This window comes from Dermacentor albipictus, chromosome 5 (assembly GCF_038994185.2).
Source record: "Dermacentor albipictus isolate Rhodes 1998 colony chromosome 5, USDA_Dalb.pri_finalv2, whole genome shotgun sequence".
Lineage (NCBI taxonomy): Eukaryota > Metazoa > Arthropoda > Arachnida > Ixodida > Ixodidae > Dermacentor > Dermacentor albipictus.
The window spans coordinates 58,452,987-58,525,075 of record NC_091825.1 but is presented as its reverse complement, the minus strand read 5'-3'; the positions used below and the strand labels follow the sequence as shown (position 1 = coordinate 58,525,075).

The 72,089-nt window shown below is 46.3% G+C and overlaps 1 protein-coding gene across 3 annotated transcripts; it reads right to left on the bottom strand.

The window, feature by feature from the left end:
• Positions 1–12,916: 12,916 nt before the first annotated feature.
• LOC135911183 (uncharacterized) lies at positions 12,917–66,354 on the bottom strand. 3 transcript variants are annotated; one of them, XR_010567241.1, is made up of 3 exons: positions 27,476–27,520; positions 14,812–14,879; positions 12,917–13,302 (listed from the first exon to the last, which is right to left on the bottom strand). XR_010567241.1 is itself a non-coding variant. In XM_065443370.1 (3 exons), the coding sequence occupies exons 1-3, from the start codon at positions 66,118–66,120 to the stop codon at positions 13,272–13,274; spliced, it is 474 nt and encodes a 157-aa protein (XP_065299442.1). In that variant the 5' UTR covers positions 66,121–66,354; the 3' UTR covers positions 12,917–13,271. The 3 variants fall into 3 exon arrangements, 2 of the variants coding, with proteins under 2 accessions (XP_065299442.1, XP_065299443.1); XM_065443370.1 differs by lacking the exon at positions 27,476–27,520 and adding an exon at positions 65,746–66,354; XM_065443371.1 differs by lacking the exon at positions 27,476–27,520 and adding an exon at positions 65,782–66,354.
• Positions 66,355–72,089: the final 5,735 nt, after the last annotated feature.

The window sequence follows — 72,089 nt, the reverse complement described above, 5'->3', positions numbered from 1 at the left end:
CGCGGCCTTCCACCGGGAACAGCGACACTCGAGGTTGAAGCCCTAGGAGTCCATAATAATATAAGAGAAATTATAGACGCCCACCTCACAAGCCAACGAGAACGACTAGCCCTTACACCAACAGGAAGAGCAGTCCTAGCGCGCCTAGGCTACCCCACACACGGCAAAGGCCACGAACAAGCAATTCATCTGGCCCCCAACTTCCGGGAACACATCAAGGTAGCCCCTATCCCCAGAAGCATGCACCCGGAACATCATGCCGATCGTCGCCAAGCTCGCGCAAAAACTCTACAGACAAAATATGGCAGTCTCCCCACCACACTATACACAGATGCTGCGCAGTACCCCCAAAAAGCAGCCATGACGGCCAGCGTTGTCGACTATAACCTACAAGAGGTGGTCTCGATGACGGTCCGCACTGCCAGCGCCCTCGTAGCGGAGGAGACAGCCATCGCATTGGCCATCACCTCTAGTCCAACCAACGAGTACGTCACAATTATTACTGACTCCCAGGCGGCTTGCCGTAGCTACGCGAGAGGCAGAATATCTTCAATCGCCCACCGACTCCTCAAACAAGCCTCCCAATTCCCGGACGTTGAAATAGTGTGGACTCCAGGACACGAGTCCCTCCGTGGAAATCAGCGTGCGCACGCTGTAGCCCGAGCTCATGCCTCCCGGGCGCCACATGAGAGGGATACGGCCGCATCCCTGGAGCCCGTACCTTTACAATACAACGGCATACTACAACACCACAGATTGAACAGACGACAATACCCGCCTCCACACAAGACCCTCTCACGTGAAGATGCCGTAAAATGGCGACAACTACAAAAGAACACATACCCCCATTTAAGCAGACTACACGCAATACACCCTACACTATATTCATACAAATGTCCCCTTTGTAATGAATACGCCTCGCTATATCACACCACATGGGCGTGCCCCAACGTGAAGGCGGCCCCGCAAATACCCAACCCCACACCTGAGCAGTGGGAGGCCGTGCTAACTAGTTGGGACCCTCGTAACCAGCAGCAACTGGTGCGGCGGGCCCGGGAGACAGGAAGAGCCGCAGGAGCCCTGGACTAAGGGCGCCTCCCGCACAAGCAGAAAACACCTGCTTGTCCTTTCTTTTTAATAAATGTTGCTCCTCCTCCTCCTTCTCCTCACATCTGGGACCGAAAGTGGTCTCAGCCATAAGGGTAAGAACGGAGGTTTTTAGTCGAGTGGTGAAAATACCATTAGGCGTGAGAACAAAACTACACCAGAAAAATGAAGTGTCAACGCAAACACAAAATGACAAAAGTGTCAGTTCATACTTCTGATCGTAACATAGCCCAAAATGCCAGTCCGCGCCGGCCATATCTACGCTCTTTATTGGCATTTCAAGTGCTTCCGTATCTAGCTTCCTTTCCTTCCGCTCCCCCGTGGTGGCCCTATGGGGTTCTTCCATTCCACGCTCCATGGTCTATGCCAGACTCAGCTCTGTCGTCGAATTCCAGACCATAGGCGAATATGATGGAATATATATATTAACAAGAGAGAAGATAGGAGAATGTGCGTGCGTACCTATAGTTGCGATGACCCCAGATTAGGACAATAAATGTGTGCGTACCTTTTTTCAAAATTCTGTGCTCTCTCTGGTTCGTATTCTAAATAGCTTAACTGGTCGTCCAGCTTCAAGAGTGGATTGGCTCATGATATTTATGTACCGTTCTTGTTGCGTGGGGACCTTCATGAAAACATGTCCATTGGAGTACGCGACTTTAGGCAACATGCTCGTCATTTCGACACCGAGAGCTATTTTTACGCGAAAGCATGGAGTGATCAATTGAGGTAAACATCTAGCATCTGTAACAACTAAACGGCACCTAAATTCCCATTGGCTGCGGCACCACGTCACATGCGCCCTTCAACGAAGCAGAGCGGGCAAAAGGGAGCATTTTCTGCCCCGCTTGCTGAGCAGGCGTTGCGTGAGGGGAGAGGGCGTCAACTCGAAGCCACGTCAACCTCACTCTTGAAACCTGTCTTATCCACACGTTCCTTGTCCGCGCATGTTCTCGCCGGCATTCCAACTACGTCTCGGTAATCGCTACAAAGATAGAAATGTATAAAAAAGCTAGTAAATTCGAAATGAAAAACGTTGGCGGTAGGGAGTTTTGAATATACGACTCCATGCTCAAACGCCAAGGGTGTTACTGGCCAAGCGCCCCAACACTCTGGCTTGACCACGTAGAGTTAACAACTCGAAGCACCGTCTCGCGGCTTTGAATTCGGCATTAATGCATTCGCATTCACAAGTCATAATAAGTGTATAGGTGCCCTGGCATTTTGCAATTGTCGTCATTGCACCGCCGCCAGAAAATCACTATCAGTCATCCGTTGTTATGCCGCCGTCATTGTTGCTCGTTTATCATCCCGTTGTTGTCATATTGTCCTCGAGACGCCGGAACATCTTGAGCGCTCATGCCGTCATCACAATGTCGTCATTCAACCGGTATGTTTGTTTGAGAATTCTCGTCTCATTATCCTTATGCTGTCGTCATCCTACCGTATTTGCGGTTGCACCGACGTCATTCCTTCGTCATTCAATCATCGTCACTGCGTCATGAGTCGCTGTCATGTCACAATAATCTTGGCTGGCCTTGGCTACTGAGTTTCCTTGCACATACGCCGAATATCGATATATGTCACATATAGCCGACCTAACTGAAATATCAGAAAGTTCAGTACAGATGCTACGTAACGTGATTTTGGTAATGGGATATATCACAACATTGCTCAAATGCTGATCGAATTACCATCGTCAATCATTGTGCGACAACTTCTTTGGTTATTTTGTATGTGCGCCCTACATACTGTCTGCAATGAAGCTGTGAAAAAGCGCCTTTCTTGAAATACATTTTTCTGCGCTTTTACGTGCCAAAAGAAAGTCTGGTGAAATAGGGTGCAACATAGGAAACTCCCGGCTGCTACAAAGCAAGACCGCATGAATGTAATCAATGCGCGTTGTTGGGGATACGGCCATTTTTTTACGGGTACGGGGTTTCAGCGACCTTCAACATTGTCTGTGTGGAGCTCGAACCAGGTTTAATATCGAACAGGGTCCGGCAGGGAAGACAAAAATGATGTAAAAACAAAACGACAGAACTTTTAAACCTCGTTACGTGAGCGCTGCGCTTTAAAGAAATCCAGAAACGTTCGTCGTTCGTGCTGCTGCCCGCAAGGGCAGAGATGTTCACTTCGCATTTTGCTGGTCTTCTTACACTTACTATACCCGGAGAACTTCATTCTGTCTTGCTTCCTTAAGAAGGCCTTGTTAGCTCACTGATCAGCGTGCATAGAGGAATTCGGAGCCAAACAATTACTTGGCGTAGAGGGTGTGAACGTAGGATAAAGGAGATGTAGCGCTAGCGATGTAGATGTAGCGCTAGCCTTTCACAAGCCCAGAGTCAATCATCGCTCATCCTGACTAAACGTATATAGAATGTTGGGTTGTTTCCTTGCTGACGAGTAGTTACGCTTTATGAAGAGAGAGAAACAAAGGAATCTATCTATCTATCTATCTATCTATCTATCTATCTATCTATCTATCTATCTATCTATCTATCTATCTATCTATCTATCTATCTATCTATCTATCTATCTATCTATCTATCTATCTATCTATCTATCTATCTATCTATCTATCTATCTATCTATCTATCTATCTATCTATCTATCTATCTATCTATCTCGCCTGTTCTTTCTTCATGATTCATGCCTCAAGCTTCATGCCACCAATGCTGTTAAATATATACGGGAGTGCAGACAATGTCCCCGCACAGAAAAAGAAAACAATGATAGGAAAGGCAGGGAGGTCAACCAGAACAGCATCCGGTTTGCTGCCCTACACTGCGGGTGGGTGAAAGGGTAATCGAAAGAGGAAGAAAGGGAGAGAGTAAGCACTGAGTACGTGTCGGATGGACACCATACACAGGGACACTATAAACGGTCTCTTAAGCCGGTGCACTTCAAGTACAGCACTAGTGCACGAATCGCTTTTCGAGCCAGTGAAGGGTGTGGCCACGGTCCGAGTGTCTTTTACTCGGCGAACTGTCTCGAGTCCAGTCGGCGTATAGTGGCCTACAGAGAGAGGCATTGGACATCGTAGCGAGGGTAGGTATACAATAGGTGCTCGATGGTCTCCTCGCACCCAAAGGAGTCGCATATCGGGCTCTTGGCCATTCTCATACATTAGGAGTATGCGTTCGTGAACACCACTCCCAGCCACAAGCGACACAACAAGGTTTTTTTCGCCGCGGGAAAGGCTAGATGGCAGTTGTAGCCATAGCGTGGAGTCCAGTTTACGTAATCTGCAATTGAAGGCAGTTGAAATCCGGAGACATTGTGAATTCTTGCATGCAAGTAGGCGAAGTTCTCTGGCAGCGTCCAACCTCGCCAAAGATGTTGGACGCGTCTTAATATCTTCGTGGGCACACCGAGTTGCCTTATCAACTAGGTTGTTGCCGACAATGACACAGTGAGCAGCGATCCATTTTAATATACTGTGGTGTCCTCTTTCCAGAGCATGGTGGTGCACTTCCCTGATGTCAGATATCATCTGCTCGTAGCTTCTGTGATGTAATGCCGAGTTGATGCTGTGAAGGGCTGCTTAGAGTCACAAAACACGACCCATTTCTCTGTTGGCTCTTCCTTGATGTACATCATACCAGCATGGAGAGCTGCAAGTTCTGCCGATGTAGATGTGGTCGTGTGCGACAACTTGAATTTAACTATAACGTTCTTGGCTGGAACGAAGAATGCGGCAGTTTAGCTGGTAGGTGAGGTCGAACCATCGCTATATACATGAATGTGGTCATGATAAGTCTAGTGGAGTAATAGCAACGTAAGCTGCTTCAGAGCTGCTTCAGAGAGCTGGATGATTGGACTTTTTTGTAATTCCAGGAAGAGTAAAATTTATTTGAGGCTTTCGCAGGCACCACAGAAGGGAGGAAGGCTTCGCCGCCGGTGTAAAAGGTGCCGGTATGCACTCTTGATGAGCGTTAATCACTCGTGAAAAGGTCGCTTGAGGCCTCTCGACTGGTAGGGAGGCCACATGGTGGTCGGGGCTTCTTGAGAGATGGCAAATGGGCGCTCTGAGAGTGTCGACAGCTACATGTATCTGGATTATATGATCTCCCGCGATGGCAATCGTTGCTGCTGTTGAGGTGCAACTAGGCAGCCCTAAACGCGTGCGCAGGGCTCGACCTTGTATGCTCTCCAAGGCGCGAAAGCTCGCCTTGCATGCATTTGACAACACTGGTAAGCTGTAACCAAGGAGTCCGAGAAACAAAACCCTGTACAGCTGTAACATAGAATGGACAAATGTACCGTATTTTTCCCTGCAGAGAAATTTGAACACCTGAGCAATGGAGACTAAGTTCTTCAGATAGACGCATTGAGGGCTCCACGAGAGGTTGCGGTCAGTGATGACGCCCAGAAAGCGATGCGTCTTAACATAAGATACAGCTTGACCACTGATGGCAACAGGATTCAATGACATTTGTTTGTGCGTAAAACCAAGTAATGCGTATTGTCAGTAGACACACTGAGGCATTGTTCTCGGAGATAAGACGCCGTTATGGCTGCCACCCGCTGAAGCCTGGCTCTTTGCTGAGGGTGAGTCACCGCAGAGGCCCAGATGCAAATGTCGTCGGCGAATATTGAGACATGAACTGTCTGCGGCAAGTAATCCGCTAGTCCTAGCAGGATGAGGTCGAACAAAATAGGGCTCAACAATCCATCCTGCAGCACACCACGGTAGATGTAACGGTCTGAAGTTGGGCCGCCTTCGGTCTGTAAGAAAAAGCGCCTCTCAGTCGAATATTCCTGAATCCATTTATATATTTGGCCACCAACTCCAACAGCCTCAAGTGAGTTCAGTATGGCCTCATGGGCGATGTTGACGTATGTTCATTTTATATCTAGAAAAAGTGCAGCAGATGGGCGCTTGAGGCTTTTTTTATTTTGGACCTATGTTACGATGTCAATGACGTTGTCAATGGACGTGCGACCTCGACGAAAGCCTGTCATGGCGTCCGGATAGATGTTGAATCGTTCTAAGTACCATTCCAAGCGAGCGAGAATCATTCTTTCCATTACTTTGCCCACGCAGCTCGATAGCGCAATCGCACGATATGATGATAGCTCAAGCAGAGACTTTCCAGGTTTCAGAATGGGGATCAAGCGGCTCGATTTCCATCGTTTAGGAACGACGCTGTTCTGCCAAGACTCATTGTAGTAGTTGAGCAGCTCATCACGTGCGTCATGTACAAGGTTGTATAGGTCAGTATACGTGATGCCACCAGGTCCTGGTGACGAAAAACACCTGCAGGTCGCCAACGCAGCATCGAGCATCGAGTGAAAATATCACGTTTATTTCGGGTACACGTGCCTTAGGGATGTCATTCAATGCTGCGTCAGTAATTATGGCCACGGACCCAGCAGCCTGTGCACAGAACTCTTCAGCCACTTGAACTTCCAATCGGCGTTGGTAGAGGGCGAGAGCAGCGAAGGGCTTCCTTTGATGTGAAGATGAGCGAAGACCCCTAAAGGTTCTCCATAAATGCGAGAGCGATTTTCGGGGATCAAGCGATTGACAGAAACTTTTCCATCGCTTATGTTCCAGTTCGTCCATGCGACGCGGGAATTTCTTTTGTATATGTCGTGATGCCCTCAGATCCAAGACGGACTTCGTGCGCCGATGCCTGCTCTCCGTCTGTCGGCGTGCCGCACGTAGCCTCTCCACTTCTATGTCCAAGTCTGCTCGCCTTGCTGACCTTGCAAGCGAGCAGATGAATGTTTTCAATGCTTCTGCGATTGCTTCTTCGATAGTGCGTGAAAGGCCTTCCCGAAATGTGTCATCCATATCCTTCTTAAACTTTGACCAATCAACCGTACGCAAGAAAGTAGATGAGCGTTGCCGAACTCCTCTATTCTTGATATATGTTGGAATATGGTCGCTACTATGTGTTCCTAGGTCCGTAAACCATTGGACGCTCGAGGCAAAGCGCCGTGACACCAAAGTTAATACGAAGCAGCTACTATAGGTCGTGCATCGCAGAAATGTAGGGCTGCCGTCATTTATACAGCACAAATCATAGTCGGCGGCAAAGGAGGCAAGACTCCTGCCTTTGGAGTCAATGTTAGTGCTTCCCCATAGCTGGTGATGCACGTTGAAGTCACCTGCAAACACCCAGGGGCCATTGTTCATTAGTAATATTTTCTTAAGTCGTTCGCCGTCAATGTGACACGCTGGGGATATGTAGGCTCCAATTAGTGTAAATGACACATTCTTCTTCAGGACATTTAGGCAGACATATTGATTGTCGTCATCAGGCTCTACCGCGTTAGCGACTTATGTCAAGGCCGTGCGGATGTAGATGATCACTTTCGTGCTCGCACCGCATGTGGACGAGACGAAAGATTCATAACTGGACAGTCTGAGTGGAGTTGATGTATTTGGTTCGCAAATGACCAGTATGGGGAAGCGATTTGTGAAAATGAATTGGCGAAAGTCTGATATGCGGGTCCTTAGTCCAATGGCATTCCACTGAAAGATCGACACACTTTTAAGTTCTGTGCGGAAGGGGACTATTGGTCGAGCCATGATGCTTAAACGATGCTAGCAAGCACTGGATTTAGTGCATCCAGTATTTGCAGAGCGCTTCGAGCTGCTGGTGTTTGCAGCTTGTTCAGTATAATGGGCATTGTATTATTTAGCGATTGCAGCATATCAGCCACATGCCTGTCTTGGTCGCACAAATCGCCAACAGTAGATGTCGGGGGTTGTTGAGCGAAAGTTTTCTGTGATTCTGTTGGTGAATGTTGTGGTTTCGATAGAGCCGGCCAAGATTTGGCACATGTGGTCTTCTCAGTGGACTTGCTCTTCCCGGTCCTTTCCACATTGTCTGGACTGGGTGGGGGAGGAGGAGGTGGTGTCGTAGGAACTGGCACGCGCCTTCATTGAGGAGCCTTCCTTGAGGAGCGCCGGCGACGTGAACGTCGCTTCGTGATTTTATCGGCAGCTTCACGATGAGATGAATGATCTCTCGCCGTCTCTTTCAAGATGGTCATTTCCTTCTTAATAAGTGGGCATTTCTTCGATGAAGTTTCATGTGATCCTCCGCCGTTTGAACACTTCATTACAGTCGCGCCAGATTTATCTGCACGTGCGGCTCTCCGCAGCGGGGGCATGCTGCCTGATTTTCGCAGACGCTGCTCACGTGCCCCAGTTTCATGCATTTGCGGCACTGAAGAGGTTTTGCAATGAAAGGCCGCACTGCATGTCTGAAGTGTCCCGCCTTAACATGAGAGGGTATATAGGGTATATATTTAACCTTGAATGCTATTTTCACGCAGAGTGAACTGCCTGGCGGCTTAACATCAAGAATGACCTCATCATTGGCTGGCTTGATAAGAATCGGCAAATCGTTATTAATGATGGCGACGTCTACGTCGTAGATAACGCCGGTGACTTCGTCAGATCCCATAGGGATGTAAGAGCACACCTGAGTGCCGTCGTGGTCCGTTACGCTGCGTAGAGTGGTCAAAGCAGCCGCATGTTGAACATCAACCGCCAGTTGATTTTATCGGGTGTTCACTCGAATGTCCGATATTTCATTTAGCACCAGGGCTTCCAGTGACATCGACACAGATTGCCTGTTAAGTAGCTTCATGTTGACGTTGGGAAGCAGGGGTACAATTATGATGGCATTGGCGTCTGGCCTCTGCGTCTATCTCACTGTTTGCGTGCTTTACGATGAGGATGTCGTGGTGCTTCTTCTCTTCGCTCTGCGGCTCTGCACAAGCTGGAAGTTGTAATCGGAAGTGTCCTCACTGCTGAGAGAGTAGACATGGGTGTCCTCGCTGTCGGTGTCACTCTGCTGACCGATCCGCTTCCTGGAGGTGGCCACCGCTGACGCCGCCGTCGTAGGCAGACGTGCAGGGTCGTCCACTTCCATTTCGACCGAGCAGGGAGCGAGGACCAGCGGATGAACTTAGTTTTTTACAGAAATAAACCGGAGCTAGAAAGAACACTGTTGTATCAAAAGACTCTTCGTCGTCGTCTCGTCGCCGCACAGCTTTTGTGATGTAACGCTGCGCTGAGGGATTTCTTGTACGAAATAAGAGAGTTCATTGTAAATGTTGAGGTGCGCAGTTGGGCACATGTGTTCCAAGTTCATTAACTTGAATTTGGTAAAAATACCTGTCCATGTAATCAAACCTGCTCCATCGGAAGAGTACTGAACCATGTGTATACTGGCGATATTTTTCAACAACACCAAATTTTAAGAGTGTTTGACGTAGTAGTTCTGCGGAAACTCGCAAGGTGGAGAGAAGTAATGAATAAAGAGAAAATCAGATATCCACCCGTTCGTAGCAATTGCTACGTAGGAAACCCACACGGGTTCCTCGACAGAAAAGCCTGGAGTTCTTTCCTGGACTTTATTCAAATTTTAAGAAATAGAACAATGTATATCTTCCTGACCCTACTGCTACCAATCGAGCGTTCAGATAGTAACCTCCGAATTCGAAGCACGTTGAGCAGTTGTGTGCATAATTCAAGTAGCTACGCTAATTAACCAACCAATAAATAATTTATCATGGGGGGCTAACGCAAATATGTAGTTTCAAGCCAGTCATCGGGATAGTGTAGCTGATCGAATTTATAATAGTAAACATGCGTCTGTATACGCTATATACAAATATTTTGGAATTAAACACTCTTCCAAACCGTAGCTGACGTGGAAAAAGATCGTCGCTAACATCGAGAAGTCGGTTTCCTTTATTTTGTGATATTCTATAATTCTTCCAGAGCTTATTCAGAAAACGCTACTGCAAATCCTTATTTTACACTTTCACTTGTTTATAGTACGGATCGGTGAGCATGTTCCTTGCGGCCAGACGACTCTCGATATTTATTCGCATTCTTTTTTTGAAGGCAAGCCGTTAAAAGTTGGAAGTTCAATGCGGCAGCGAACGTGCGCTGTCGAAAGCTTGCTTGGTCACAGAAACAATACATGATTCAATGATGGTGCCTATTTAACGCGTCATTGTGCTCGTGACATTGCGTTGCTGCCGACAGAAGCAATATAGCCAAGGTGAACAGATTAACGGCTTCTGAGTGAGCCGTTCCGGTCAAGGGAGGCAATACTAACGTCATAGGAACTTTCTCTTTATGTATATTTCGCTTTTAGAAAGAGATAATGCTCTAAAAAATTATGGGCTTTTACGTGCCAAAACTATTTTATGACTATGATGCACGCGGTTGTGGAGGACTCCGGAAATTTTGACCACTGGGGTTCTCTAATGTGCACCTAAATCTTAGTACACGGGAGTTTTGGCATTCCGCACCCATCGAAACGTGGCCGCTGTGGCCACTTCGTTCTTGTCTTGTGGGCCTAAATATCGTCTTGTATGATCTCTAGACATGTTTCCAAGGGTAGGTGTAAGCCGGAAAATGTCCGCTCACACCCACAAACACACACCCGCAACATACAGAAGGAGGAATTCTCCCTCTCTTTTTCACACGCAGGTGCTTACACACGCACATAATATGCATGCACAGATATCTATGCTCATACAAAACACAGATATGTCCACACGCATGCATGCTGAAACACAAACAAAGATGTTCGCACGCGTACAAATTCACACCTGCCCATGCACGCACCACAAACACGCAAGCACACGCACACATGCACTGACACACGCCCGTCCATGCAAATGTAGGCATGCGCACACGCATACACGAACTCGCTTGGATGCAAATGTAAAGACAGAGGCACACGCATGCGTAAACTATTTTCTCATCCACACGCGCACACATCCTCTTTCCCTCGCACACACACGCCCTCTCTCCCTCGCATACACCCTCTCTCTCCGTCTTACACACGCAAACATATACTAAGACACACAGCTCTTCCTCGCACACACACTCCCTCTTCCTCGCTTGCACATAGACTATCTTTCTATCTCACACACATTCAAACACACAGATTCCCACATTCTCTCTCGCTCTCTCTGACGGGCAATCTTGCTCTCTCAAATGCAAACACACACTCTCTCTACCACACGCACGCACAGACACCCATGCACTCAGAAACAGCCATTTCTGTTCACGCGTGCATACCGAGACACGAAAACACGTCGGTTCACCTTCACATTCACATGCGCCTACACATGCACCGGAAGCGCACGCACATGTGCACTAACACGCACGGACACGCAAATGCAGGCATGCACACACGGCTCGAACCTTCACACGCACATACACACTCATGCACATGAAAACGCAAATACGGGGGCACATGCACGCGCTCACATACGCGTGCACCCCACACCCCTAAAACCATAGATACTTACGCCCAAGACGTGCCCACTCATTGCACTCTCGGCTGCCTCTCAAAAACCTGCGCCTATAAACAGACTGTACAACCCTCCCTCTACCATGGAATAGCTTCAAGGAATAGATTTGGCGCTTCTTCAAATCAATGTGCCCTCTGCTGGGAGGGCTCGAAACAATTTGCTGCTGTCGTGTGACTTCATCCCCCATCCCTGATCAAAACACTTTTAACACCGCTAATATTGCGTCCATAAGTTACATGAGTGCGTAAGTTGTTAGAAGGGACTAACGCCACGTAGTAGTCAGTTAAACTTTCTGATCCTCGGCCAATATTCTGAAATATAGGTAAAAGAAGTTGCATTGACTTACACTTGTGCATTGCCATGAGGTTTTGAAGGAGGATGGCCAGAATTCCTGGACTTTATTTACTATGGTTGTCCTAATGTGCATTGTGCTGTGCTTGTCTTGGTCAAAAGGGCCATAAAGAAAGAAAACTAGCACCCACTTACCTAAATGTGTGCCTATATGACGACGGCGAACCTTCTCTTGGCGTGTCCATACAATTGCTATTAAAAAAATGACTCATTGATAGCTCAACGACTATTCTGCGATTTTACCCAGGCCATATTTCAATGATTGTGGAACAAGACTTCAATGAAATATCAATTAAATTACGACATTTTTTTCTCGAACGATATAACAATGGAAAATTTTCTACTTTGAACAGTTTGTTCAGTATTGGTGAAGCTGGGTCGACAGCGATTGTAGATATAGCGACCACTCCTCTGTATTTGACTAGCCAAGGCGCCGTGCGCCTGCGTCGAAAATGGAGAATGTACCAGCGTCAGTGCCGTAGAGAATGCGCACCGTTTGCAAACAAAGTTGCCGTTTGCCAGCGGACTGGAAACGCAAACGCTTGTTGTGGGGTTGTCATGCTGCATATTTATAAACCGTGCCATTCATAAAAGATTGTGTGGGTGCCATCGACGATGATTGCCAAAGCAAGCGAATAACCAGATTGAACAAACGAATGAGCGAAGGAACTAACAAACAAAGGAGCGAGTGATCATATTGCAACTCCTTCCCCGCACACCGCAGGACTGGCGGTCCACCCCCTCTACCAAGCCTTTTTTTTTAATTGCATTTTTTCTATAGCTCACGCCCTTCCACGCAGCGTCTTTCTATCCCAAGTTCAATAAGCGACCATCAACCAATCTACACAATAGACCGCATAGCACCACGAATGAAAAATTGCGCGAATTATCCTAGCAAAGCTACTCGTTCTAAAATTGTACTAGAAATGAATAACTGAAGATTGAATTCGGCTGCATATGATCAATGAATAGCGAATACGTTTAGGTAAGCATTACAAAAAATTATTCGCTTTCAAGCGTTACATGTGCCTCCAATGCGCAGTCTTCGCCTGTCTAATATATTAACTTGGGTTGTCATGCGATGCGACGACGCTGTTGTTCATGTAAATTATGTGCAAAATATTCGTATAACAGGAGAAGAATTGCAAGCCAGTTAAAACCAGAACATGAAATATTTTAATAAAGAAAGTCTCATTTGAAATGCGACGAAAGCACAGAATAAGAAATGTATGCATAGCAGCGCTTGAGAGCGATTGCACGAACGGAAATTTAACAAAAATTGGCATACGGCACAAAAGACAAAAGTTGTCTTCAATGATGTGGATCCGTTCATTCCTTCCAGGTCAGTCTTTGCCTCATTCATTTTATTCAGTTACGAAGCAGGCGTCGTCAATAGAACGAAGATCGGCCCCATTTTATCGCAAAGACTGATGCTGCGCTACTCGACATTGTCTTCATTTCGTCCAATGCCCTTTGCGATAGCGTCCATGACGAAGGTTGGAATTGCCTCAGCCTCGTTTGGAACCATTATCAGTGCAGCTGCAAAGTGAAAAATCAAAGGCGGTGGTTCATTTGTTTCACCCCACAGGTGAAAAAAATAAAGAGCGACGACTGGAATATATGTGTATATATATATATATATATATATATATATATATATATATATATATATATATATATGTGTGTGTGTGTGTGTGTGTGTGTGTGTGTGTGTGTGTGTATACAGCCTTGATTTTTAGATCCATCAGTTTTCAATTTTGGCAGTTGGAGTATCATGCAGAGTACTTTATTCTCGAAAATTCGCACAAAATTTATTGAATCAGTCTTATTTAAAATTCAGCTTTTGTAAGCAGACAGAAAATTGTCATGTAAGGACAGCTCGTACAAGTTGTCATTTTTGTCACGGGTATCATAGGCTCCGAAAGACAGATACACTGAGTAACGAATCGCAGTCAAGAAAGAACGCGAACCATATGTTCTTTTAATTTTATGTGATGGCGTTCTCTCCCGCTTGAGGATTCCCTTTTTGCACACTTGCAAAACGAGGAAATAAAGGTTCTGCACGGAAGCGAACGCTGATAGATACAGTCACTAAATATTGACTGTTCGAACGGAACAACTTTTGTACAGATATCAATCGGAGCGCGCCCCCTCGTGGGTACCAATCGTGCTCGCCTGCCGACCTTCACTGCAGTCTCTGCATGCACGATGCCTGAGTCAGCGCATAAAAGTAAAGGCCTGTGTGGCTCAAGGGGGTCATTGCTGTTGTGCAGCCGGCTGTGCCGCAGCTCGTGTTATATCAGTAAAACTTCTTACGTTCTTCGTGTGTCTGGTCTGTCCTGCTTGACGGTATGAACGGGTACTCAGGAAGCTGTACTAATCATATGTAAAGAAAAGTGTTAGTGTCGAGGTATGACCATTGAATTGCACCAAGCTAATGATATATATATGCGATGTGTAATGAATAGCCTATATTTGCTTAGACATTTCATGGTGATTTTAATTTCTATTGCAACCAAAATTGCAAAGTGCATATTTTCAAAATTCACTGACAACGTCACTTTACTGAGTAGCCAAGAAATTATACGTAAAGGAACACCTCAAATCATTCTAACTGAATCATGCAAACCATCTAGAGAAAGGGCTACTGACAGCATCAAATGAATTGTTTTTTCGCAACCCCCCTATTTGACTGGCAAAAAGCAAATTTATTTACTTTTCACTGAAAGAACAAAAATAACATTCGCTCAGGTATATTAGAGAACCCATGAAAGTTTCTAAATGCATTACAGCGATACCAAATAACAGTAAAAGGTAGTGAACGCCTCAGCTGTACATTGCAAACGAGGGAATCTGCCACCAGGAAGTGCTATTCTTTTTGGCAAGCATTGGGAAATCTAATTTTTCATCTCTGCATATAACCCCGAATGCATACGAAATGAAGCTTGTCTACAAAAAAATTTCGAAAACCTTCTCGCCATCTCCGTTCCACTGGGTGCCCTCCGACATCATAGTGACGCAATACCTTCTTTGGCTGCGTAATCTTACCAAGTGTGACAGCAATCACCACGAAGAGGCATTTCCCAAGCAAGCCGTCCATGTCTTCGACTTGAGAGCTGAGTAAAAAGAGTATCGATATTTTAAAAATATTATTCGTACGACAACAATACACTCATGTCTTATCTCTACCTTTATCTACTGCTGTGCTTTCGCAATTGAATTCAGCTTGTAAAATATATGTGCGAACTCTAATTATTTGGAAGTTCCTAATGAATAATCTTGCTAGTATTTGTGCATTTGCAACAACAAATTAAGAACTCGTCACGAGAAGTTCCAAATATTTTGCCCGGAAACATATTTGAACACAACCTTGATATGCTTACAGTGTGACGGCCCTGTGACACACATTAGGCTGGATATTCAAAGTATTGTGCAAGTGTTTATCTCACAAGTGACATAATTACAATTATAAGAGCTTAACGAAATTCGTTCTGTAAAATACAACATGAGGACTGGGCTTAGTGCTTAAAATATTTGCATTATTTGTGCGTTTCGCGCCCGAGGATTCAAACGTTTTCAGCCTCTAACTAGAATCGGGCTGAAGAGTTTTTTGGGCAGTTCAACTTCTCGTTTGTAGAAAGCTAACGACATTGTAACTTTATTTAAGAGCAAATCAAATTATGCATTGGCGATAAGACCAGCATATTAATGCGTACGAACAACACATTCCTATTTCCTCATGGTAAAACAAGAAGAAAAACAACGTCCACCATTGAAACTCGAACAAATGATAACAGGGAAACATGGCGACCTTTCTTCCCAAAATTCCTCTCCACGTGAGCTTCAGCGTAATCTAAATGTAAGCTATGTTTTTTGTACTATCATCTTTTTTAACCCGATTACCATTGTTATGCAATCGTTTGACGCAAGGTGTGCCTGCTTTATTTTAAGCGTCTAGCAAGCTTTTACCGAATGTGATGCTTATCAGTCCCATCTATTGATTCCAGGGGAGTGAAGCGAATACTGTTGTACATGACAACTGATTACGCATATATCTTTACTGAAAGCATCCAATCCATTTATGGATAGCCTTTGGTATATGATGCTGGTTACTCATCGACTCATGGCACATATTTTTCCCAGCCAGGGAAGTGTGGTGTCATGCGGTTTCGTGCGGCCGCTTCTCCCGGAATTCAGACGCATCCTGTGCTTAGTGGCATACTTGCTTTTCAAATATATTGGCACTACACTATTTACTCATGGTTTCCATGTTATGGGGTGTCATCTCTAGATACCCGGAGGTGTGCCACACTACGTGCCTATCATCGAAGCAACGAGGGCTCCCAGCGCATTCTCCCCCCCCCCCCTCTCTCGTTCTTCTGAAGTAGGTGGCCTTGTGGCTCTCAACCAACAAAGTTTCGCGAACTGCCGACCCCTTCCTGTGCGCCGAAATGGGGATACCTGTGGCATGCCTCAACAAGACTGCTGCTCCGACGAAAAGAGAATGCAGCGTGAGTGACGTCAGCACCAGCCCCAAATCGTTCTTGCCGATGTCGGCTCGCGCAATAGATTTAAGGTGGAACCGACCCATTCTTAGAGGAGAATCGCTACCAGCCGCCCTGCCAGTGTGGTGGACTCTTCAGCACCGCTACCTCTACGCTATTACCTTCTATATCTGCATATGCTGTATAAAGGGTTCCGTCTCCTCTTCGTCTGCTCCAAGAGTCCATCTCTCATCCTGGACGCCGAGTCACAATAGTCGATTGAAGTTATTGGATTGCATAACCAGTATCTCAACAACCAATAGAAAGCTGCGAGGTAGGAGTCTCGAAGGCGGCCGCTACACCACTGGATTGCCACTACGAGACCGACCGGTGTCAGCCACTTTAGCTGGGTTAGTGCTTGATGCTTTCTTTTCAGGTCTTGAGACAAAGGCAGATCTTCTGCGGCACAGGCAGATGTTAGGAGAGTCATTTGTATTTCGATGGCATATGACTTACTAATTTACTTTCTTTAAACAGTCGATTCTATATTGAAGTAAGCGAAAATTTAGTGGGCAAGTATCACGAGGAACGAGATCACGATGGAGGGATTCCAAGTTCAGGACGTCAATCAACATTGCCAGGAGTTTGGCATTTCCGCCGGCTCCGCAAAAGCCAAGAAAGCCACTCTCGACATGATCCAGGCAGAAGACATTACGGTTGAGGAAGCTGACGAGGCTTGGGAAATGATTGTTGCGCGAAAGCTGGAGGCAAAGGAATGCGGGAGACGTGAGAGGCGTCGGCGTGAAGAAGCAGAAAAGCGCAGGAAGCGCGAGCACGAGGCAGGAGAGCCAGCATGACTGCAGGCTCTTTATATGAAGAGGCTTGAACAGGAAATTCAAGAACTTAAATGAGAAAGAGCCAGAGGCTATCACCACGCCTTCAAGATCAGCGAAGATAGAGTTATAATTTTCTCAAGTTTTGATCGAGTGCATGAAGAAGTTGGTGTCAACCGGGACTTCTGTTCTGAGAGCATGATGCTGTTGCTCCCTTCTAACGTCGCGTGTATTTTAGAAGTCCTGTTTGGTGAGACACATAGGGACTACGATGACGCTAAAAAGGCTTTGTCGAGGCATTTTGATTTGTTTAGTCAGGCCAATTGCGAAGGCCAAGATGATAGCGACAATGCCGAGCCCGTCGGGGACAAACCGCCTATGACGATGGCTGCTATATGAGGACGCATAAAAAATGCTGTGGTGCCTGTGCGAACGCTGTGTGACTGTATGTTCTTTCGTCGTCTAGAGAGGCCACTTTGGAAACAGTGGCTCATAGTGGTCCTTTTATATTTCGATGGCAGCGATAAAATTGAGCCTTCGGAGGAGATACCGCAGGGCGAGTCAGCTAGCTGAGATGGCTTCAGATGCGCTCATGTTCTGCCAGAAGGACAGAAATCCAGCCCAGCTTGGTCTTGTTGCCCGGAGTGGTATTGTTGCAACGAAAATGCACAGTACCTGGGAGTAACAGTGCCAAGATTGCCAGCTTCCTTAGCCGCTGTAAGGGCAAGCGACGAAAGCACAAGCCGAAAAAGATGAACTTGGGCAGCAAGACGAGACGGGTCAAGCTCGCCAACCAACAAGACGTTAGGAAAAATCAGAACTGACCCACTACGGCGTGCCTCATAATAATATCGTAGTTTCGGAAACGTAAAACCCCATAATTTAAGTTTGACAGACCTTGATGGATCAGTGGCTAAGTCGCTCTACTCGAGAGAACAAGGTTGCGGGTTTGATTACCGGCCAAGAGTGGCCGCATTCGGAGGCAGGCAAAATTGGCTGCGGCTTAGCTAACACAGGATATGCGAAGGGAAAGCTTGGCTTAGTTAGCCTGGTTAATTCTTGGTTTCACTTCGTTAACTTTTGATTTAGCTGGAGTCATCATACTTAGGTATAGGATCATCGCTAAGCCAGGTATGATAGCTGAGCGTAGGTCAGTGGCTAGACATGTCAGTGATTAGGCTTGCATAGACGCGCATCGTTCAGTGGTGCGATGCCTGTTGTGCCGCAGGGAAAGCGCAAGTGCTAGACATGGAAAGAGACGCCGCAAAAATCCGCAGCGTCGAAGCACAAAAGGAGAGGGTGCGAACGCGGTCGCTATACTGATCTCAAGGTGCGACGTCTGTTGCATTCCGGACCCTTTCCATTGAAACAGCAAGCCAGGCGATATTCGCGGGGTGATAGACGCCGCTCGGCGGCGACGGCTCGAAGCCTCCCGCTCCCGTGCAACGCTCAGAGAAGACGGTCCGAACTAACTATCATCCATGGCCAAGCCCACACTGACTAGGTGAACGCGGCGCTCCTTTTTGCCAGGCGCCCGGCGCGTCACGTGGTCAGGCGGCAACCCAGCTGCGGAGAGCGCATGCGGCAAGCTTGCGCCAGCGGCAGAGATCAGTGCGGCGTGTTGCCAAGGCTTCGTAGGTGCGGTCAGATGAAGGTCAAAGTGCTGGCGAATGGCGATACTCGGCTCGACGTGGTTAGTAAAGCTGTCGCCTGAAAACCGGAGCGGGCTAAATCCGTAGCTTAGGCTATTGCGAAAATCTAGAATAGGCGTGGCCCACGTCGGCAAATAAATTATTTCAAAAAAATTCACATGCCGCAAATCCAACTTGTTCTCAGCGGTGTCAAGGCATTGTAAAAACCCAGATACACAGGCAAACCTGAAGTCCTTTGCAGCAAAACCCCTTTTGTTACTCTGGAGGATGCTTTGCAGAAAGTACTTGCGCCGATGATACACGGCACTGCACTAACTTCCTTAGGCGGTTCCTCAGATGAACGCGGCAAGAAAAAAGCGCTGGTTGTTAAAGCCGCAAGAGAGAAAATATTTATAAAAGCTTCGTATTTGGATTACATTTAGCTACTGTAGAACCCCCCCACACCCCCGAAATTAATAAATTGTTGATGGCTTATCATGCACATATCAGTTTAATTAATTTTAGGTTTTTTCGCTCTTAGCAGCAATTTGTATTGGTCTAGAAACTATGTACAGTCGTTTTTTGCTACGCTATAGTGGGTAGATTGGGTTAGCTTTGATACAGTGCACTAGAATGCATGCTGTATTTATTCTGGTGCTGGCCACGTTTCTATCGTTCTTTTTCACATCTTTCTGCCCCTTCCTTCGTGCGTTCAGGCGTTACGCACTTTATTGAATGTGCTGTTCGCCCAATTTTGATCCCGTGACAGAAGTGCGAATGTGCATCATGGTTCAGCGAAGCGCTAGCGATGAAGCAGGAGATGAGGTCGCTCTGACGCTTGTCGCTCTCGGACCTCTTGAAGATGAGATAAAGGCAGCCAAGGCGAAAGTAGATAACATCAAGGTCCACTCATCATGAGCGTGCTTCATGTTGAATGCTTCGGCAGTGTCCCCTCGAGCAGCCTGCGGCGGAAGGTGGGCCTACGTGCCCAACGAACGACGCTTTCACGACCCTATCACACCAAAATAAAGACGTCGCAGGAAATGACACTGCCGGAATTCAACATGGCGGCACTACCAACGTGATGCGGGCGTTTGAGAGTATAGCTAGAGTAAATCTTCACTGTTCGGCAAACCGCATTACCCCTAAAAATTTAAACATTTTCGGAAGGTAAAAATTACTTACGGGGCACCATAGTTGTGTGGCAGGTTTCCTTCTATTGACCAGTTGTGCACGTGATGTGCGAGTGTAAATCAATTCCCGCTCGGAAAATATGCATGTGTGATCTCCTTTCCTGCAAATGAACTTTGCCTTAAGGGAGATACTCCTTCATGCTCCGTCACTAAGCTTGAACGCCTTGTGACATGCTATGGTGTGGTACAGCTTTAATGAAGTCCTGCAGATCATGAGTCTTCATGAAGCGGGCTGCTCCCACATGGAAACAGGAAGACCGAGCCTCTCGGCCGCATCGTGGGTCTGCTGGACAGCCCAAAGTTGCTCAGCCAGAAAAGGGCTGCGGAGAACTGCCTCCCATCTGGCCGAGCTGTTATCGATGATAGAGCGTGACCGAGCACACCACCAGAGCATGGGGTCTAACGTGGACATTTCTCCACAATCCCAGCAGGTAGCATTGGTAAAAGAATCCGGATAGATTTTATGTAAGAGCGGCGGATTGGGATACGTATTCGTTTCTAGTAGATGCCGCGTTAATGCTTCAGCTCTATTGAGCCGCGGATAAGGAACAAAGTAGGTTCTACGGCTGAGATAGTAGTGCTTAGTAATCTCGTTGTAGGTGGAGGGCGTATCCCTGTTCTCTGGGGAGTCGGCTTCCGATTGGACGAGGGTAGCTCGGTTGGCAAGTTCGCGCGCAGCCCCGTGAGCCGACACATTGAGGTTAGGAGGAGCACCCTTTATCTGACTCTGATGTGCGGGAAACCAATAAATGAAGTGGTGCGTGATTGCCTTGGCCCCAAGTAGTCTGAGGACCTGTTTCGAAACGGTGCCTTCTTCAAGTGCTCTGACTGCAGACCTTGAATCACTATACATGACATCCCGTCAGCTATAAAGCTGGGCTAGTGCAATAGCCATTTGTTCAGCTATTTCGGAGTCCCTCATTCGAACCGAGGCAGCATTGGTGATTCCTTGCCGATCGTCGATAGTGACGATGTTGAACGCCAGACGTCCTTTACAAGAAGCGGCGTCCACAAAGCTGACCTGTAGCTGATCACTCTGTATTTGCCTAAGGAGGTTGGCCGCTCTTGGCCTCCTTCTACCGCGATTATAACCGGGCGCATGTTCCTAGCTATGGGCGCGACCGCAATGTTCTCACGAATCGACGGAGGAACGTAAGATAACTCTGCTACTTTCGAGGGGTGATCTCCGAGTTCCTGCAAGATGGATCTCCCTGCCTTCGTTGTAGTGAGGCGACTTAGCTGTACGCGCTGCTGGGCCTCTGCAATCTCTTGCAGAGTTTTGTGAATGACAAGCTGCATTAAGCACTCTGTACGAGGATAAACAGGTAACCCGAGAATCCTCTTAGTAATCTTCCTCAGCTGTGCATTCAATTTATCCCGGTCTGCCTGTTCCCATCGATGCACGGCTGCCGCATATGTAAAGTGGCACAGAACCAAGGCATGCATTAGTCAAATGAGGTTATCCTCCTTCAGTCCATGATGCCGGTTTGATACCCTCCGAACTAAAGGAAGAGAAGGGTTGAAATCTGGGCCAGTTGGTACATACTTGAATGAAAAAACCAGTGAAAAACGCAAAGGACAAGAGGAGAGGTTCACACCACAACGACTGGACTATCAACTGAGGTTTATTAGAATCGGTGTAGTCCCAGCAAGGCCAGCAGAGCACGCGCAACTGCATCATCGCTAATCACATAGCATGAAAAGACTAGAAACATTTCTATCGGGACCGACTTAGAAATTCAAATTCTTTTTCATGTAAGCGCACCGAGGTTGTACTAACGCAGTCATCGCCTAATAGAAATCTTGGAAGCGTACTACATCAGTTTATTAGGTGATGACTGCGTTAGTACAACCTCGGTGCGCTTACATGAAAAAGAATTTGAATTCCTAAGTCGGTCCCGATAGAAACGTTTCTAGTCTTTTCATGCTATATGATTAGCGATGATGCAGTTGCGCATGCTCTGCTGGCCTTGCTGGGACTACACCGATTCTAATAAACCTCAGTCGATAGTCCAGTCGTTGTGGTGTGAGCCTCTCCTCTTGTCCTTTGTGTTTTTGACTGGTTTTTTCGTTCAAATAAAGGAAGAGCGCTTTCAGTTTTAGCAATCAGATTGCCTATATTCTTGCCATTTATCACTCCTGACTCAACGATCATGCCCACGACCTTGATTGAATCGACTCAGGGTATGCGGCAACCGTTTCTTGTATCTAGGTTAATGTCTGTGTCTTCTAACAATGTCCACCCCTTGGGCATTAAACCGCTTTCCTTGGGTCTGTACAGTAAGAGCTCCGAATTCAAGGGGGAGCATCTGAGACCGGTGGGTTCGAGATAGGTTTTGATAGTGCCTTTGGCCTCCTGTAAGGCTCCCTCAACCTGACCGTCACTGCCTCTTGTGCACCATATAGATATATCGTCAGCATGCATTTGATACCTTCAATGTCGAGAAGCTTTCTGCTAAGGTGTCGACGACCATGGCTATATTGAATAAACAGGGGGAAATGACTGACCACTGTGGGGGGCTTCTCTTCGAGATCGGTCACCCGGAGGGTAGCCTTCCTATCGATTCCTATTTCCTATTTCCTACTTCCTATTTAACGTAGTTGTAAAATCTCTCACCCAGATTGAGCCGAGATATCGAGGCTGGACTATGCTAATGTAGAACGTAGTCGAAAGCAGTCTCCAGATCAAGTCCCAAACCGTCGCGAGTGTCGCTAGGGTCGTTGTATATGATTTGATGCTTAACAAATTTCATGGTATCCTGTGTGGATAGGCCTGTCCTAAATTCTAGCCTACTGTGGGGGTAAATGTCGTTATTCTCCAGGAACCGGGAGAGTCGATTCAGGACCGCGCGCTCCGTTGCCTTACCCGCACAGTATGTAAGCAAGTTGTCAACGCGAGGTGTTTCGCCAGGTTTGGGGATGAGTACGAGGTAATTGGACGGCTCCATTCCTCCAAATTTCAGGCTCTTGGTCCTTTGTGTTCGCGATGAACAGAAATGTTGTTTCTTTGTTGTTTTGTTTTAGTAAAACGTGATTGCTGCAAGCTTGGGTAAAGAGGGCGTCAGTGCTTTCGTTTGTTTGTTGCATTTATGCGCATGTAGGCTAGGACCAGCCTAAAGGCCTCATTTTGATTGTGACTTCATTCGTGGACCGTACGCAGTAGTAGTGTCAGTAGACAATTTTGACACCCATTTGTTTTTATGTTGTTCGCGTGGGTTGGCGTATTTGTTTGTTAGTTTGTTAGAACCGTTTTTCTGTTTAAAATGTGGGATTTGTTTTGCTGGGTCCAGTTAGACACCACTAAGGGGAGGGCTATTTCAGTTACAGGTTGTGTTGTGGCATGTCATTGCTTACTTTTGAGGAGCGGCACCCAACCGCGCATATTAGTAACGCGAACCCTTTGCGTCCAGCCTTTCGGTGACAGAATTTAGTCCTCCTTGGGAACCCAGTCTTTACTAGCCTACCCGCATTACAGTCGATAATTGTTTACAAATATATTCTGATTTGATTACTAGTTCAACGCCTTGACAACTAGGGAAAGGTCCGTATCTCAAATGTTCTCTCGGATACATGTCTAGTGCGGTTCGCAAAGCATTTTCTTTGTTTTGTTTAGCGTAGCTAGATCTCATAAAGTTGTTTGTTGGGTGATATTGGTCTGCTGGTTTGAAGAGCATTCCAAGGGTGCTTGCTTTGTTCGGAGTGGTTTGGCGTTGTTGATTCTAAGTCGTTCCAATGAAGCTTCTTAGCGCCAAGCATCAGGAAAGGCCAGTCTCAGAAAAAATGGCAAGGCCTGTCTCTCCAGTCAATAAACGACGTAGCTCAACTAGCACATCCAATCGCCTGAGTTGCGCCAAACAGCTCTACTTCTGGATGCATTTTCTGGGGGTGGCAGTGCTGTTGTGCCACACTGCACGCCCATCATCGAATTAACGGCCGCCTCCCCCCGCTTCCCTCGATCATTCTGTTAAAGTGGTTGGCCTTGTGATTGACAACCTGCAATGCTCCAGGAACTGCCTACACTTTTCTCTGCGTCAAATTGAGGAATTCGGTGGCGCGCCGCGCCGACTGCTGCTGCGACGAAAGCATAATGCGACGCGGATGACGTCAGCACTCGCCCAGCGTCGTACCTGCCCACGATGGATGAGCAAAAGGATTTAGGCTAAAACTGGCCCATTCTAAGAATGGAGAGTCGCCAGCAGCGGCCCCATTGAACTGATGTGCTAATCGGGACCGCTTCCTGTACGCTATTACCTGCTGTATGTATACATTGTCTATAAAGCTTTTCGTCTCCTTTACGTCTGCCTCAAGAGTCCGACCCCCTTCCCGACCCAATGTCGCAATACCCGTCAGGGCTTTTAAGGTAGTGTGAACCCGTTTGCGATTGTTGTTTTTCACATACACAAGGTGTTTTCTCAATCGCCAGCTTTTTCAATGCTCGCCACTAACGTTACGGAGGTGGTTGACATGGCTTTGTACAATTTATGTCTACCGAATACACTGCTCCTGCCTGCTCACATAGTGTCTAGTATCAATCAGATAAATTAGAGGAACAAATATGACGCCGAATACATTTCTACTTCAACTGTCGCTGCAATGTAATGCAATGCCAACTTCGCGACAAGGCAACTAATTTCCAGGCGTATTAGTCGATAGCACTTTGCACGCTGTATATCCTCCTAAAGAAAACATCATTGCTTTCCGCGCAAGACAGCAGCGTCGAAGGCTGTTCTCGAAGGTGGATTGCACATTGATTTTTGCGTTCTATCTCGAGGAAGTGCCTCGGCGCCCATTGGCGTTGGCCCGCCTGCTGCTGGCATTTGTGTTTCGAAGAAAAAAATTTTACCTATTCAACCCGCAAGTTAAGAAGAGAAACTTTTTCTTTCTGACTGCCAAAATAGCCTCGAAAACATGAAACAACGTCACACGAAGTATTTTGGAATATTTTCTAAACGCACTATCCATCTCAGAGATTTACAGAAGTCAAGGATGATACAGAAGTACTTCGGGCTTAAATTTATATCCAGATCAGCAAAGGTACTTCCCGTGGACGTGCGTCAGAAAACAGTTGGAGAGGTTGGGCATCAGTGTCGAGGTCCAGTACAAGAAAGAGAAGCGGTCTTGCATTTGAGCAAGGTAAGCAAAGTGGCATATGCTGTAACAAAAGAACCACAAGGATGCTAGTTTTGTCACCCCCGCTTCTTTGTTCGAAAACTCCATGGTAGCAAATCCGAGGGAGACGGGATTCTCTATGTAAACAAGCAGTGAACGAACCCGTAACAGCTCAAGCCTCCTTTTTACACAGTATTCCTCACTATTTCTGCAAACCGTAGGTCAATTTCGGCTCGGCGTACATGCAGGTAAATAAAAGGAATAGCTCCATGAGCAATTAAAGCCAATCATCTATACTTTCAAATCCTCTCACTTTGGAAGGTATCAATGGGATTGACCACAATCAGCAAAGCGCGTGATGGTGCCTGAGGACTGAAAAGAGTCAGCCATATAACTTCGGGTGGAATTTCGCGACCGCGGAAACTAGGGCCAGGCACTCACACTCAGTGATGTAAAAGTTGCGCTCAGAGGATGAGAGGAGCCTGCTGGCGTAAGCGATAACACGGTCGTTACCGCGCTTGCGTTGTGCGAGTACTAAGGCGATTCCGTGGCCGCTGGCATCATTACTGACTTCGGTATGTGCCGAATGATCCAAATTGGCGAGAATGGGCGCCGTTGTGGGAAGGTCGATTAGATGCGAGAACGCAGATGCCTCGTTATCACCTTACTATATTCAAACGCTCAGTTACTGGTTGTGCGATGGCCACGAAATTTTTCATGAAGCGGCGAAAGTAAGAGCAAAAACCGATGAAGCTGTGCACGTCCTTGACACATTTCGCAGCAGGGACGTGCGTAACAGCATGAATTTTGCGTGGGTCCAGCTGCACTCAGTCGACATGAACGGGATGTCCAAAGACGGTAATCTAGTGACGTCCTAATTGACACATCGCTGCGTTGAGTTGCAGAGCAGCTTCACGAAAAACGTCTAGGACTGCTGATAGGCGCTCTAGGTGCATAAAGAATGTTGTGGAGAATACTATAACGTCGTCCAAGTAGCTCATGCACGTAGACTATTTGAAACCATGAAGAAGGAATGCCATCATGCGTTGAATTGTGGTAGGAGCGTCACACAGACCGAAGAGCATCCCTTCGCATTAAAAAAGATCGTCGGTTGTTACAAGCGCAGTCTTCTCGCGGTCTGGAACATCCATGGCAAAGTGCCAGTAGCCGGACCGAATGCCAATAGGTGAGAAATTGCGAGCACCAGGGAAGCCGTCAAGGACCTCATAAATGCGAGGTAGGACATACACATCCTTTTTTGTAACCCTGCTAAGGTGCCGATAATCCAGGCAAACTCGTCATGAGCCATCTTTCTTTTTAAGCAGTACAAGAGATGACGCCTGTGGACTACACGATGGTTCAATATTGTTCTTGGGAAGCATTTTGCGAACTTCTTCGTCAATAACTTGACGCTCAGCCGCTGATAGTCGATACCCGCGGCGTTGAACAGGAGTTACATCGCCGGTATTTATGCGAAGTTGAGCAGCTGTAGTTTGGACCAAATGACGATCGTTAAAGTCAAATATATTGTTGTAGGAAAACAGAACGCGGTAGACCTCACGGGCATGGTCGGACAGCATGTCGGGCGCAATCATTCTCTGCAAGCTGGCGATGGTACAAATTGCGGACTGCGATGGAAGAGGTGAGTCAGTTGAATTCTCGTGTTCTGCAATAGAGGCTACTGAGTGACCATCGCATGAGCAAAGCCGGGCCAGAGGTATCCCACTTGGCAACATTTTTGTGGTAAAAAAATTCACCACCAGCAGGCAGACGCTATTCGTCGTAACAGCTAAAACTTTATGAGGTATGGTGATAGCGCGTGTAAGGATGACGTCTTCCATGGGACCGTCAGGCACAGGTGGGAATGACACAAAGTCAAGGTAAGCCAGCGCTGAAAGTGGCAAGAGAGCGTGGTTTACAGGATTGAGGCGTCCGGAATGGTCCTGTGGGATCCAGGCAGGTCAAAGCGAAGAGTATTTGCTGAACAGTCCATGACAGCAGACTACGCGAAGAGGAAGCAAGGACGAGGAGTTGTGGATAAATTCACGCAAATGAGCCGCGCGACTGGCCGCTCGACGCAATTTGCGCGTATTGGCGGGCTTCTTTCATGCCGGGAAAAACACTTTTATATAGCACGTATTGAGAAACAATCGGCGGTTTCTCATGTTGCTGTACAATTTTCTTACTGACACTTTTCATATAGTTACAATAACGGAGAATTTGATTATATCTTGAACTAGTTGTCTAATTAGACGGAATGGAAACAAATCTGAGTGTCTCGAAGGGACAGCAAACAACATTACTTTAGTTATGCCTAGCTACGTAGCATTCGCATGTCTTTAAGGCTTAAAGTTAAACACCCTGTGGAATACAGGGATATATGATTATTCTTTCATTATACTCGAGGCTCAAGACATCAATGCTCAGTCCTATATCAAACTGTATATGTGTGCTTCTCTCACCTCTGGAGTAGATGCAAAGAAGGCAGATGCAACGGAGATGACGGGAGTCCTGGATGATAAACATTCTTACCACCGGTTTATATATCCGCTCTCAGACACCACGTGCTCAATCTACTAGACGAAAAAAAAATAAATATGATGCACATCTTTTTTTTTGGAAAATCATAGAAAAGATTACTTTGCGCTGATTCCACTTCAAACTTGACATTTCCATTAACCTACTTCCACGACCTCTTCGAAATTCCTCCAAACACGTCCATTGCACTCATGAACTGCTGGACAGAAAAATTTATTGACAAAACATTTTTCCGAGACTGGTCTCTCGTGTATATAGGCTGATAGAATACTTCGACATCGAACACTAGACAGCGCTCATACCTGTACTGTGATGCCTGATATCGCCGGAATCACTTTTTGACTCTGTATTTTCACTTTACTGTTTATTACGGGCCTCTGATTGCTTTTCTCGCATATATATACTGAGTTCCAAAAATACATGGGTTGATAGGACTACTATTTAACAAAACCTAACTGTTTAGCTGCGGTAGCATTTAGAAACATTGCTTTAAAGTAGGCCTTCTAAGTACTATCGCAAATTGACTATGCAGATGGCACTTTAGGGACGTCTTCGATTCCTCGCGTAAACAAACTCAAATACCTTGCATCAGAAACAATTAACCTGGGAATATTCAACTGAACTTCTTATAACATATAATCAATGAAAAAAGGCCCACCAGAAAACCAAGAGTTAACAGACGACCGCACCAGTGCTGCCCCCCCCCCCCCCCTAATAGATCACAAATTGTTCAGGGTAATTCAGGTTTGTTGCAGTCAAAGAATAAAACAGCGCATAAAGGCAAAGCTTTCTTAGCTTTATTATTACGTTTCTTCGGGAACCTTATCAAACTGTGTGCTAAATTTAAAAACGTAAAAATTAATAGGACACTTATTACACCGTTTGAATAAGCAAACCAACGCAAATGAATAAGCGAAACAAGCTTAGTACCTGTAGAAAATTCCTTTCTAATGCGAGAGCAGCAAGCTTGTTCAAATAATTCTCTTCTCAATGAATTCAGTATTGCATTTCAAATTATATGTGATTTGTCTGTTTATTACATATTAATATGAAATAAATTGGTTTCCTGTTTCCAAATGACATCCCATCGTTTTTTTTAATACTGCGTCGACTTGTGCGGTCTTACAGATGTAAGGAGAATTTCCAGATACAAGCGCAGCACAAACTACAAATACTGGAAGCAGTGCAAGATACCTTGCGCATGCCCATACAAAAGCATTCAGTCTCTTATAAGAACCAAAAGGTGTTTAAGATTATGTATTATAGAGACAACTCCATAAACGTTAATAAAAATCCCATGGCAAGCAGTACCCTCTACGGCCTGTTTACAGCAGGAATGACCGCGGAAAATAAACTAATAAAGAAAAACTACACAGCAATATCTATTTCATCTGTAATTATGGTGCCGTCAGCTATAACAACCTAAATTTACCTTCCGTTTTCGGTGAGGTAGCCCGAGAACTTACTTGGGGGCGTTTTTGAGCAGATCCATAGCGTTACTCTAAAGTAATGCACTTTGACCGATGTAGTACGCGCGCAAGGCTACTTGTACTTTGGCTGTTACTACACGTGATGCTTATTTTCGTTTAACACTAGCAATTTTGTTCTTGAGGTGAACGATATCGGGATTCATACAAGCCATATGCTGGCGCAGTTGCCGTTTATAAATAACTGCAAAATTGTCGACGCCATAATAGCATAAATTCTTAACGTGATTTCAACATGAAAATACACTAACGCCAGAACTGTCGATTATACTGGGAACTTGGTACTCTATTATGGAAGCACCATCAGCACGCGCAATATATTTAGGAAAATTTCCCGGGATGATTCATATCTCGGCATTGTAAACCGAAATTGATAAGAAAGCACTCGCAATGATGTGACTCAATATCGCGAAATAAACAGCAACCGATTATTGAATATAACTGCGAAGAGTAAACACTATGGCTTGCACCAAGATAGAACAGCCTTGAATGCACGTTGGATTATTTACAATTCGAATCTGATGAAGTGGCAATATAATAATATATATATTATTCTGTTCAATCCTTGTATACCGTCCAAATTGTTTCGTTCCCAGTGGAACGTGGATTACGCCGTCGTGAAATAAAAGCTCTTCACTATTCGTGTGCGGATGCATGTGTGCTTGCGAATGAAAGAATTGTGCCACACATGTGGTATTCTTTACATCACGCATAACACGTCTTTGAAACTGATTTGCGCTATAGAGGAGTGAGTGCTGCTTTCGCAAAACACTTTGCTTCGCAGCACATTCACCGATGAACTCTCTACAACGAATATGTCAGTATGAGACTACACAGGGCTCTGTGGAATAACAACCAGGGGCTTCCATCCGGAGAAGGATGTCGCCCACGGATACGCCAGATTGGCCTACATCGCTCCCTTGCTACGTCTCAGCCCCTGAACAGCACATAGAAAGACTTAGGAAAGATGACAGGTTGTGAACCTAAACTTCCTTCGCCTAGTCAATACGACACTGAAGCGTTTAATATGCTAAAAGGAGGCCAAACTTTCGTTCCCTGATCTTCGTGCTTTCCCGAAGACGGGAAACCAGGGCTCACTGGTACAAAAGAGAGAGGTATTTGAAGCGACATGAATTTTTCTTGAATGAAAACTTGACAACTCAGGTAGTGAAGTTGCTTTGTGTAGCAAATGGCGTTGTGAAAGAAAAGAATGCTCACTTCCTAAGAACAGAAACTGACCGAATGGTCTTAGAAATTCCGAAAAGCGTACTCCTCTTCGCATAGCAACCGAGCAAGATCTGCTGGAGCTATCACGAACACCACACTCACTTTAGAAACTAACGAACATTGAGGGAAGATAGGAATGAGCATGCATCGGGAAATTCAAGAGTTACAAATTTTATGTAATGCATGCAACGTCAAGACACTGCGGAATGATTACGTGATGCTTCAACTTTCATTGAAACCACCGTTTACATTTTTGTAAATTCAACTTTCGAATGAGACGAACGTATTCGAACGGAGTTGCTTTCCATTTTCATAGCAAGGGTTTTATAAGCTTTGTTTAGAGGAGGCGTAAAACGGGTGCGGGGAGGGAAATTCTCTAGAAAAAGTTTCGAAATTTTAGCAACATGATAGTAGCAATACTTGCATTATCCTATGCTCTCACTTTACATATTTATTTTTGGTCCCTCCGAAGCAGGTGTAACTGATTTTGTGACTCTGTTACCGAGAAACACTTCGAGAATGAAATTCCAGAATTTGTGGAAATAGAAATCTTAGGTGATAATGCAACAAGGATGTGCACAGACGACATCTGCACTAAGTGATGTAAGGTAAATACCATTACATGCGTACATAAAAAGCCTCTGACCTTCATGTAGTTGCTTTGGCTGTGCAAGGACAAACCGACAAGATGAAAGACAGCGTATAAAATGTGAATAAACAGCCGTAAAGTAGAAAATCTATTTAAATTATCATTTACAATTGTTTAGTACATACCCATCTCTATATAGACTACGAATTGCCTGCTCTTTAGTTTAACGTCATGTATCAGGAAAGATTAGTAAATACTTACGCATTACATGCCAAGGTGCGATACCGGTCTCCGGATGCGCTTCTTATTTTCGAGAGTGAGGGGGAATCTAGTCGTCGAGAACCCAATAGCGACTTAATGATCGTCCGACCCAGACGACAGCAAGGTTCGTAGCCAAAGAAAGCTCGGATAGAGGAAATAATGGACATCACCAAGCTCGATCGGGTTCACTCGAATTCTCGGGTTCAGTGATTCCGGACTCTCTTCAACTTACCGAATCACAAACTCTGTCATATTCAAGCTCGCCTTACAGGCCATAAAACTTCCATAGAACGTGGCGCATGTAGTGAAGGTGAGGAAATAAGCATGCACCTTACTTTGTTATTCTGTTTTTAGGATTCTTGTACAATCAGCTAGGAGTGGTTTGCTCGTTCACCACCACACTATTAGCAAAATTATAGCTTGTGATAAAGAACGTGTGAATGAACACTGGCGAAGGGGCTGTGACTGAATGCCTTGTGCGTCAGCACTGGCAGTTTCGAAAGCAGAGAGACGTCAAACGTCAGCTTGGCGTACATCATATAAGATGATTGCGGTGACACGTGCGGGCTTTATTCAAAAGCAAATTCTTGAAAAAGTGAGTTCATGACGAAGCGAAATAAACCGTTGCATAAATTATCGGCGGCAAGAAGAAATTCAGGACAGGCGCTGACTTCCAGCAACGCGTACTAAGGACATCATATTTGAACGCAAGCGTATAAGAAACATCTTGTAAAACGTCTTTATGAGACTATAGTTACTGAAACAAACGAAGCAGGCGGAAAAACCACGTCACCCTACATGATTGTAGAACTGTTCACAATGTCATTACAGGGGTGATAAAGAACAGAAACGCTAATGTGTTACAATACAAACCCGTTAGAAATTTAAATTAATATAAAGAAAAAAGTGCACATGCACTGACTAATCAAATTATAGAAGATGCATGATAAAAAATAAAGTAAGCAAAAGCAAATGATTGTCAGGAGACCTGAAAAAGTGGAACCAAATTGTGCAGTATTTCTCCCAGCTTTTCTTTTGGATGCACTACACATTTTAGAACATGCTTCTACTTGTCATATTTTGGATGATGGGTCAACGCATGTGGATGTTTTACCTAGCCTTTTCCAGATGGTTGTTGAGAGCAAACCCGATGTTTAGAGTGCCGGTTTTAGGCGCCCCATCCCGTGGCAAACGTAGGCGTTGTCCTTCGTCATTCAGCGAACCAACGCAACGCAAGATGAAAGTGAACGCAGAGCGCTACAGGGGAGATGAAAGACAGCAATAGCGAAGAAGGTGACAGAAGGAAAGGGGAGGTCGATGGCATAACCAAAGCGTGAGAAGAAAAAGTGTCATCATAATCATCATCATCAGCCTGGTTGCGCCCACTGCAGGGCAAAGGCCTCTCCCATACTGCTCCAACAACCCCGGTCATGTACTAATTGTGGCCATGCCGTCCCTGCAAACTTCTTAATCTTATCCGCCCACCAAACTTTCTGCCGCCCCCTGCTACGCTTCCTTTCCCTTGGAATCCAGTCCGTAACCCTTAATGACCATCGGTTATCTTTCCTCCTCATTACATGTCCTGCCCGTGCCCATTTCTTTTTCTTGATTTCAACTAAGATGTCATTACCTCGCGTTTCTTCCCTCACCCAATCTGCTATTTTCTTATCCCTTAACGTTACACCTATCATTCTTCTTTCCACAGCTCGTTGTGTCATCCTCAATTTGAGTAGAACCCTTTTCATAAGCCTCCAGGTTTCTGCCCCGTAGGTGAGTACTGGTAAGACACAGCTATTATACACTTTTCTCTTGAGGGATAATGGCAACTTGCTGTTCATGATCTGGGAATGCCTGCCAAACGCACCCCAGCCCATTCTTATCCTTCTGATTATTTCCGTCGCATGATCCGGATCCGCCGTCACTACCTGCCTTATGCAGATGTATTCCCTCACCACTTCCAGTGCCTCGCTACCTATTGTAAATTGCTGTTCTCTTCCGAGACTCTTAAACATTACTTTAGTTTTCTGCAGAATAATTTTTAGACCCACTCTTCTGCTTTGCCTCTCCAGGTCAGTGAGCATGCATTGCAATTGGTCTCCTGAGTTACTAAGCAAGGCAATTTCATCAGCGAATCGCAAGTTACTAAGGTATTCTCCATTAACTTTTATCCCCAATTCTTCCCAATACAGCTCTCCTGTAAACGGGCTGTGTATAGCTTTGCGTTTACCGTACCGTATAGCGTTTACCTCCTGTAAACGGGCTGTGAATAGCATTGGAGAGATTGTATCTCCCTGCCTGACGCCTTTCTTTATTGGGATTTTCTTGCTTTCTTTATGGAGGACTACGGTGGCTGCCGAGCCGCTATAGATATCTTTCAGTATTTTTACATACGGCTCGTCTACACCCTGATTCCGCAATGCCTCCATGACTGCTGAGGATTCGACAGAATCAAACGCTTTCTCGTAATCACTGAAAGCTATATATAAGGGTTGGTTATATTCCGCCCATTTCTCTATCAGCTGATTGATAGTGTGAATATGGTCTATGGTTGAGCAGCCTTTACGGAATCCTGCCTGGTCCTTTGCTCGACAGAAGTCTACGGTGTTCCTGATTCTATTTGCGATTACCTTAGTGAATAGTTTGTAGGCAACGGACAGAAAGCTGATCGGTGTATAATTTTTCAAGTCTTTGGCGTCCCCTTTCTTATGGATTAGGATTATGTTAGCGTTCTTCCAAGATTCCGGTACGCTCGATGTCATGCGGCATTGCGTATACAGGGTGGCCAGTTTCTCTAGAACAATCTGCCCACCATCCTTCAACAAAGCTGCTGTTATCTTATCCTCCCCAGCTGCCTTCCCCCTTTGCATATCTCCCAAGGCTTTCTTTACTTCTTCCGGCGTTACCTGTGGGATTTCGAATTTTCTAGACTATTTTCTCTTCCAATATCGTCGTGGGTGCCACTGGTAATGTATAAATCTCTATAGAACTCCTCAGCCACTTGAACTATCTCATCCATATTAGTAATTATATTGCCGGCTTTGTCTCTTAACGCATACATCTGATTCTTGCCAATTCCTGGTTTCTTCTTCACTGTTTTTAGGCTTCCTCCGTTCCTGAGAGCATGTTCAATTCTATCCATATTATACTTCCTTATGTCAGCTGTCTTACGCTTGTTGATTAACTTCGAAAGTTCTGCCAGTCGTATTCTAGCTGTAGGGTTATAGGCTTTCCTACATTGGCGTTTCTTGATCAGATCTTTCGTCTCCTGCGACCGTTTACTGGTATCCTGCCTAACGGAGTTACCACCCACTTCCATTGCACACTCCTTAATGATGCCCACAAGATTGTCGTTCATTGCTTCAACACTAAGATCCTCTTCCTGAGTTAAAGCGGAATACCTGTTCTGCAGCTTGATCTGGAATTCCTCTATTTTCCCTCTTACCGCTAACTCATTGATCGGCTTCTTATGTACCAGTTTCTTGCGTTCCCTCATCAGGTCTAGGCTAATTCGAGTTCTTACCATCCTGTGGTCACTGCAGCGCACCTTGCCGAGCACGCTCACATTTTGTATGATGCCAGGGTTAGCGCAGAGTATGAGGTCTATTTCATTTCTAGTCTCGCCGTTCGGGCTCCTCCACGTCCACTTTCGACTGTCCCACTTGCGGAAGAAGGTATTCATTATCCGCATATTATTCTGTTCCGCAAACTCTACTAATAACTCTCCCCTTCTTTTCCTAGTGCCTATGCCATATTCCCCCACTGCCTTTTCTCCAGCCTGCTTCTTGCCTACCTTGGCATTGAAGTCGCCCATTAGAATGGTGTACTTAGTTTTCACTCTACCTATCGCCGATTCCACGTCTTCATAGAAGCTTTCGACTGCCTGGTCATCATGACTGGATATAGGGGCGTAGAGCTGTACAACCTTCATTTTGTACCTCTTATTAAGTTTCACAACAAGACCTGCTACCATCTCGCTAATGCTATAGAATTCCTGTATGTTACCAGCTATATTCCTATTATACAGGAATCCGACTCCTAGTTCTCTTCTCTCCGCTAAGCCCCGGTAGTACAGGACGTGCCTGCTTTTTAGCACTGTATATGCTTTTTTTGGCCTCCTCACTTCACTGAGCCCTATTATATCCCATTTAGTGCCCTCTAATTCCTCCAATAGCACTGCTAGACTCGCCTCACTAGATAACTTTTTAGCGTTAAACGTTGCCAGGTTCATATTCCAATGGCGGCCTGTCCGGAAAAAGTGTAGAAAAAGTGTAGAAAGAAAGAAAGAAAAAGTGTAGTGCTGCGCAAGACGCGCGTTGCGGTGACGACTGCTATGAAATGGCGTCAGAGTTACGCGCGTCTTCATGGAAACAAATCGCTGCATGCGCGGGGGTCTGACAGCGGCAGTTGCTGTGAATCGTGCCCAAGGGTCATACACGCGGTGCCTTTCACGCTTTTCTGAGCAGCGTGGCAAGTTAGACACACATCAATCCGCTTGCAATTCCAGCCAATATATGGCGAATTGAGAACACGTATACAGCTGCCCTCAAATTTTGCATCTAGATGTATGGTAGTGGTCGGTGAATTTTTCGTTGCCGCTGCATTTGTTGTCCGCACGGTTCGGCTGTGTTGCATCGGTAATGTGGTGTTTTTTGGTGGTTGATTGTTTTGAGCAACATGTCGTTTCACCAACAATAGCAAAATGTGTGCTGGCTATATAATTTTCCCTATGGGCCAAATTTTTATTCAGCAATAATTGAAAGCCAGCAATAAACTTGTGCTCTTCTCCTTCCCTCGTTTATTGCACTCCACTTTTATGTACACTTTTGCGTAAAATTATATTCGCCTGTATATTGTGTCAGCTTAGGCCGCACGGATGAAATCGTTATTTTCGACCATTCTGGTCGTTCTAGCATTCTGACTGACTGCCACATTTATATATATATATATATATATATATATATATATATATATATATATATATATATATATATATATATATATATATATATAAATGAGAAGAAAGGGGGTTAACCGAGGGACCCGATAATTATTAGTCATATAATGAGAAGCCAACAAACACTGACACCAAGTACAACATAGGGGAAATTGCATGTGCTTAATATATGAAATAAAGTAATGATAAATTAATGGAAATTAAAGTGGATGAAAAAACAACTTGCCGCAGGTGGGAACCGAACCCACAACCTTCGCATGTCGCGTGCGATGCTCTACCAATTGAGCTACCGCGGCGGCGTTTCCCCATCCACTTTCTTGGGTATTTATGTGTACTAGTAGAACCCTGGGAGTGTTAGCCAGCGCCCCAACTCACAGACCTTGGCGGCGGACGTGGAACGTCTTTTTTGCCGCCGCCAAGGTCTGTGAGTGGGGGCGCTGGCTAACACTCCCAGGGTTCTACTAGTACACATAAATACCCAAGAAAGTGGATGGGGAAACGCCGCCGCGGTAGCTCAATTGGTAGAGCATCGCACGCGACATGCGAAGGTTGTGGGTTCGGTTCCCACCTGCGGCAAGTTGGTTTTTCATCCACTTTAATTTCCATTAATTTATCATTCCTTTATTTCATTTATTAAGCACATGCAATTTCCCCTATGTTGTACTTGGTGTCAGTGTTTGTTGGCTTCTCATTATATGACTATGTATATATATATATATATATATATATATATATATATATATATATATATATATATATATATATATATATATATATATATATATATATACTATAAAGGAGGTTTATTGGGCTTCGTAGCGACCGCCGGGTCTACGATGCACCGAGCACAGTTCCCGAGCTCGAGCTTCCGCTGCGCGCTTGATGCTGCCGACGCTGCTGACCCAGTGTGCGCGTTCGTTATCCTCCTTACAATGGCCCCGCGGACATAAAGGAGCCATCCTGGCGACTTAGTTTTCCGGAAGGGCGGTAGAATGGTGATACGGCTTGAGACGCTGAACATGAACTACTTCGCGGCTACGACGTCGCATGTCGGACAGCGGCGTTAGCGGCTCAATCAGGTAATTCACGGGTGAAGTTCTGTCGAGAACGCGGTATGGCCCGTCGTACTTCCCAAGGAGTTTTGAAGCTAGCTCAGGCGTGTGGTGGGGCACTAACAACCAGACGAGAGCGCCCGGGAGAAAAGTTACAGTCGAGTTCTGGGCATCGTGAATGGCTTTTTGACGGTTCTGGTCGTCCGAGGTGAATCGACGGGCGAGCTGGCGATATTCCTAGGCGTGTCTGGGGACTTCCGAGATGGGCATGCATTCGGATGGATCTGGCCGGTAGGGCAGAATGGTGTCGATTGTGTGCGAAGGATGACGGCCGTAAAGAAGGTAAATGGTGAGAATCCGGTAGTGGCCTGAGTCGCGGTGTTGTAGGCATAGGTGACAAACGGAACAACGAGGTCCCAATTAGAGTGATCAGGTGAAACGTACATGGCGAGCATGTCACCAAGAGTTTGATTAAAGCGTTCCGTGGTGCTGTTAGTCTGTGGGTGATGAGCAGTGCATTTAGGATGAACAATATCGCATTCACCAAGCAGTTGTTCGATGACTTCAGATAAAAAGGCGCGGCCTCTGTCGCTTAAAAGTTGACGTGGACCGCCATGACGAAGGAGAAAACGGTGAAGTGTGAAATTGGTGACCTCCTGCGCTGTAGCATTTCGTAGAGCAGCGGTCTCCGAACAACGGGTTAAGTGGTCTATCGCAACGATTATTCACCTGTTGCCGGTAGGAGTCAACGGAAGGGGCCCGTAGAGATCTATGCCCATGCGATCAAAGGGTCGGGATGGGCATTGTAAAGGCTGGAGTTCACCGGCGGAGTTGTGCGGTGGCACTTTCCGGCGTTGGCACTCATGACAATAGCGGACGAATGTTCGAACGAAATTATACATTCCCCGCCAGTAATAGCGGTGTCGAAGTCTTTCGTAGGTCTTGAACACTCCCGCATGGCCACACTGAGGGTCGACGTGGAACGAGGAGCAAAGCTCTGCTCGCAAGATTCTCGGAATGACGAGTACCGAGGTGCGTCCCTCTGGGGAATAGTTGCGTCGATACAGTAGCTGGTCGCGAATCCCAAAATGAGGCACTTGGCGCCGGAGCGTACGTGACGCTGGAACTTTCGACGTATCCGAGAGAAGGTCGAGCAGAGATGCAGTCCCGGGATCATTACGCTGTGCAGCAGCGATAGTGTCAGCGTCCAGAGAGGATAATGTGCACTCGCAGGGGGAGTAGTGACTGGCCTTCGGCAGAAGCGGTGATCGGGATAGCGCGTCAGCGTCGGAGTGCTTTCGCCCGGAACGGCACACCACGCGGATGTCGTATTCTTGGATTCGCAATGACCAGCGGGCAAGGCGGCCCGATGGATCTTTGAGTGACGACAGCCAACATAGTGCGTGGTGGTCGGTCACTACGTCAAAAGATCGGCCGTATAAATATGGGCGAAACATGCCAAGCGCCCACACAATGGCCAAACACTCCTTTTCTGTAACGCTGTAGTTGGTCTACGCCATTGTTAACATGCGACTCGCGTATGCGACGACGTATTCTCGGTGGCCAGGTTGACGCTGTGCCAACATAGCGCCAAGGCCTACACCGCTTGCATCGGTATGGATTTCGGTTGGCGCTTGTGGGTCAAAATGGCGAAGAATGGGTGGCGTCGTAAGAAGACGGCGCAAGGTTGTGAAGGCGTCGTCACACTCTGGAGACCATGATGAGAGATCTCTAGCGCCACCAAGGAGCTGCGTGAGAGGCAATATAATTGACGCAAAGTTTCGAACGAATCGCCGGAAGTAAGAGCAGAGGCCGATAAAACTGCGTAGTTCTTTCATAGTAGTAGGTTTTGGGAACGCACTAACAGCACGTAGCTTCCCGGGATCCGGGCGAATGCCCTCCTTGGACACGACATGGCCTAAAATTGTTAGCTGACGAACATCAAATCTACACTTCTTCAAGTTAAGTTGCAACCCGGCGTTGGTCAAGCAAGTGAGTACGTCCTGGAGGCGGAGCAGGTGTGCTGGGAAATCAGGGGCGAACACCAAAATGTCGTCAAGATAGCAAAGACATATTTTCCATTTGAGGCCACGCAGGACATTAGCCATCATTCTTTCGAACGTAGCAGGTGCGTTGCAAAGTCCGAAAGGCATGACGGTGAATTCATACAAGCCGTCTGGTGTAACAAAGGCAGTTTCCGGGTGATCGGCCTCTGCCATCGGAACCTGCCAGCAGCCTGACCGCAAATCCAGCGAAGAAAAGAACTCGGCTCCCTGCAAACAGTCCAGAGCATCATCGATGCGTGGTAATGGGTAGACGTCCTTCAGCGTGATCGTGTTCAACCGCCGAAAGTGAACACAGAAGCGGATGGAACCGTCTTTCTTTGTGACGAGGACCACGAGAGACGCCCGTGGGCTTTGGGAAGGTTGAATGACGCCTCGACGGAGCATGTCATCGACCTTGTCTGCAATGACGCGACGTTCCATAGCGGACACGCGATATGGTCTTTGTCGCAGGGTTGAGTGAGTGCCAGTGTCGATGTAATGCTTGACTGTCGATGCACGGCCAAGAGAGGCTTGCGCAACGTCGAAGGAAAGGCGGAAGTGCTGAGGGACTGCGCCAAGTTGAGATCGCTGCGAAGGCGTCAGATCTTCGGCGATGAATGGGCTGAACACACCAGTCGATGTTGAGTCTGGTACGGAGAGGGCACTCAGTTCATTGGCGGCAGTAGAAGACACTTCGTCGATGACGGAGACAATTCGTGTTGAATCGACTGAGTCGACGTAACCAAGGCATTCGCGGCGAAGCAGTGATAGCGGCGATGAAAGATGATTGTAAATGGGCATCGTGCTCACACCAGCGGCAAGGTCAACAGCTGCAAAGGGCAAAGGAAGCGCTTTTTCGGGTAACAAAGTGATGAGAGGGCATGAAGAAGACCGTCCCATCGGATATGGTACTACAGAAGACTAGTACAAATGCTGACGAGCACGGGGGGATACAGGTGTCTTCTGTCACGACAATTTTAGCGGCAGGATGAGCATCGACCAAGGCCAGGTCACCAAGGTGGAAAAGTTCAATCTCAGCCCGAGCGCAATTGATGATGGCATTGTGGCGTGACAGAAAATCCCATCCTAGAATAACGGCGTGGGAGCACGATGAAAGAACTATGAATTCAATCGTGTACAAAACGTCCTGTATGATCACACGGGCAGCACAAGCAGCGGTAGGGTGAATGGGTTGAGCACTCGCCGTTCGGAGCGACAATGCAGACAGAGACGTCGTCACTTTACGAAGCGAACGGCAAAACCTGGCATCCATAACTGAAATAGCGGCAGCGGTATCGACTAAGGCGACTGTAGCGACATCTTCGATAAGCACATCAATGACATTGGCAGGTAAAGGAGGAGGACTTCGGCATGTCGACACTTGCGCAGTTCTTGCCTCAGGAACTGCGTCGTCTAGTTTCCCTCTTCCATAGAGACGGGTCGTCGACGCATAGGGGAAAGCAATCGATGACGTGGGGAGGGTGACCGGAGGCGTTCGAAGCGAGGACGGCGATCAGTCTGGGAGCGAGCTGGTCATGGGTCGAAAGGTCCGTAAGGCGCATTTGAATCAGGCGGCACATAGGGCGCTCGGCGATCGTCATCGAACGCCTGCGAGCGGCGGCGGCAGAACCTTGCGACATGACCGGGACACCTACATGCGAAGCATATAGGGCGATTGTCCGGCGTACGCCACGGGTTAGCGACGGCAGTGGTGGTCGAGGGGATGGGAGGTGGAGGGCGGTGCACAGGCTGCTGGAAGCGACGCACGGGCACAGTGCGAGGGGCCATTGCAGCAACCGTAGCATAAGTGACTGGTGTAGCCACGACATCCTGCTGGTGAACAGCCGGCAGCGCTTCCGCGACCTCTTCATAGATCACGTTACGGATATGAGACGGCAAAGTGCTGGCAGACTCCTGAGTGACGGACACCAGAAATAGCTGTCGTGCGACTTCTTCGCGGACGAAATCCTTGATTTGCGTTATCAGCGAGGCTTGTTCTGGGCCGGTGGTAAGGCTGCAGAGTGATGCCGCATTTGGTGTGGGATGTCGCCTTGTCAGAGCTCGCTGCTTACGCAATTCATCATAGCTCTGGCACAAGCTGATGACGTCGCCAACAGTGCGCGGGTCCTTGTCCAGAAGCATTTGGAACTCCTCATCGTCGATTCCCTTCATGACGTGCTTCATCTTTTCCGCTTCCGTCATGGCAGTGTTCACGCGCCTGCACAAATCGAGAACGTCTTCTATATAGCTGGTGAATGTCTCACCCGTGTCCTGTGCGCTACTTCTGTAATCGACGTCTTTAGCGCCGACCACGTTCGGATATCCCTTTCATCATTTCTGAACCAGAGACTGGCCACACCCGCGAGGTAGAATGACACGTAAGCCAGCTTGTCCGAGTCATTCCATTTGTTGTGAACGCTCACCCGCTCGTAGGACAACAGCCACTCTTCAACGTCGTTGTCGTCGGTTTCGCTGAAGATGGGAGGCTCACGCTGGCGAACGGTGCCAGCGCAAGGGACGGGTGGCGATGAAAGAGTCTGCTGGCAGGCGTCCGGCATGGCAGAGGGTAGCGTCCGAGAACGGAGTTCCAGGATGGTAGAGTAGGAGGTTACCCCGCATGGCTCCGCCACTTATAAAGGAGGTTTAGTGGGGTCCGTAGCGACCGTCGGTTCTACGATGCACCGAGCACAGTCCCCGAGCTCGAGCTTCTGCTGCGCGCTTGGTGCTGCCGATGCTGCTGACCCAGAGTGCACGTTCGTTATCTTCCTTACAATATATATATATATATATATATATATATATATATATATATATATATATATATATATATATATATATATATATATATATATATATATATATATATATATATATATATATATATATGTAATATTTATTATATATGTAAATGAAAGAGAAGAAAAGGGGTTAGCAAGATGCCCGATTTTTCACCCACGTTCCTATTCATGTATTTACGGTTTCTGTATATCATTTATTACGCACGAGTAATTTCGGTATGGTGTCCTTGGTGTCAGTGTTTCTTGGCTTCTTATGATATGTCTATATATATATATATAAACACTAGCACTTCCAGACTGTTAGAACAATGGCACAATGGGAAATGGGAAATTGGAAATTTACAAATGGACAGGAGGCATGGTGATTGGCCAACATCCTGCCTGTCAATAATCGCGAGATAACGGTGTTTGACGCCGAAATGCTGTCACCCTCTGCAAGAACCTCTCATTCACAGTCTTTGGTCACAGGTGAACTTAGCAAGACGATTGCACCTGAACAGCTTCTCACGTGCAATTCACGTGGAAGAATTTCTATCCCTTGTCGCGTACTCACGGCGCTTTGGACGACTTCCGTAGAACCAAGTACTTTTGTACCGTAAACCTTCAATCTCCCTCTAAGCAAATTTCGGTAGATGGCATGGACCGTTAGAAAAGTGCCTTCGTAACACCCCACAGCCTCTACCAATTCAATGTTAAGCTGTTTAGCCGTAGTGCCGCGGCAACCTTCGAGACAATGTTGTACTCATTACTTCGCGGCAATAATTGGTCCACATTCCTTTGTTACCTAGGCGGTGTGATAGTCTTCTCACCAAATTTCACGAGTCATATAATGCGTCTGTCGGCCATTGTTGCTCTTTTCCGAAGCGCAGACCTGCAGTTGAACTCGTCTACGTGCCAGTTTAGACGTCGTCAAATTATCGTTCTTAACCATCTCCGTCACTCTCGCTACCCCTTCATTATTTTTGTTATGATAATTTGCCTTATCTTCCTTGTCTCTTAACAATACCTTAGCATAATGAGTGTCAAGGTGCAAAAAAACCACCGTGTGCGAAGTGTGTAACATCACGTGGTGCATGAAGCGAGATGGCAGCTAAGGAGAGCCTTTATGTACCCACACCTGTACACACACACATATATATATATATATATATATATATATAGGGGTGTATGTGTGAGAGTGCCGAGTTAGCTTCTGAACAAGTTATTGGGAAAGTGGGGAAAGTGGTTGTAATCATGGACTCTGACGCACAACGAGAAGTGACGAAATGCTGCCGTATTTCTCTCCCATTCGCCACTAGACTTCCCTTAAATCTGATCACACCCATGTGTAGGGTAGCCAACGGCCGAGGCCCATAGTTACCCCTGGCCTATTACTCTTCCATTTTATGTCCTTTCCTATATCCTGTTGGGCTTTTTATTTTGTTGGTGACCTGCCTCATCTCTCCTTGGGAGAAGTACGAAGTGAAAGGAAATTATCTGGGCGGATCGCGGGCAGTGGTTTTCGAGTTCGTAATATATCAATTGAAAATCCACATTTTTTATGTAAGCCTAAATGACAGTGATATCGGTGAGGTGAGTTATCCAGCTCGTGGGTTTGGGCTAATGTCACTCTTCGCGCAGCATTTTCGTCTTTTACACGCCGTGGTTGCTTAGTGGCTGTGGTGTTGGGCTGCTGAGCACGAGGTCGCGGAATCGAATCCCGGCCACGGCGGCCGCAATTCGATGGGGGCGAAATGCGAAAACACCCGTGTACTTAGATTTTGGTGCACGTTAAAGAAACCCGGGTGGTCGAAATTTCCGTAAACCTCCACTACGTTGTGCCTCATAGTTAAAAAGTTTTTGCATGTAAAGCCCTATAATTTATTTGTTTAACTTAATTTTTGTCTTTTACGTGGTTGGGAACCGGAGCGAAAGGCAGGAGTTTAAGACGCTTTCCAGAAGTACGAAACATTCGGACTAGCCCTTTCTTCGATGGCTGGACATATTTCGAGGGTCTAAGATAAGAACTGCCGTCAAGTTGGTATCAGCTTGCATGGAGGAAATCAGGTGAAACGTCTTCAAGTGGATATAGGCGGAAATAGAAAAGAGAAAAGGAAGGGAGTAAACAGATGAACAGAGAGTAAACAGAGAGTTAACAGATGAAATGTAGAAAAGAGTTGAGATAGAGCGCGCCCACTTTCGCACACATTGGAAGTATCGCACGAAGTCTACAATTGGTCGCCTCCACCCCCCCCCCCCCCCTCCTCGTGACTTGCTCACTTAAGGTAATGCAAGAACGCTTTCGTGGCTTTCTGTGCCATCGACGTGTGCGGTCATAGTCCAAGGATCGTCATTTCCGAAAATGGTCTAGAGTCCAGACGCTTCCATGCCGTCCGAAGAGCGTCGCACTCGATGCCCTACTAAATACATAGACGTACGATATGCTGAATCATTAAATTATGGTACCACAAGAATCGCAGGCGCCGTAGGTCCCATTCCAGTTCAGAACGAACAGGCTGTGCAAGTGCCACTCCGACCAAGATAGGCTGCCAATTATATGAGTATTTCTTTTTTATTCCCTTCCATCAACCAAAAGGTGACTACTAAGCTTTGAAGTTTCCCTTGTTCTTAAAAGCTCCTGCTCATGCCCGGGTTGTTCACATTGACAGCCTCTTAGATGACGTCAGTTGTGAATAGTATATATTGCGTTAACAGCGATAACGGCTGCACAACAAAAGTCCTAGTCGATTTCCCACGATTCACTCAATGAAGATGTACCACGTGTTACTGTCACGTTGTAGTGATGACAAGAACAATGCAGTTCCAAAAAGGTGTCACGAATCCAACCTATTATTAGCCGAGCTTCCAATGAAACAACAAAAAAACACTCAAAGCACAACGATGATTGCCAGCAAAAGCATCCTACGTTGGTACATAATATAGAGATGACGGCATCGGTTTATCAGACTTGAATGTTTGTAAATTGCAACGTGATCGTGGCCGCTAGAATCTCATCGAGAATGTATGCCAGTATGTCAGAATATATGCGAGAATGTATGCCGCGCACAATCAGACTACATAGCATATTTTTGTTATTGAGTTGGTAACATTCAGGATATTTGAAATACATGCAGACGAGCCTTCAGCGAACCGATCGCTTTCCAACAGTGGTTAGACGCTAAATAAACTGCATACATTATTAGAAAATAAACCTACAGTTGGTTTGCACATTATCTTAAACATAGTGCACGTTGTAGAATGGGACCACAAGGCTGAGCAGAGGGGCTGACACACCAAAACTATGTGAGCTAGACACATCCTGATTACTAGAATTTATCAAACCTGCATTTGATGTTTAAATGAAACCCTGTGGTCTAGAGGCCAGTTCCATCAATACCACTCTGTCTGACCTAATATTTCACATGACTGTACCTATGAAAGCATTATTTTCCCAAAATATGCCATTTTCTTCTCTAGATCTAAACATTAGCCCGCCAAAACATACATTGCAATGCACTCATCATATAACTTCAGTACATTTAGTTCTACCGCACAGTTTCGCACTTCTCTATCTGTTACAAAGTAGCAAAAAAATTCTTCAATGCTTTTTATGAGGCAAATCTATTTTTTCTAATGACGCCAGGAAACCAAGCCTGATGCCGCCAGCAATGAGTAATCTAATCGCGAGCGCACACATTCCTCTAGCAGACATTGTGCGATATACCGTAGGCCTGAGATGATTCTTGTTTAATGGGTGAAAATCTCTTGCAAGAGCAGTAGAGAGTAGGGCATGTTTATTAAAGCTCGTGAACTTTACCTGCGCCACTACAACTTCATCAAACCTTGATACTTGCTTTTTAAAAAGCCTACTACACCATCAATATACCATAGATTTTCATACATACTTTGATATAGGTATTATATTTCTTGTCAATATTTAAATAATATTATTAATTATAAAGTTCTCATCATGTAATATATATATTATAGTTGTTACGTTGTATGTTTTTCGATTGCAAGCAGTTATCTAACGCTTGCTCTGTCGCCGTAATATACAGGACGCAATGATGGTGCGCCATTGACCTCAAGACATGGCACTGGCGTCGGGGCAAGTAAGACAAAGAAGGTGAAAAAATTGGTCAGCCATGCCGTTGGTGATGCTGTCATTGTGACGGGTTTGGGGGCGGCGATGTTAACGCCTCGGGTGCCTTTTTTGAGTCGGTTTACCATTCAGAAAGAGACAAAACGATAAGTTCAGGGTCATCCGTTCCAGTCCTGTACATTGAGATATCTGTTTAAAAAAACTGTATCCCATTCCTCTCAGAAAGCAGGTGCAATCACAGAAATGCTCGCTTGATACGACACTCATGCAACCCGCAACATATTTACACATGCCAGTGCGTGCACACATAGATATAAAGTAGGCACGCACAAGAAATGCCCGCATACTGAAACGTGCGTACTCGGCTATAGAGAAGCGATGTGTACAACGAAAGAACCCGAGTGAAAAGACGTCAAATGTGAAAAGTAAAATTAGGCATGCATTGAACGAAAAGCGTTGAGGTGCGCAATACCGAATACATTTATTTAAGCATTAAAAAAGGTTATTCGCTTACCAATGTTACTGACACGTGCATGCGATGCAGAATGCACGCAATGCACTCACAACCAACTTTACTGAGCCACCAAAAGTTATACGTAAAAGAATACCTAGAGCTGTTGTAACCCAATTAAGCAAAGCATCCGGAGAAAGCGCTAGTGGCAGCGACAAATTGATTTTTTTCATACCCCCCTTTCTGTCTGCCCAATAGCAAATTGATTTTGATTTCACTAAAAGTGCCAAAATAATATTCGCTGATGTATTTAGTTGACAGCCTACCAAAGGTTCTAAATGCATTACGTCGATTCGAAAGTACAGTGAAAGATAGTGAACATTTGAGGTGTGCACTGCAATCGAGGTAATGTGGCATAGGGAAGTTCGATGCTTCTTGACGATCTTAGGCGGTTATAATTTTGCAACCCTTTCTTCTTATATCACAATAAACGCCTACGAAATGAACCTTTTCTACGACAAATTGCACAAACCCTGGGGCGATCTGCTTCGAAATGGGTACCCACCAACCTCAATTTGCGTAAATGCCGGCCTTGGCTGCGTAATCCTACCTAGTGCTGCAACAACCACCATGAAGAGGTATTTCTCAAGCAAGCCGTACATGTCGCCGACTAGAGAGCTGCACAGAAAAAAAGTATATATATATACATATTCCAATGGCGGCCTGTCCGGAGCCAGTGATTCTTAGCACCCTCTGCTGCGTGGCAGAGGGTGCCAGAGGGTGACTGCGTGGCCCTCAGTCCCCAGCAGCTTCACAGCTGCTGGGGACTGTGAGGGCCGGGATTTGATTGTGTTGTTCATATAAGAGGTTGTGGCCAAGTACTGCACCAGGGTGGCCAATCCTGCTCTGGTGAGGGAGTGCGTTACCGGTTCTGGTCACCGGGATCAGGCCACACTCCAGGCCTGTTTATGCAATTTTATCAACACGCGGATTTTTTTTTAATCCGGTGGAAAATTGCCGGCACCGGGATTCGAACCACGGACCTCAGCACGCTAGGCGGGTGTTCTACCTCTACGCCACCGCTGCCCGGCTACGTTTAACCTGGCAACGTTTAACGCAAGAATGTTATCTAGTGAGGCGAGTCTAGCAGTGCTATTGGAGGAACTAGAGGGCAGTAAATGGGATATCATAGGGCTCAGTGAAGTTAGGAGGCCAAAAGAAGCATATACAGTGCTAAAAAGCGGGCACGTCCTGTGCTACCGGGGCTTAGCGTAGAGAAGAGAACTAGGCGTCGGATTCCTGATTAATAAGAATATAGCTGGTACCATACAGGAATTCTATAGCATTAACGAGAGGGTCGCAGGTCTTGTTGTGAAACTTAATAAGAGATACAAAATGAAGATGGTACAGGCTTACGCCCCTACATCCAGTCATGATGACCAGGAAGTCGAAAGCTTCTATGAAGACGTGTAATCGGCGATGGTTAGAGTGAAAACTAAATACACTATACTAATGGGCGACTTTAATGCCAAGGTAGGCAAGAAGCAGGCTAGAGACAAGGCCGTGGGGGAATTTCGCATAGGCACTAGGAATATCGGGGGAGAGTTATTAGTAGAGTTTGCGGAACAGAATAATATGAGGATAATGAATACCTTCTTCCGCAAGCGGGATAGCCGAAAGTGGACGTGGAGGAGCCCGAACGGCGAGACTAGAAATGAAATAGACTTCATACTCTGCGCTAACCCTGGCATCATACAAAATGTGGACGTGCTCGGCACGGTGCACTGCAGTGACCACAGGATGGTAAGAACTCGAATTGGCCTAGACGTGAGAAGGGAACGGAAGAAACTGGTACATAAGAAGCCGATCAATGAGTTAGCGGTAAGAGGGGAAATAGAGGAATTCCAGACCAAGCTACAGAACAGGTATTCGGCTTTAACTCAAGAAGAGGACCGTAGTGTCGAAGCAATGAACGACAATCTTGTGGGCATCATTAGGGAGTGTGCAATGGATGTCGGTGGTAACTCCGTTAGGCAGGATACCAGTAAACTATTGCAGGAGATGAAAGAGCAGATCAAGAAACGCCAATGTATGGAAGCTTCTAACCCTACAGCTAGAATAGAACTGGTAGAACTTTCGAAGTTAATCAACAAGCGTAAGACAGCTGACATAAGGAAGTATAATATGGATAGAATTGAACATGCTCTCAGGAACGGAGGAAGCCTAAAAACCGTGAAGAAGAAACCAGGAATTGCCAAGAATCAGATGTATGCGTTAAGAGAGAAAGCCGGCAATATCATCACTAATATGGATGAGATAGTTCAAGTGGCTGAGGAGTTCTATAGAGATTTATACAGTACCAGTGGCACCCACGACGATAATGGAAGAGAAAATAGTCTAGACGAATTCGAAGTCCCACAGGTAACGCCGGAAGAAGTAAAGAAAGCATTGGGAGATATGCAAAGGGGGAAGGCAGCTGGGGAGGATCAGGTAACAGCAGATTTGTTGAAGGATGGTGGGCAGATTGTTCTACAGAAACTGACCACCCTGTATACGCAATGCCTCATAACGTCGAGCGTACCGGAATCTTGGAAAAACGCTAACATAATCCTAATCCATAAGAAAGGGGACGCCAAAGACTTGAAAAATTATAGACCGATAAGCTTGCTGTCTGTTGCCTACAATGTATTTACTAAGGTAATCGCAAATAGAATCAGGAACACCTTAGACTTCTGTCAACCAAAGGACCAGGCAGGATTCCGTAAAGGCTACTCAACAATAGACCATATTCACACTATCAATCAGGTTATAGAGAAATGTGCGGAATATAACCAACCCTTATATATAGCTTTCATTGATTACGAGAAAGCATTTGATTTTGTCGAAACCTCAGCAGTCATGCAGGCATTACGGAATCAGGGTGTAGACGAGCCATATGTAAAAATACTGAAAGATATCTATAGCGGCTCCACAGCCACCGTAGTCCTCCATAAAGAAAGCAACAAAATCCCAATAAAGAAAGGCGTCAGGCAGGGAGATATGATCTCTTCCATGCTAATCACAGCGTGTTTACAGGAGGTATTCAGAGACCTGGATTGGTAAGAAATGGGTATAAAAGTTAATGGAGAATACCTTAGTAACTTGCGATTCGCTGATGATATTGCCTTGCTTAGTAACTCAGGGGACCAACTGCAATGCATGCTCACTGATCTCGAGAGGCAAAGCAGAAGAGTGGGTCTAAAAATTAATCTGCAGAAAACTAAAGTAATCTTTAACAGTCTCGGAAGGGAACAGCAATTTACAATAGGCAGCGAGGCACTGGAAGTCGTAAGGGAATACATCTACTTAGGGCAGGTAGTGACTGCGGATCCGGATCATGAGACGGAAATAATCAGAAGAATAAGAATGGGCTGGGGCGCATTTGGTAGGTATTCTCAGATCATGAACAGCAGGTTGCCATTATCCCTCAAGAGAAAAGCGTATAATAGCTGTGTCTTACCAGTACTCACCTACGGGGCAGAAACTTGGAGGCTTACGAAAAGGGTTCTACTCAAATTGAGGACGACGCAACGAGCTATGGAAAGAACAATGATAGGTGAAACGTTAAGGGATAAGAAAAGAGCAGATTGGGTGAGGGAACAAACGCGAGTTAATGACATCTTAGTTGAAATCAAGAAAAAGAAATGGGCATGGGCAGGACATGTAATGAGGAGGGAAGATAACCGATAGTCATTAAGGGTGACGGACTGGATTCCAAGGGAAGGGAAGCGTAGCAGGGGGCGGCAGAAAGTTAGGTGGGCAGATGAGATTAAGAAGTTCGCAGGGATGGCATGGCCACAATTAGTACATGACCGGGGTTGTTGGAGAAACATGGGAGAGGCCTTTGCCCTGCAGTGGGCATGACCAGGCTGATAATATATATATATATATATATATATATATATATATATATATATATATATATATATATATATATATATATATATATATATATATATATATATATAAATATATATATACATTATTTACCTATTTATTTATTACCCGCCGTGGTTGCTCAGTGGCTATGGTGTTGGGCTGCTGAGCACGAGGTCGCAGGATCGAATCCCGGCCACGGCGGCCGCATTTCGATGGGGGCGAAATGCGAAAACACCCGTGTACTTAGATTTAGGTGGACGTTAAAGAACCCCAGGTGGTCAAAATTTCCGGAGTCCTCCACTACGGCGTGCCTCATAATCAGAAAGTGGTTTTGGCACGTAAAACCCCAAAGATTATTATTATTATTTATTTATTTATTTATATAGTGTGCCTGCGACTGTAATAGACTTATGTCTTACCACTACCTTCATCTACTCCTCAGCGTCGGCATTGTTATTTAGGTCATAAAATACACAAGCGAACTCTATTTCGACGTTCCAAATGAATAAGCTTGTTAGTATTTGTGCATTTGGAACAACGATTATGCACCATTCGCAGAGAGTTCTAGATATTTCGTTAAGAAACACAATTGAGTACAACCATCATATGCTTACAATGTGACGACGCTGTGACAAAGATAAGGCAGCATACTTTATAAGGCAGCAGTGTTTATACCTCAGGTGATATAATTGCAATTCCACGTTACCACGTAGATAGGTTCCAAGAGCTTAACTAAAGTCATTCTCTAAAATACAAGGTTTCCGTTAGCCAGGTAGTACTAAGATAATATCTAGCATTATTTGCGCTTTTTTTCGCCAGAGGCTTCAAATGCTTTAAGCCTCTAACTACAGTCGGGCTCTCAACTATGGAATGGATGCAAACAAAGGAGAGGCGACGGAGGTGATGAGGGTCCTGGATGATAACCGTTCTTACCACTGGTTTATATATCCGCTCTCAGACACCGCGCGCTCAATCTACTAGACTAAAAAAATAAATATGATACACAGTGTTTTCCTGAAAAATTATGGCAAGATTACTTTGCTCTTGATTACACTTCAAACTTGACATTTCCATTAACCTATTTCCACGTCCTCTTCAAAATTCCTCCAAACGTGTCTACTGCACTCATGAACTGGTTGACAGAACAATTTATTAACAAAACATTTTCTGAGACTGGTCGCTCGTGTATATAGGCTGATGGCGTACTTCGACATCGAGCACTAGACAGCGCTCATACCTGTACTGTCATACCTGATATCGCCGGAACGTATACCTATACATTCCGGAATGTCTGTATATATATATATATATATATATATATATATATTTTCCCCTATGTTGTCCTTGGCGGACCCCCCTCGCCTTTGCTCAGGGGGTCCGCGAGCCGCGACCCGCATGACAAAGGACCAAAGGCGCAAGGAACCAAAACCGCTTTAATTTACGATAGACTGTAACACTCAAACAATTACCGCAGCCTCGTGGCCAATAGCAGAAAAGAACAAGGCAAAGAAGCAAGCAGCAAAAGCAAACAAGCAAGCAGCAAAACAGCGAGGCAACAAAATATACAAGCCAGAGAGAGCGACGAAAGAACGGCCGTTACAAACCATCAACCAACACACTCTTTTGGTCGATAACGGAATGCGTAAAGCGCAGAAAGCAAGCAAGCAACGAACCAGGCGCGCAGACACAGTTCCAAAAGCGAACAACAAAAGCACTGTTTCCGCGGACACAAAACACTTTTCCCCCTGCTCTGCAGCACGCTCGGAAAGAAACCTAGACGGGCCACGCCCCACCGGTGCCTCCCCAGGCCCGCGCCCCGGAAAAAAAGCCCCGAGTGCCGTATTCGCTGCCGTCTTATCGGGCAGCTCCCTTCTCGGCAGTCCCCACGCGAGCTCTCGCGATACGGTATCGGTGCGCATGCTCCATGCGACGAGTGCCGTTGTGGCGCGCGTTTCAAAGGCTTCCCCCGTGCGCGCTACAGAGAGGGCCGAAAGCCCGAGACTATATATATATATATATATATATACCGAGTTCCAAAAATACGTGCGTTTATAATACTACTTTGTTAACAAAAACTAGCTATTTAGCTGCGGTGGCATTTAGAGCCCCTGCTTTAAAATGGGCCTCCTAAGTAGTATCACAAATTGACTATGCGGATGGCACTTAAGGGACGTCTTCAATTCCTCGCGTAAACAAACTCAAATACCTTGCACCAGAAAGAATAAATCTTGGAATATTCAAGTCAACTTCTGTGTAACATATAACCAAAAAAGAAAGGCCCATCAGAAAACCAGGATTTATCAGACGACCGTACCAGTGCTGCCCCCCCCCCTCGAAAAGAATCATAAATTGTTCAGGATAATTCAGGTGTGTTGTAATCAAAGAATGAAGCAGCACATAAAGACAGAGCTTTCTTTGGTTTATTATTACGTTTATTGGGGGGCCACTTATCAAATGATCTGCTAAATTTAGAAACGTAAAAATGAAAGCGACAATTATTAGACGAATTAAATAATCAAACCAACGCAAATGAATAAGCGAAATAAACTTAGTACCTGTAGAAAATTCCTTTCTGATGCGAATGCAGCAAGGAGGAGGAAATAACTTTACTGAGTCCTGAGGAACCCTTGTCCCACCCACTCTTGGTTTAGTGGTCGGCAGGGGTCGCGGACCGCATCCACGTTGGGACGGCAAGCCCGTGAGCCTTCGCCCTTTTGTGAGCCCTCTGGACGGCCCGGAGCTGACTGGTGGTCGTCGCTTCGCAGGGTGTCCACCAGGTCTGCTTCTTTACTTAACAAGGTGCCGCTTAACGTGGAGCATTGCCAGAGCATGTGCGATAGCGAGCAGTACGATTCGCTGCAATCCGGACATTGGGGCTCTACGTCCGGTGAATAAACGCTCAGTTTGCCTCTCGAGGGAAACGACCTTGTTTGAAGCATTCTGAATATAGGTGACTGTGGTCTAGTGAGTTTAGCGTGGGGGAGCGGGAAGGTCCTCCTTGACTGCTGATAGATAGTGCGTTGTTATTTCGTTGAAGGTGAGCAGCGGGTGTCAGTGCTCCTCTCCCTCCCCGCCACTTCGCTCGCCATGATCGCCGCGGTGAGTGTGTCCTCACGCGCATCCGTTCGCCAGCTCGTTGGCGTTGGGTATGTTGGGGTGCACGTCGGCCCTTATGTGGGCTGGAAACAATTTGAGGATGTGCTGACCCGCGGCTCTCTCGCTGCCAAGGACGACCGCCGCTTCTCGCGATATCAAGCCTGAGGCGAATGCTCTGGCCGCCAATCGCGAATCTCTATATACGTAAGGACGTTCGGGGTCCCTCCTTGCCATGGCTGTTGCCACCTGTTCAGCCACCTCGCACGTTACCCCCTTGAACGATGCTGCGTTAATGATCGTACCATCCCAGCGTATCGAGACGGCTGCCTACCGGTCGCTGCGCCCGTACAGGGCCACGTCTACGAATGCCGCCAGTCCCGAGCAGTTGGCGGTCGATTTCAGCCGTCCTCGGGCCCTCACCTTTCGGCGCCCCTCGTTGAACAGTGGGCGGACGTTTCTCGGAAGTGGTTCTACCTTGAAAGTGCCCCTGACCGCCACGCTGAGCGCGACCTTGCGTGCGTTGCACTCTTCCTCTGCATTTATCCGTGCTTCTAGGATGCGTCGGCCGGCCCCGGTGGTCGACAGCTGCACGACGTTTGGCTTGGTCTGTGCTTCGATGATGTCTGCTAGCTAATTGTGGACACCTAACCGATCGAGCCGCTCCGTGCTTGTAGTGATCGGAAGACCTAGCACCCTCTTGGTGCTCTTGCGCATCAGTGTGTCTATCTTTTGGTCCATTTTGGTATCTTTTGGTCCATTTGACCGCCGAGGCTACGTAATTTGCGTGACTCATGAGGAAGGCGTGGTAAAGTCTGATGAGATTGCTCTCGCTGAGCCCTCCCCTGCGGTTCGTCATCCTGAGGATCAGCCGGAGCACGTTCTCCGATTTGGACGTGAGTCTCATGACCGTTTGCGTGTTACCGCCTTTAGCCTCAATTAGCAGCCCCAGGATTCTTATAGTGTCCACTCTGGGGATCGGCTGGCCTGCACTTGTGTGTAATTTTACTGGTATTTGATAGATCGGCGTCAAATTCCTCCTGCCTTGTTTCGAGGGCCTTTACAGCAACAGTTCCGATTTGCTGGGTGACAGACGGAGTCCCGTTTCCGTTGTGTCCAGCGCCTCTTGAAGAGCCCGCTCGACCTCTACGTGGGACCCTCCCGGGCACCACGCCATAATGTCATCTGCGTACAGGCGTGATTGACGTTGGTGACTCTCGTCAGCCGGTCTGAGAGCCCTTTCATTGCTAGATTGAATAATAGTGGGGAGAGCACCGCCTCTTGTGGGGTGCGCCTCGCACCCAGCGTGTACCAATCAGACGTGGTCTTTTGTTGATCGTGACATTCCTGTGTTCAAAGAAGGAGCCCACGTAAGAGTGGTATTTCCGGCCGAGCCCCATCACCGAGATCGTTTCCATTAGAAATCTGTGTTGGACCGTGTCGAACGCTTCCGTTAGGTCCAGGGACAGTATGCCCCTGGTGTCTCTGGTCATGCCGCCGATTATATGCTTTTTGAGCTGTAACATTACGGCCTGCGTGGAGAGGCCCGGTCTGAAGCCCACCATGTTATGTGGGAAGAGGCCTTCTTTCTCTACGTACCGTGATACTCGGTTATGTATGGCATGTTCCACCGTGTTGCCTACCCACGAGGTTAGCGATATTGGCCGCATGTTCTCCACCGCAATTGGTTTACTGGGTTTCCGTATTAGTATGACCGAGGCCTCTTTGCAGACGTATGGTGCTCGGCCCGTTTCCCACGCTCTCTTGATTTCTTAGGCGAGCTTCTCGACCGACTATCGGTCTAGGTTTCTCAACTGTTTGTTCGAGACCCCATGAGGGCCCGTTGCGGAGCGTCCGTTCAGCCTTTGTAAGGCATCTCCAATTTGCGATTCCTTGAAGGGCGCGTCAAGTTCTTCGACATCTGTGCCGGCGTATTGTGGATAGTCGCCATCGCCTGCCGGGCCCAGAGGCAGATACGTCTCCGCCAGCTCCTTTAGGAACTCGCTCCCCGTTTTGCCCTGCTCCTTTTGCTTGTTTAAAATCCTATCTATTGCCAATCTCTGATAGCCTTTGGATGGCTGGTCGTCTGACAGTTTCTTTAGGAGGTTCTCATTCTCATTCCATTGTCATTTGTCCGTTTACCGACGCGTACAGCTCGTTCCACTGTTGATTGGAAAGCTCAATCGAGTGCGCTTCGATTTCCCGGTTTAGTTCCGCTACTTTCTTTCGCAGTCTGCGATTTAATCTTTGCGTTTTCCACCTGGCCGTGATGGAATTCTTTGCGTCTAATAGGTGTGTCAATATCGCGTCCGTCCTTTCCACGTTTAGTTCAGTTTGGGCAACCCTCATCGCGGTACTAACGTCCTCTTTGAGCCTTCTAAAAAGCTGTCTAGGTTGGCACATTCGCTTTTTTCTTCCTTCATTACTTTGCAGAAGGCGTCCCAGTCGGTGACCATAAATTATTTCAGTGTTGCCGCTTTGATGGGGATCATCACCGCCAGTATGTATTGTTCGCTGCCGAGCTTCTCGTGCATGTTGCGCCCCTCGGCCCCTCGCACGCTCTTGACGAAGGTCACATCGGGCGTCGTGTCCCGCGCCACCGACGTGCCTAGTCGAGTAGGATAGCGGGGGTCCGTCACCAGCTCTAGCGAGCACATAGTGACTGCCTCCAATAGCCGTTCTTCCTTAGGCATTAGCCTTGCGTAACCCCGGGCTCCGTGGGGTGCGTTAAAATCTCCTGCAACCATTAGCAGGGCCCCCTGGGCATTGAGGCCGCCTTCGCTATTATCGACGTGAACGACTCTCTGTGGTCAGACGGCGGGCTGTACATGTTCACTACGAATACGCTGTTTTTCAGCCAACTGTTCGGTGTGATTTCTATCGCGGTTACCTCCGCATTCGCGTTGCCTAATTCCAAATCTTGTTCCTGGAAAGAGCATTTGTTCGTGACGAGCGTCGCCACTCCGCGCTTGCCCTGTTCGAATTTCAACGAGGCGACCCGGTAGCCGGGCAAGGTCGCCTCGCTACCCAAACTTTCTTGTAAGATTATGACGTGCGGTTCGTCCACCTGTGAGACAATGAACTGTAGCAGCAGAACCTTGCGCTTTTTGATGTTAGCGCAATTTCACTGCCACACGACCAGCTCTTTAGTTGAGTTGTTAGCCATGATTGATACCTTAGATTTGTTTAGCAGCTGCAGGCGCCATGTGTACTTCGATGCGCGTCACTCTTGCCGCGAGCGCTACTATTCTTTCTGCTAGTTGCTGGACCATTAGCTGGAAAGAGCTAATCGACTGCTTAATTCCCAATACGATGCTACTGGACTCGTGTTCCGCCAGGTTTCCCTCCTCGGTAAGGGGAGCGGCCCTACGTTTGACCAAGCGTACCCACTGCTCCCCCTGCGGGATCGGTGTACTTTGCGACACCTGCTACTGGTGTTGTTCGACTAGCTGAGGAGTGGAACTTTGTTTCCGAAGCGATTCGAAATCCACCCTCATTTGCTGAATCTCCGCTTTGAGGCGCGCGGTTTCTTCCGCTAGCTGAGCTATTCCAGGGTCTTCCTTGTTACGCTTTGGTATTGCTAATTGCGTCACTTTTGATTGTGACTTCGGCTGCGGCTTTAGCTTGGCCGGGTCCGCCCAGGTCGGCGCCTCTTGAATACTCACTTGTAGGGTGCCTCGATGCCAGCGCCGCCGTTCAGGGTAGTGCCATCCTTTGACCACCACCACGACGCCTCTTTCTCGCTGCGACGCCATATTGAATCACGGCGGGCGGTCAGAGTAGTCGCAGTTGATCGGTGCTAACAGCTGAGCTTGCGTTGTTCGAGGCACTCCCTGGTGGTTCAACTTTTTTGACAGTGTTCGACTGTATGACTGACAAGCTTGTCAAGTCCACTGAGCCATCATGACGGGCTGTTGTGTGCCAATGTGCTCCGGGTCAACACGTAAAGGCCTGCGTTGTTTTCGCTTCCCCCGGGACTCGGAGCGAAGAAAGAAATGGGAAGCTCAAGTAAAGTGGGATCAGTGGAACGCAACTGACAGCTCGTATATCTTCGAGGTGAGTTGCAAAATAGTTAAGTCTTATCGATCCGTCTTTTGCAATTAAAGCAAACTCGTGTACGCCGCTGCTGCATAGGCAGCGTATAGGTACGCGCATACGTACGAGCGCGAGCGTGTTTTTCGTTTTGAACTTAGCTTTTCTACGCGAGTAGTGCCCTGATTATAGAGTTGGACGAGGGTGTTTTTTATTCGCGGAATATTTAACACTACCAAAAAATCGTAACGTCGCACACCTGTTTTATATTTTCACAGGAAAATGATATTTGTCATTTGGATCACCCAATCAATACATTGACGAGCCTTATTGAGCGATCAGTTTCTCTGCCACCTAGTGAATGCGCTGACCACCCAAGCGTTATGAGAAAACTGATGTGCCGTTTTGTTGTCATGCGACTGCGTATCTACCTCCGCTGGCTGAACGAGCCTAATGATTCAGACGACGGTTAGGGCAGCAAGACTGTGGCTAGCGTGAACTTGCCGTAGAGTACCTTGCTTTAAATTTTACACCAATCCGTAAATAGGTGCTTTTTTACCACTGACTTGCTGGCTTATTTTGTAGTTTGCATCTTTCTTCATGCTTTGTTTTCATGTTTGTTGCAAAGGTAACACCACAGTGCACGTAGCAACTGTTTGCCCCTATGTCTTGCTCGCTTATTTGGAGATTTGCATCTTTTTCCATGCTTTGCTTTTAAGCTTTCTTTTTAAGGTTAAACCCGCCTTTGCATACCCCACTTATCTGTTCCTCTGTCTTGCTTACTTGTATTGTATTTTGTGTTTTCTCATAGTCGACTGCACTTGACATTAAATAAATAATTTGCACTGTCTTTTTGTTTTGTTTTGTTGCCTTTGCTCTCTGTAAGGGGTGAGGTTGACAAACTAGGTTACATATTGTTCTGCAGCACTAGAAGCTCAACCTTTAGGGAGCAGTTATTTTCAACATCCTAGCCCATCACCACCCAATTTTGCAGGCAAATTAGGAATTACATGCACAGGCATCGTCAAAACTACAGCTTTTTACTAAACCTTTTCTGGTCGATTCCTTTTCACAAAGCATAAATTTTCAGTCTGTTACTTTTATTTCGGATTTAAAATTGTCAGAAAAGAATTACTGGAATTATTTCATGACCTCAAATTCACCCTTTTTTGTGTAGGTGTACAAGCATGGTTTATATATGAGTACAGATGGGCCTGAATAAAATAAATACAATGAAAAATATATGCGGAAATGCGCTTCACAAACGGAGGAATCGTAGCAGAACAACCAGTGTGCATGTCCAGAGCGCAAGCGAAGCCTGCGTATGAGCGCATGCAAGAACGCTCGGTGGTTGTGCGCCTGTCAGAAAAATGAAACGAGTGGAAAACTTGCAGTAGTGCTTTATCCTACCGCCAATGAGGTGCAATTAGTTTTCATGGGCCTCGTGAAAGAAAACGCAGGCGAAAGTGGCAACATTGGTATACGCGGCATCCTTTGCATGTACCAGCGCCAGCCTGTAAACAGATGTGATTGCACCCCAGTGGGCAATAAACAGGCCAGGAACTCGCAGTTACACTTTGAAAGATTAAAAAGCAGACAGGTTGTCTTTGCGAGCAAAACAAACGGAAACAGCTCGCACGACAGAAGCGAAACCAACCGCCGCGCGCGAGCGGCTGATGACGCGCGGCTGTTATCAAAGCGCAGGAACTAAAAAAACCGAAAACCACGTAGAAAAGACAAAATTCTTCCACTCATACGGAGCGGTAGCACCTGCTGGGCAACGGATCTTTAAAATGATAGCCAACTGACGGCACACTAATTGTTCAACCTCGACCACTCGGGGCTCTAAAATTAATTCGTACAATTACGTCTTCGACCGTCGGATGTTAAAATGGCTATTATGAGTAAAAACTTGCACAGTGCAATATTGATAAAAAGATTGTTCAAATCAAAGCACTCGAAGCGCGCCGAGAGCATGAACGGCGCCGTTACGAACGCTAGCGCAGCCGATCCCGTGTGCTTCATAATGGCGGTGCCGTTGAGGTTGTCTCCACCGTGAACGGCGGCCCTGGCATCGAGGCACCCTACTAACTTGGGAGCGGGAATGCCCCCTGGAGCGGGAACGGCCTCTCGATCGGCTGCGCTGTCGTTGTGTCGGCGTTGTCGAACGTTCCCGTCTGGGGGCGCTTGCCACGCTGGAATCGCGTGATATACCCTCCATCGGTTGCGGTTGGCTTTGCAGCCGCAATTTCTTCGCATTTCTGCGTCGGCGCCTCCTACGCCACACGACGTAAGGAATTTCGTATATCGTTTCTTGCACTTGTCCGCCTGCGGGTGTTGGCCACCGCAGAGGGCGCAGTTGGGCGAGCACTGGTGGTCTTCAGCCGGGTCGTTGACTCTGCAGCCGCGGCACCTCTTCTTGTCAGGATCTGGACACACGTCGACTCTGTGGCCCAAGTCACCGCAACCCGTAGCACACGTCGTTTTGCCGCCTGTATAGGGTGCAGCGTATTAGGCTTACGCCACACATGACATAGTTCGGCACTTTCATGCCGTCGAAGAGCACTACCACCGTCGAGGTGGTTTTGATCCGCTTGGCATCCAAGGCCTTGGGATTTCTTTGGTTCACGATCATGGCCTGAAGCTGGGCCTCGTTGATTTCGGGATCCACTCCTCTGATGACCCCTTTGCACGTGTTCTCCGGCGCCGCAATGTATGCGGCCACATTGTATGCGCCTTCACTTTGGTGAATCTTGTGAACTCCGGTGTATGCGTGCGCGTTCTTCTCGGTCGGCCTGGACACGACGAGAATGTTCTCGGTTGCGTTCGGACAAACGATGACTTCCTCGGTCTAGTTCGGCGAGAACGAGGCCGCCATTGCTAACGCTTGCGCCAGACGAGTTTGACTCACTTTTTTCCCGTCGAGGCCATCTCTCGGCCTCACTATGATTAAAAAAAAGTTACATCCCACTTGTCATCATGAAAAAAAAAAGAATGTTTTACTTTCTCACGTTAAACCCACCCCTTATGTAAAACCCCCTGCAGGGGGTCTTTAAGGAAATAAAAATGAAATGAAATGAAATGCGAATGTTGTCCCACGGTAGCCGGGGAAGCCTCGATACGGCGGCGAGGCGCTTGACCGCGCTCTGCGCGCGAGCTGTGCGGCGGCCGCCCTTCGTATCTGCTCGTCCCTCGTTGCCTCGTTCCGGAACAGTCCGTCCCGGTTTGTCCTTCTTGTTTATGCCCATAGCCGTCGTGAAGCCTGGGTGATTCGCTTCTTCTTGGGAGATGTCCTCTCCCTCCGTGACGGTGTCTCTAGGGCATGCTGCCGCACACTCTACGAGCGAGGCCTGGGCCTGCTCGCTCCTCGTCCCCGATGATAGGCCTAGTCGGGTAGGGCTAGCTGAGCCGCAACGTGGTGAGAACTAAAAAGTCTCGGAAATTGAAAAGAGTTCACTGACCGGAAGAAAAATCGGACCTCGGCGTGTTCCTTAGAAGAAACAACGACGAACAGCGCACATTTCGTTGGTAAGAATCACAAAAAATCCATCCGAAAACGTGTAAAGAAGCGGGAGCCAAAAATTCCACATCCGCACAGGTCAGCTTCTTTTGCTTCAACCGAATGCAGCAAGTTTGTTCAAATCAATCTCTCCTCAAGGAATTCAGTATTGCATTTTGAAATATATGCGTTTAGTCTGTTTATTAAATTAAAATGTGAGATAAATTGGTATCTTTTTTCCCAATGACATCCCATTGTTCTTATTGAAGACTGTCTCGACTTGTGCGGTCTTTCACGTGAAAGGAGAATTTCTAGATACAAGCGAAGCACGAGAGAAGAGAGAATGAAGAGGAAAGGAAGGGAGGTTAACGAGATATGATGCTCCGGATTGCTACCCTACACTGGGGAAGGGGGATAGGGGCTAGAAAGATGACAGAGAGGAAAACGCTAAAAAAGGGGAAAAAACACGCACACATGGAGGCACACACAAAAAAGGCGCTCCAGTTAAAGTCGTTCACACAGGCCGGTAGATCATAAAAAGCGCAATAGCGCTTGCACGGCCTTCTTTGACGGTAGATCCTTTCCATTTTGTAGAATTCTTTTTTCGGATAGCGGTTGGTCGTCCAGTTGGTCAAGTTCGTGGCGAAGGCATGCCCTCTGTGTGGTTTACTGCGGGCAGGCACACAAAAGATGGCCAATTGATTCTTCATGGCGGCAGTGGTCACAGGTTGGGCTGTCGGCCATGCCTATGCGGAATGCATAGGCTTTAGTAAAGCGAAGCACGAACTATATATACTGAAAACAGTGCAAGATACCTTGCGCATTCCCTTACAAAAGCATTCAGTCTCTTATAAAAACCAAAAGGTGTTTAAGTGTATGTATTATAGAGACAACTCTATGAAAATTTATAAATATCCCATCGCAAGCCCTACGCTATATCTATTTCATCTGTGATTATGGTGCCGTCAGCTATAACAACCTAAACTTACCTTCCGTTTTCGGTGGGGTAGTCCCAGAACTTATTCGGGGATGTTCTGGCGTAGATTCATAGCGTTACTCTAAAGTAATGTGCTTTGACCGATGTGCTGCGCGCACAAGGCTACTTTGTACTTTGGCTATTACTACACATGATGCTTATTTTCGTTTAACACTAGCAATTTTGCTCTTGAGATGAACAATATCGGGGTTCATACAAGCCATGTGCTTGCGCAGTTGCCGTTTTTTAATAACGGCAATATTGTCGACACCATAATAGCGCAAATTCTTAACGTGATTTCAAAATGAAAATACACTAACCCCAGAACTGTCGATTATGCAGGGCTCCTGGTAATCTATTATCAAAGCATCATCGCCACGCGAATTATATTTAGGACAATTTCCCGGCATGATTCATATCTGGACCAAAATGGATAAGAAAGCATTCGCAATTATATGACTCAATATCGCGAAATAAAGATTAACCAATTATTGAATAAAACCGCGAAACATAAACACTATGCCTTGCACCAAGATAGAACAGCCTTGAATGTAAGTTGGATTATTTACGATTTGAATCTGATGAAGTGGCAATATAATAATATATATAGTATTCTGTTCTAACCTTGTATACCGTCCAGATTGTTTCTTTCCCAGTGTAGCGTGGATAACGCCGTCGTGAAATAAAAGCTTTTTACTATTCGCTTACGGATGCATATGTGCTTGCGAATCAAATAATTGTGCCACACATGTGGTGGTCTTTACATCGCGCATAACACGTCTTTGAAACCGATATGCGCTGTAGAGGAACACGCGCTGCTTTCGCGTAACACTTTGCTTCGTAGCACATTCACCGATGAACTCTCTATAACTAATATGTCAGTATGAGACTACACAGGGCTCGGTGGAAAATCAACCAGGGGTCTTTCACCCGGAGAAGGATGTCGCCCACTGATACGCCAGATTGGGCTCCATTGCTCCCTTGCTACGTCTCAGCCTCTGAACAGCACACAGAAAAACTTTCGAAGGCTGATAGGTTGAAAACATAAATTTCCTGAGCTTAGTCAACACGACACTAAAGCATTTAATATGCTAAAAGGAGGCCAAACGTTCGTTCCCTGCTCTTTGTGCCTTTCCGAAGACGGGAAGCCAGGGCTCACTGGTACAAAAGAAAGAGTTCTTTGAAGCGACAGAAATTGTTCTTGAATGAAAACTTGACAACTCAGGTAATGAAGCTGCTTTGGGTAGCAAAAGATGTGGTGAAAGAAAAGAACGTTGACTTCTTATGAATAGAAACTGACCGAATGGTTTTAGACATCCCGAGAAGCATTCTCCTCTCCGCATAGCAACTGAGCAAGCTCTACTGGAGCTATCACTAACACCATACTCAGTTTAGAAACTAATGAGCAATGAAGAAAGAGAGGAATGAGTCAGCATTGGAAGATTCAAGAGTTATAAATTTTGTGTAATGCATGCAATGCCAACTGACTGCGGAATGATTGCGTCATGCTTCAACTTTCATTAATATCATCGTTTCCTTTTTGTAAATTGAACTGTCGAATGAGACGAAAATATTGGAAATGAGTTGCTTTCCGTTTTCATAGCAAGGGTTTTATAAGCTTTATTTAGAGAAGGCGTAAAAAGTTTGCGGGGAGAGAAGTTCTCTAGAAAAAGTTTCGAAATTTTAGCAACATGATAGTAACAATAATTGCATCATCCTATGCTCTCACTTCACATCTTTATTTTTGGTCCCTCCGAAGGTGTAACCGATTTTGTGACTCTGTTACCGAGAAACGTTTTGAGAATTAAATTCCAGAATTTATGCAAATAGAAATATTTGATGATAATGTAACAAGGATATGCACAGACGACATCTGCACTAACTGACGTAAGGTAAATACGATTACATGCGTACATAAAATGCCTCTGACCTTCTTGTACTTGGTTTGGCTGTGCAAGGACCGACCGACAAGATGAAAGGCAGAGTATAAAATAACAATAAACAGCCGTATATTAGAAAATCTATTCAAAATATTAAATACAATTGTTTTGTACATAACCATCTCTTAATAGACTACGAATTGCCTGTTCGTAAGTTTGACGACATAAATCAGGACAGAGAAGTAAATTCTGGCGTATTACATGCCGACGTGCGGTACCGGTCTCCGGATGCGCTCCTTCTTTTCGAGAGTGAGGAGGAATCTACTCGTCGAGAACCCAATGGCGATTTATTGACCGACCGACCCAGATGACAGCAAGGCATCGAAGGCAAAGAAAGTTTCGCTAGAGGAAATAATGGACATCACTAGGCTCGATGGGGTTCCCTCGAATTCTCGGGTTCAATGAATCCGGACTCTCTTCGACTTAGCGAATAAACAACTCTGTCATATTCAAGCTCGCCTTACAGACAATGAAACTTACGTAGAACGGGGCGCAGGTAGTGACGATGAGGGATTAAGCATGCACTTTCCTTTGTTATTCAGTTTTTAGTCCTCTTGTACAAACACGAAGGATTGGTTTGCTCGTTCACCATCAGGCTATTAGCAAAATAATAGCTTGTGATAAACAATGCGTGCACGAACGCTGGCGAAATGCTGTGACAGAACTCCTTGTTCGTCAGCGCTGGTAGTTTCTAAAGCAGAGAGACGTGAAACGTCAGCTGGGCGTACATCATATAAGGTGATTGCGGTGACACGTGCGGGCTTTATTCGAAAGCAAATTCTTGAAAGACCGAGTTCATGACGAAGGGAGATAAACCGTTGCATAAATGATCGGCAGCAAGACAAAATTCGGGACTGGTGCTGACTTCCAGCAACGCGTACTAAGGACATCATATTTGAACACAAGCGTATAAGAAACATCTGGTAAAACTTCTTTATGAAACTATGGTTCATGAAACAAACGAAGTGGGCGAAATAACCACATCAGCCTACATCATTGTAGAACTGTGCACAATGTCGTTACAGGGGTGATAACGAACAGTAACGTTAATGTGTCACAATACTAACCCTTCAGAAATTTAAATTAATATAAGGAAAAAAGTGCACACGTGTTGACTAATCAAATTATAGAAGATGCATAATAAAAATAAGGTAAGCCAAAGCAAACCATTGACACAAGCCCCGAAAAAGAGAAACCAGTTTGTTCAATATTTCTCAAAGCTTTTCCTTGGGATGCACTATATATTTTGGGACATGCTTCCACTTGTCATATTTTGGATGATGGGTCAACGCATGTGGATGTTTTACCTAGACTTTTGCAGATGGTTGTTGAGCGCAATCCCGATGTTTAGAGTGCAAGTTTTATGCGCCCCATCCCGCGGCAAGCGTAGGCGTTGTCCTTCGTCATTCAGCGAACCAACACAGCGAAAGCTGAAAGCGTACGAAGAGTGCTACGGGGGAGATGAAAGATGGCAATAACGGATAGGCCGCGAGAGGTAAAGTGGAGGTAGGCGGCATGACGAAAGCGTGGGAAGAAAAAGTGCAGGGCTGCGCAAGACGCAGGTTGCTTTGACGATTGCTATGAAATGGCGTCAGAGTAGCGTGCGTCGTTATGGAAACAAATCGCTGCATGCGCGGGGGTCTGACTGCAGCAATTGCTGTGATTCGTGCCCACGTGTCGTACACGCGGTGCCTTTCACGATCTTCTGAGCAGTGAGGCAATTTAGACACACATCAATCCGCTTGCAATTCGAGCCAATATGTCGCGAAATCAGAACACGCATACAGCTACCTTGCGCAGGACAAAGAGGCGAGCGTCAACGGACACCTTGTTTCCAGGTGCCGAGCAGAAGGCGAGCACTTCGTCGTAGACGTCCTGGCACCGCCTCGCGGCACCGCTCGCAGGGTCCGCCGGTCGCGCCGCGGCCACGGCCGTGACCCCCGAAGCGGAGGACTGGGCATCGTCCTCCTCGCCCTCGGCGGCCGGGGGCCGGCTCTCCTCCTCGGTGACAGCGAGCTGGTCTACGAGAGCACTGAAACGCGCAACAAGCGCGTCGCCGTCCGCGGAAAACTCGGAATCCCGCGAGGGTGGCGAGCCCTCGGCGGCCGGGGGCCGCGGGGGCGAGCGGGACGGCGACGCGGGTTTGCTCTTGCGCGTGTGGGGCATGGCCGGGGCTCAAGGGGTATGAGCCCTAGCCATATTGGGCCCGGCGGCCGGCCGAACAAGAAAACGCTCGTAAAAACAAAATTAAAGCCCCTCCCCGCCTAGTTTTGTGCCGAATGAAGTCCCTACACGTTAGAAATTAACCCCTGCTAAAATTTAGAAAAGCCGAATGCGAAATACCTTGATTTCGAAGTGAAAATCAGGAGCCCGAAGGAAACGGCCGGCCAGCCACTTGCACGCGCGCTCGTGCAAGTGGCTGGCCGGCCGTTTCCTTGCCTTTTGCATCTAGAAATGTGGTAGTGGTCGGTGAATTTTTCATTGCCGCTGCATTTGTTGGCCGCACGGTTATATTACGCACGGTTATATATATATATATATATATATATATATATATATATATATATATATATATATATATATATATATATATATATATATATATATATATATATATATGTATATATATACATATAAACGAGAAGAAAAGGGGGTTAGCAGAGATGCCCGGTTTTTCATCCACAGTGATTTCTATTGATTTACGGTTTCTTTATTTCATTTATTTTATTAAACACGAGTAATGTCCCCTATATTGTCATTTCTGTAAGTGATTGTTGGCTTCTTATTATTCACGTGGAAGAATTTCTATCCCTTGTCGACTTCCATAGAACCAAGTACTTTTGTACGATGAACCTTCGATGCCGCTATAGGCAAATTTCGGTAGCTGGCATGGACCGTGAGAAAAGTGCGTTCGCAACACCCGACAGCCTCTACGAATTCAAAGTTATGCTGTTTGGTCGTAATGCCGCGGCACCCTTCGAAAGAATGCTGTACACATTACTTCGCGGCAATAATTGGTCTACATGCCTGTGTTACCTAGGCCGTGTGATAGTCCTTTCACCAACTTTTGCGAGTAATCTAATGGATCTGTCGGCCGTTGTTGATCCTTTCCGAAGCGCAGACCTGCAGTTGAAATCGTCTACGTGCTAGTTTAGATGTCGTCAAATTATCGTTCTTGGCCATTCGTTCACTCTCGCTGCCCCTTCATTATTTTTGTTATGATAATGTGCCTTATCTACCTTGTCTGTTAACAATACGGTAGCATAATGAGTGTCAAGGTGCAAAAAAAAACACCGCGTATGAAGTGTGTAACATCACGTGGCGCAGGAAAGGAGATGGCAGCTAAGGAGAGCCTTTATGTACCCACACATGCACGAACACAACCATATATACATACATATATATATATATATATATATATATATATATATATATATATATATATATATATAGGCACTAGGCACTCCCACGCATTCACACCTATATATATATATATATATATATATATATATATATATAGGTGTGAATGTGTGGGAGTGCCTAGTGAGCTTGTGAAGAACATATTTGTAATCTGGGGAAAGTGGCTTCAATCATGTACTCTGACCCTCAACATAGCGCGACGAGATGCTGCCGTATTTCTCTCCCATTTACCACTAAAGTGCCACTAAATTTCTTCACCCCCCATGTGTAGCCTAGCCAACCGCGGACGTCCATAGTTACCCCTGGCCTTTTACTCTTCCATTTCATGTCCTTTCCTGTATCCCGTTGTATCCTGTATCCTGTATCCTGTTGTATCCTGTATCCTGTTGAGAGGTTAAACAGATGCGCGACCGGTTTGCTATCCTAGAGTGCGGGAAGGCCTACTGGGATAAAAAGCAAGAAAGAGGGCAGATAGAGCGCGCCCACTTTCGCTCACATTGGAAGGATCGCACTAAGTCTACAATTGGTCACCAACACCCCCCCCCCCTCCCCCCTCGTGACCCGCTCAGTTAAGGTACTGCAATAACGCCTTCGTGGCCTTCTTTGCCATCGACGTGTGCGGTCATAGTCCAAGGACCGTCATTTCCGAAAATGGTTTAGAGTCCAGCCGCTTGCATGGCGTCTGAAGAGCTTCGCACTCGATGCCCTACTAAAGACATAGACGTACGATATGCTGAATCAGGAATTATGGTTCCACAAGAATAGCTCATGGCGTATCTCCCATTCCAGTACAGAACTAATAGACAGTGTAAGTGCCACTCTGACCCAGATAGGACTCCAATTATATGAGGATTTCTTTTTTATTCCCTGCCATCAACCGAAAGTGACTACTAAGCTTTGAAGTTTCTCTTGTTCTTAAAACCTCCTGCTCATGCTCGGGTTCTTCGCTTTTACAGCCTCTTAGATGACTACGTCAGTTGTGAATGGTATATATTTCGTTAAAAGCGATAACGGCTGCTCAACAAAGGTCCTGATCAATTTCCCACTATTCACACAATGAAGATGCAACACCTTTTTCTGTCACGTTGTAGTGATGTGAAGATCAATGCAGTTCCAAAAAGGTGTCTCGAATCCAAATTATTATTAGGCGAGCTTCCTCTGAAACAAAAAAGAAAACGCTCAAAGCCCAACGATGATTGCTCGCAAAAACATCCTACTTTGGTACATAATATAGAGAGGACGGGATCGGTTTATTAGACTTGAATGTTTGCACATTGCAACGCGATTGTGGTCGCTAGAATCTGATCGAGAATGTATCCTAGTATGCCAGAATGTATGCGAGAATGTATGTCGCGCCCAATCTGATTACATTGCATGTTTCCGTTATTGAGTTGGTAACATTCAGGATATTTGAAATACAAGCAGACGAGACTTTAGCGAACCGATAACTTTCCAACAGTGGTTAGACGCTAAATAAACCTCATACAAAAATAGAAAATAACCTATACATATTAGCTGAAACATAGTGCTCGTTGTAGAATCGGACAGCAAGACTGAGCAGAGGGGCTGACACACCAAAACTATGTGAGCTAGACACTTCCCGATTACTAGTGTTTATTAAACCAGCATTTGATGTTTCAATAAAACCCTGTGGTCTAGAGGCTAGTTTCATCAATGCCACTCTGTCTGAGCTAATATTTCACATGACTGTACCTATGAAAGCATTATTTTCCCAAAACAACACTATTTTCTTCTTTAGATCTAAACATTAGACAGCCAAAACATATCATGCAGTGCACTCATCATAGAACTTCAGTACATTCAGTTCTAACGCACAGAATCTCACTGCTCTATCGGTTACAAAGTAGCAAAAAATTATTCAATGCTTTATATGAGGCAACTCTATTTGATCTGATGACTCCAGGAAACCAAGCGTGATGCCACCAGCAATGAGAAATCTAATCGCGAGCGCACATATTCCTCTCGCACACTTTGTGCGATACACCGTAGCGCTGAGATGCTTCTTGTTTGGTGTGTGAAAATCTATTGCAAGAGCAGTAATTCCCGGTAGGCCATGTTTATAAAAGCACATGAACTTCACCTGCGCCACTACAACCTCTTCAAACTTTCATACTTGCTTTTTATGGAGCCTCCTACACCATCAATATACCATATATTTTATTATTTATCATATAATTGTTCTCAATATTCGAATAATAATAATAATTATACATAATTTGGCATGTAATATATTTATTTTATTTTCTATATATAATATATTGTAATATAGAATACGTTTATTGCAATTAAAAGGCGTCTTATAGCGTAACTGACGCAGAAAAAGTGCATCTATTCGATCCATCGAACCACGCCGAGCCAGTTGTGATATTCTCATCGACTTTGTTGCTCAATGGCATGTTCGCTAGGGCCAGTCCGCTCAATATTTTTGTCGACATTGTTGTTGTTTCGATTGCAAGCAGTTATCTAAAGCTTGCTCTGTCGCAGAGACGATACAGGACGCAATGATGGTGCGCCCTTGACATGAACACATGGCACTGGCGCCGAGGCAAGGAAAACAAAGAAGGTGAACAAATTGGTCAGCCATGCTGTTGGTGAAGCTGTCATTGAGATGAAATTGGGGGCGGCGATGTTGACGCCTCGGATGCCTGTTTTGAGTCGGTTTACCATTCAGAAAGAGACAACACGATAAGTGCAGCGTCATCCGTTCCAGTCTTGTCCATTGAAATATCTGTTTAACAAAACTGTATCCCATTCCTCTCCGAAAGTAGGTGCGATCACAGAAATGCTCACTTGATACGACACTCACTCAACCCCCATACATATTTACACATGCCAATACATGCACACATGGAGATAAAGCAGGCACGCACAAGAAATGCCCGCATACTCAAACGTGCGTACTCTCTATAGAGAAGCGATGTGTACAACCAAAGCACCCGAGTAAAAAGACGTTAAGTGTGAAAAGTAAAATTAGGCATGCATTGCACGAAAAGTGTTGAGGTGCGTAATACCGAAGACATTTATTTAAGGATTAAAAAAAGGTTAATCGCTTTCTAATGTTACAGACACGTGCATGCGAGGCAGAATTTTTGTTTGTTTGTTTTTTTGTTAATTTTGCTGCGGGAATAATGCAATCCTACACTGTTAGCAAAATTTAGTCGACATTGGGGTTTTTGCGGCTCATGAGCTTTGAATACTACCTTGCGCCAGAAAATTACTCTGGCATGAGGTAGTAAAATGCGTTACATTACAGCGTTTTACAACCATCGCTGAGAAACGTAGTAAAAGGATGTCATGAGCCGGCTTTACGACGTACAGAGTTTTAGATGACGTGACCAAAAACCATCCATTGAGAGTTTAAAACCGCGTGATCTGGAACCAACCTGAAGATCACATGATTACATACGGCCACTGTACTCCCCATGGTCTCGATCATTGCAAGCTCCGCCCAATCCAGTTAAGCCTATGCTCGGCGACAGGCATGGCCGCGGCAGAAATGGCAAAGATCGATGCCATGGCGGTCCATCCGCCAACGGAACCGCAGAACGTTGGAAACTTGGAACGTATGTACGTCGCGTAAGGGGTGTCTCGAGTGGACGCGGCTTTTTGCCGGCGCGCCGCCCGTTGCACGACCGACGAGCCAATCGACTGCATTGCGTAAGTGCGAACTCATCGAAAAATTATGTTCCGACTCCGTTCTGCACGGCGAACCGGCGTGGCCATGCTCGCATTCAGCGGCAAAAATCGCCTCAAGTATCGTTCCTGGAATGATCCTCTCTACGGCAGGGAAATATCTTGCCGTTCGGGAGGGATACCGCCATCGGCCGGCAGCCTGTCAAACGGCGAGTTGTCGCGTCTGCTGCTCCGGCCGGAGGCAAACGCGTCGGTCAGAGTTCATTGCCAAGCACAAGCCCACTTTTTCATGCTTCTACGAGCGAGAAAACGACTGTCTCTTGTCCACTTTGAAGCTATGAGTGGAATAGTCACGGCCCACTATAGCACGAAATAAACAAAACGTTGGTTAGTTGTAGCGTCAGTCAATGGAAGGGCTCACGCACTAGAAATAGATGCGATCATGTCGAGCGCTAGTTGATATTTCGAGTAGTGTAATACGGGTGTCACACCGCGCACTCTCGATGGCGATCAAACCCGATAAGGATCGAATTTGTCGGCCGGCTGTGCCCCCCCTTGAGCAAGCCGTGAGAGGAAGCCAATCACATTCGAAAATTTCGAACGAGATCGGGCTGGATCGCGGTCGAAAGTGGCCGTGTGACACAGGCATAATAAAGAAACAAAAGGCAGTTTGGACCGCTCACTCTTACCCACAGAAAAAGGCTTCCTTACATTCTCAGGAAATTTTATCAACTTTCTACCAACGTTAGCAACATCCTATATACTTGTACTATTTAGTAACGTTTGTCAAAAGAAAGTTGGTTATTTTTTCACACACACACACACACACACACACACACACACACACACACACACACACACATATATATATATATATATATATATATATATATATATATATATATATATATGTGTATATATATATATATATATATATATATATATATATATATTTATATATATATATATAGCTGGTTGCTTCAAAGTTCTGCGCTCTGTACCTGACGTAACCCCTATACCGCCATCCCCGCAGGGTAGGTATGGTTGTGCGTGAGCGCAGT

Excerpts from the sequence above, each read along its gene's own strand:
- LOC135911183 (XM_065443370.1), bottom strand. The coding sequence starts at position 66,120 with ATGCCCCACACGCGCAAGAGCAAACCCGCGTCGCCGTCCCGCTCGCCC. Across the intron at positions 14,880-65,745 it reads GCCTCTTTGTCCTGCGCAAG|CTCTCAAGTCGAAGACATGG; the intron begins GTAGCTGTATGC and ends CTTTTTACTCAG. Across the intron at positions 13,303-14,811 it reads GGTGATTGCTGTCACACTTG|CTGCACTGATAATGGTTCCA; the intron begins GTAAGATTACGC and ends TTCACTTTGCAG.